This window comes from Mercenaria mercenaria, chromosome 3 (assembly GCF_021730395.1).
Source record: "Mercenaria mercenaria strain notata chromosome 3, MADL_Memer_1, whole genome shotgun sequence".
NCBI lineage: Eukaryota > Metazoa > Mollusca > Bivalvia > Venerida > Veneridae > Mercenaria > Mercenaria mercenaria.
Window position 1 is genome coordinate 3,374,745 of NC_069363.1, and position 72,089 is coordinate 3,446,833.

General features: G+C 32.2%; 4 protein-coding genes across 8 annotated transcripts in view; 2 read left to right on the forward strand and 2 right to left on the reverse strand.

Moving 5' to 3' along the window:
- Positions 1 to 4,178, reverse strand: part of LOC128555442 (uncharacterized) — a 4,300-nt gene extending 122 nt beyond the window's left edge. Inside the window, exons 1-3 of the mRNA XM_053537718.1 lie at positions 4,071 to 4,178; positions 1,573 to 1,639; positions 484 to 668 (exon numbers count right to left, since the gene is read on the reverse strand). Of these exons, the coding sequence (XP_053393693.1) occupies positions 484 to 668; positions 1,573 to 1,639; positions 4,071 to 4,077 (259 nt within the window). The 5' untranslated portion in view covers positions 4,078 to 4,178. The remainder of the gene's footprint in view (positions 1 to 483; positions 669 to 1,572; positions 1,640 to 4,070) is intronic.
- Positions 4,179 to 11,378: 7,200 nt separating this feature from the next.
- On the forward strand, positions 11,379 to 50,680 carry LOC123525571 (leucine-rich repeat-containing protein 74A-like). 5 transcript variants are annotated; one of them, XM_053537755.1, is made up of 15 exons: positions 11,380 to 11,545; positions 12,736 to 12,868; positions 14,440 to 14,593; positions 16,471 to 16,646; positions 17,184 to 17,291; positions 19,231 to 19,324; positions 19,900 to 19,949; positions 21,323 to 21,404; positions 23,545 to 23,630; positions 41,693 to 41,887; positions 44,714 to 44,809; positions 45,131 to 45,391; positions 46,633 to 46,718; positions 47,658 to 47,699; positions 49,334 to 50,680. In XM_053537755.1, exons 2-15 carry the CDS (start codon positions 12,788 to 12,790, stop codon positions 49,371 to 49,373), a joined length of 1,551 nt encoding a protein of 516 aa, XP_053393730.1. In that variant the 5' UTR covers positions 11,380 to 11,545; positions 12,736 to 12,787; the 3' UTR covers positions 49,374 to 50,680. The 5 variants fall into 5 exon arrangements, with proteins under 5 accessions (XP_053393731.1, XP_053393730.1, XP_053393733.1 ...); XM_053537758.1 differs by having other exon boundaries at positions 47,658 to 47,688; XM_053537756.1 differs by lacking the exon at positions 47,658 to 47,699 and having other exon boundaries at positions 11,379 to 11,545.
- Positions 50,681 to 53,091: 2,411 nt separating this feature from the next.
- Positions 53,092 to 54,555, forward strand: LOC123525952 (uncharacterized). Its single transcript, XM_045305113.2, has one exon. It carries the CDS (start codon positions 53,092 to 53,094, stop codon positions 54,553 to 54,555), a length of 1,464 nt encoding a protein of 487 aa, XP_045161048.2.
- Positions 54,556 to 67,687: 13,132 nt separating this feature from the next.
- LOC128555466 (uncharacterized) overlaps positions 67,688 to 72,089 on the reverse strand; it is a 9,918-nt gene continuing 5,516 nt past the window's right edge. The window contains exons 5-6 of the mRNA XM_053537761.1: positions 70,796 to 71,664; positions 67,688 to 68,991 (exon numbers count right to left, since the gene is read on the reverse strand). Of these exons, the coding sequence (XP_053393736.1) occupies positions 71,538 to 71,664 (127 nt within the window). The 3' untranslated portion in view covers positions 67,688 to 68,991; positions 70,796 to 71,537. The remainder of the gene's footprint in view (positions 68,992 to 70,795; positions 71,665 to 72,089) is intronic.

A 72,089-nucleotide genomic window follows, 5' to 3' on the forward strand; every position in this document is an offset into this window, starting at 1 on the left:
ACGAAGAGTAGTTAAGGCTATTAAAACTGACGGGACATTTATAAGATCATCAAAGTGATAATTACTGCTTTACAATTGATTTCAATGATAAATAATTCCAGTATTAAGTTTAGGTTTATCAAAGACGTTTACACATGTAGGAACCTATAGTTTATCATATTTGCATTTATGTGCGTATTTCAACGGTGCACCAACGCTTAATCACATTCCTTTTTCTGTATAAAACATAAAGTACGAGCATTGATCGTTTCATATCTGCTTTCGATTAAAGCTTGTATGTTAAGTATAAAAGTCGTTTTCGATTTTCTTAAAACGAAATATATGTTGGGAATTATAATGATTAAATAGTATGTGGTATTCATACATGGATAAATCCTGATAATAATTCTTATAAGATATACCTCTTTCTTAAATAGCAATTTTTCAAAAAGCAAACGCCAATCTGTAGAAATTTTGAAAAGTTAAATTATGTCAAAAACTTACAGTCAGAAAAGCTCTCTGTTTCTGCCACGACATCAGTATATGTTCTTGTAGCGTACGAATATATCTTTAGTTCTGTTTGCACGTCATACATTCCACTTTTAATCTCCAAAAAGTTATACAGGTCTACAGTTACTACGTAATTTGTTCCAGGGCTGATAAATCGAGGTGCAAATACGTATCCGTATCTGAAAAATTATAATTGCTTTTTTGCCAACAAACTTAATTTCTAATCGCAATAACATACTAAACACGATAAGTAATTTCGGAGAAAAGCCGACTTTTCCAAGATATATTTTCGGAGGATTCCCTTTGGATTCATTTAGATACAGAATAAGCAATTGTACTTTGAAATTCAAATTAATTCAATTGCAATTATTTCATTATAGTGTAACGTAAACATATAAAGTTTCTTGTTACATACAAATATATTTACAGAATCAAAAAATATAAACATACGTCTGTCATTGATAGTTAATATAACTGCTAAATGGCAAATGTACTATCTATATGAAATATCATTTTTGTTGAGTTAAACGACACATTGACACAAGTAGCGGTTATATGGCGACTTTCAAGATTTTGGTTGTTTAGGATACCCTTCTGAGCATTATTTCATCATGTCATGCGCAGGCAGCTGGGTAGAACCACTTACCTTCCGTAAGCCCGTTAGATGACTGCCTGGCATGAAAGACGTCTACGCACCAAGCGAAGTTTTGAACCCATAGCGTCGATGGGCAAGTGATTCGAAGTCAGTGGCTTAAACCACTCAAATCAATCGCCTACATCCGACGCAACTGGGGCAACACACTGAAAGACTAGCCAACTACCCTCTCATCAAAATGAAATGGTAACACTTATATAAGGACTTTTCATATAATCATAACCATCAATATCAAGATTATTTTAATTTGAACATGTAACTTTCTCTCTTTTTGTGGTGTTTTTTTTTCACACTCGTAAAACAATTTCTTTTCAGCTTTTAAAGTAAAGACAGACATCAGGATGTACGTTCGTCATTATGTAAGGCAAAGATGTGTAACCGAGTAGAACCTCAAACTTCATGCGAATTAGCTAGTTATAAAAACATACTTTTTAGCTGCGTCCGACTGCAGAAAACACAATACTGCTCCATATACCAGCAAAACTAAGTAGTGAACTGTAATTATAAAACTTTTTATCAATGCCATGAAGTATGGACGTTTTGGAGATTATTTCGAACAATTATGCATCCAAGAAATTGTAATTATTACTAAATATATTTAATAAGACATTTGTTTTATAGTTGAGATCCTAAAATGAATACGTAAAGTTTCAAATATAACGATAACTATTTTTGGACGGATTGATGAAGACAATTCCGTCCAGCGGAACCACAATAATAAATATACGAGTTTCGGCTTAATCGATTTTTTGATAACCACCATAGATTTCACACTCCGCCGAAAGAAAATAGTTCTCAAATGGCAACACATAGAACAACTGAAATCACCACGCTTCATGTAGTGCTGCGCGCTTTAACTGAATGCAGAGACATTGTGCCCGCTGACCAATAAACTAAGCACGCTTTATAGGCTGATCACTACCAAATAGAATGTAAGCTTATCGTAACAATTAAATGGATCTTGAATGAAAATTCGACGAAAAAGGTAAAACAAATTGACATTTTGGTTGCACAGGGCTAAATTTCGCGTATTTTTGGGGATGGGGGTGACCTGTAATGAATTGTCATTTCTCTATATTTTCTCAGTATTTTGCAAAAAAAGACTAAGCAGAATCATTGTAAAATAGGTGCACCTTGAGAATGAATGCAAATTCATGGAAAATCACACAATTTCTTTTTCTTATAGGCTGATCACTACCAAATAGAATGTAAGCCTCCGCTGGTCTAGTCACAAGTAGTCCAAATATAAATAGTACTAATCTTTCTTCCTTTCCTAGTGCATTTTCTCGACAGCAACGTGCTTACTTTTACCTACCGTGTTTCAGTATGTATCCCTTTGCATTCTATTGAAATCGGCATGTTCCTATCGCATGCTGGTTAAAAAATGGCGGCGTAAGAATTGAATGTCTCGGAAAGAGAAATTGAAAGAAGCTAAATTCAGCGGGTTGTATTTACCGAACTTTTTCATATATAAAAGTTAACACCTCCTTTTCTTTTTGTTTTTGTAAAGTAGCGATCTAGTTCTTTATGGGAATATAAGTCTCTGAAAATCTGATATGCTAGAAAATGTCGAAAACCCGTTATGAAGTAAGTGGGTTTTATATGAAATAAAGAAGAGCTGGATTTAGTGGTGTTCAGCCTATAATACGAGACGGTGTTTTTATCGCTGGATGACGGATTTTAAATTGAAGATTATACATCAATAGAATTCACAAATAAATAGGCTGTAGTGAAAAAATCAGAATTTAGGGGAAGTAAAAGCTCGGATATTTTCACCACAAGGAAGTGAAGTAGAATATAATTAGAACTTTGATAGATGCTTTTGATAATCAAAAGAAGTAAAAGACTTTTCAAATGGTGATACTTGGAAATGTATTGAGAAAGGAATCCGTTATATTGCCGAATACAGTATTACTCAGCTCTTAGTAAATCTGTAAAAGTTATTACTATTCTAGAGCAAAACCAAAATATTTCTTGCTCAGTCTATTTTAATTTGCAACATGGTAAACAGTCATATTTGTATTCCTTAAAGGTCTGAACGTCCCTGCTATAATTAATGACCTTAAAATGTGTTTCAGTTCTGTTCCGTGTTATTATAGTTTGATTTATATTTGCCCAATAGTTATTACAAAATGTATGATTGTTTTGTAATTGTATGTATGTGTCTACATGCACATCTGTGCTGTCTGATAATGATAGTCTACATTGTTCATATTTAGTCATTAAATTCACAACGAACATAGTTTGACAAGGAAATGGTTACACTGTTGTAAAAACAACCGAAATTTAACACTTCCAACTGAGTAGACACATTGCTGATCTCGAACATGACAGAATCGATACCCGACATTTCAAGACAATCCGTCCTCCAGTATTTACAATGCTTTGATTATTATCAGTACTTTCCACCCAATATCTTATCCTCTTGAACTAAAAGTACTTTGACCGTACAGAAGCATAGAATTTCCGTTTCATACAAAGTATAATATATGCTATTATATTTAAACAATAACACAGCAATCAAATATTTTATTTGATGCATATAAGTAACTGTTTCTATCTGAAATTTTTTTCTAAAGCATTTTGTGTAATATAACTTAAGGTGATATTGGATATTGTCAACCTATGAACGAGACATTAACCCGAATAAGCACATCATGCAATAGTTTTAAACAAACTAAAGTATTAAAGTCTTCAACTGAAACCTTTTCTCCACATTTTCTGATCAGTAACAAACATTTATAATCTAAAGGCTGTCGCCTTGACACCTGTTGGTACAGATGTTACTGAAACGAACTACACCCGACTGGGTGATATCCGAAACAATGATCAACCTTGATATTGTTCGAAAAGTAGTATTCTGAATAAATCTATTGTTGTCCTTTGGAAAGTCTTTACTTAAGATATAATAAAAAATATTACGTACCAGACATTTTGTCACGCAGTCATTTCCAAAATGATAGCTTTCTGAAAACGGGATAGCTTTATAAGAAGTACACCCAGCAACAACGGAATACTTGATCGAAATATGTTGCAACATATTTGGTATTTTTACATTAATATGATTATCTGCCAAAAGTGTGTTACAGGATTTAACAATAAGAAACAGCTAATAAATAACTCAGATATATTGCTTATTTCCATATTTGATGTCTATAGTGCCGATTTTTTTCAAGTTACCTTTCATATTGATTTACTTGGCTATACATTTGGAAGGGGAAATTAATTCTTCAATACAATTTACTTAATTTTCCAGGAACAAAAACATCTGGATGGTGAAATAGGCATTAAGGTCATAATTTTTGTATTTGGATGTATCAGCTGCACCAAAGAGCAAGAAGAATTCCGTCCTTCGAGATATACATCTACGTCTGAAATCATTCAAATAAATTCTCGCAGTTACATAAATGAAATGCTATTGAAAAATGGTGTAAGAACCAAAAACAAACACACTCAAGAGATAGAGACGTTTTCGTTACCTGCATTTGTGTCCATTGGCAGTGTGCTTCTTTATAATAATGACTACCTACAGTTTAACTAAAACAATGATATACACAATAGAAGAAGCAACAAAATCGTGAAACAAATGGAACAATATGACACAAACACTTTGCATAAAAACTACATAAAAGGGATAATTTAAAATAGGTGTTTTTGTAAGCCGTTGTCGAAATATGTTTTTTCTCCATCGTTAAAAATGCTTTGACATTAACATTTACATAAAATATAACGCTGAATAAGTATTTATTTATGCAGAGTATAACATGACTGCTAGAGTATCTATTAAGTATTTAGTATATCTATCTAGCAGATACAATTTCCGTATGACTCCTACAATTTGTATGAAAGTATATATGGAAATCCTCTTATAGTATTAACGAACAAGAAATTAAGTGAACAACATATGTGTAAAAGATAAAATGATAATAAATTTGCTGCTTTAATCATGCAGACCAGTTCAGGGCTGACTGACTAACTTGTCGAGCAAATATCTCGCAGTAAACCCTATTTTACATGCTAAATATAATGCAGTCGGAAATATTGGATTAACGACGCAGACTGAAATTAGAGAAAAAAGTGGTTGGGTATGATGATAAAATTTATCTGCAAAAAGTACAAGGTTTCGGTACATGAAATGGATACTGTTTCAACTGTTATTAGGACACAAAGGAATGCTCACTGAAATAAAGATGAAAAAACATCAAATAAGAAAGTTATTGTTGAATTGCATACAACTCAGTGTGTACATTCAGAGTCAACAATTAATATTATTGTGTGAAAATAATAGCACTTTACCTTGTCCAAGCATTTATCGATACCCTACAGATTCTAATTTAAAGAAAAAAAAAGTGAAGTAAGATCACTAGCTTTATTTTCATTTTGCATACCGTAAGCTAAACATAGTATTTAGTTTGTTTGCAATGTAGCGCATATGAAAATATATGGTGATCAAGGAAGGCCACATTGCAAAATTCAAAGAGTGTATTCCCCTTAATACATTAAATGATTATGGTTACAGAAGTAGAGTTGGTTGCAATAATGATCCAGAAATGATTTCATTATTAATTTTTAACATGGTATTTACGAAATACAATGCACTTAAATATCGGATGCTTTCTTATCGGTGTTATAACTGTACAATTTAATTTATTGGGATGTCTTGAAATCAGATATTTGTCATACTGATATACCTATATGACCCGTGTATTTACAGTTTCTCACATGACTAATAAATGAATGTAGAACACGCCAGAAGTCACAAAGCTCGGTAGACTTTGATTGTTTAAAAACGTCACGTTTATCAAATGAGATATGTCCGTATACACGTGCACAGCAAACGTTGTTACAATGTTTGTTAATTCCAACAGCCGCTGTTAGTTGACGATTTTGTCTTTTAGAGATTTGTTATTTTGATAGTACCCAATAATAAATAAATTAAAACAACGTGAAAGGAGAAAACGATGCTTTTGGAAATCACTGTTAAGAAATTTCCAGTTGTGTATGAACAACATGGTACTTACTTCAAAGTCTAAACAGACCCGTATATTTCATACGCAAATGTTAACTACTTAACCGCAATGGTGAGCAAAAATGTCAATATAATATGTTAGCACCTACGAATCTCGGTTGAGCTTGATGTCCGTTTGTTTTTCTGTCCTTTACAAAATCCAAAACACATTCTTTCTTGATGACTTCAAGAGGGATTCTGAGCATAGCCTGGAAGAAAGTTTTTGTCAAGTCACAACTTTCATGATGGCATTTTGACATGACGTCCATACCTTATTTTCATTATATCAAATAGCAATAGTTACAAAATATGAAATTATTGCTGACTGTATGTAATTGTTTATATTGATGTGTAATACTTTGTCGTCGGCACATAAATTGATATTCTTATTTTGTTTTCCTTTTCTTTTGTTTCTTTTTCTGTTTTTTTTTCTGTTTTCATAGCATCATTCTCTCTTGCCTTATTTACTCATTTAATTGTTGTTACCGCTAATTTCTTTCCTAAAAAATCAACGAACAAGATCAAACTACCGACAACTCTGAGAGATATTTCGTCAATCAGAATGTTTGAAGTTGTTTCCATTCAAAACAGTACCATGAAATGGGCCTCATTACATTCCTGAAAAGGTATTTTGTAAGTATTACACTTAAGTACTACAAGCTGCGTTTCGTCAATATTTTCTAGGAATTCGTTGTATGAATCAGACAACTTATAAAATTGTTCTTGAAAGTAGATAATCGGATTTAGAAGAACATGCCTCAAGGAATGCAACTCTACACTAAACCCTGTTGTATTTTTTACACATGTAAGGTATCAGCTATGTGTACGATGATGTCAATCACAAAATGTCTTATTAACATATAGACAAGAAGGTAAATAACGTTTTCTTGCACGCCATCTTAAATAGTAAAATGTTACATTGAAATAAAATAATGACCCTAACTGAATTCAAAAGCATTTCTATTTATTAAAAAATAGTGTAATGTTTAACGAAATATAAAAGCGAAAAATAGAAGGTGTTGGTGCATGTGGATACCGTGGAGGGGAGGGGAGGGGCGGAAAACTAGAAAAGAGTATTTTTGTGGGGACGTAGCAATGACAGGATGGGTTGGGTGTGACGGAATACTAAGAAACAATTTCAATAAACACAAGAAACTAAAGTTTGGAGTGGGGTTGGGTGTGGATTGGGTAATGTGAGTGGGGGAAGAATGACAGGAGATGTGGTGGTTGATATTGACGGAATAGTATCATACTTAAATATTAATGACCACAAGAAGCTTAAAGCATTTTTGGAGAGTTGGTGTGGATGGAGCATGGTTCCAAGTAATGTTGGTGGGTGGGGAGTAGACAGGATATAATGACACAATACCTAGAAACACAAAAGTATTAAAAGTAAAATTTGTGGGGGAGTTATAGTGTGGGAAGGAGGGAAGAGAGTGTGGAAGTTGAACATACATAGTATCATGCTGAGAGACAATATCAAAAAACTTACAAAAACTTTTTGCGGGGAGTGGGGTGGGGAGGGTAAGTTGGATAAAGATATGGGTACCGTGGATGGATGTTAGGTAGACGGGGTCTTCATATCCCGTATAAAGAAACACAACAAACTAATAGTAATTGGACACTAATTCAACCTGTGTGATCTAGGACAGTTGAAAAGGCCTGAAAGTTCGGTCAAAGTTCCTTGATTTTTCGAAACTTCAGAATATACGACGTATAAATGTCTATAGGAAAATCACAATTTTGATAACATTTTCACAAACAGAAATATTTCTACAGATGAATGTAGATTTTAATGAATCTTTTCGTAGTTATAAATACACATGGTGCAACATAGTGTATACATTCCTGTGCTTGATTTTTAGATATTTTCCAATGTTTAAAGAATTCCGCATATTTCAAGCTGATTTTAAGACATATTTTGGAATTAGGTAACGTGTCAGATGTTTTAACTTCATACTATTCCTTACAAAGATAATAACGTTGCCTTTGTCATGAATTTACTCACCATTTGCCATTAATTCCGAAAACTGTATTAAAAAAAAGACCGTAGTAGCCTCCATTTTAAAACTATAATTGTGTGGTTAGCTCAATTGTTTCGATTGTTTTAATTATGTTGTAGTATAGTTTGCTCCTAAAACTTTCATGTAAAGTAGCTAAGATACCTACATTAGGTAAGTAGGCGGGTGTTAGAAAGTAGACTGGCGAGCCTTCTTTTGTTTCTCAAATAGAAAAGTATGCTATGAAGAACAGAACGCAGCTATAGATAGTTAAATTTAGATAGGCAGATATATTCTTGTGTAAAATGTGCATATTTCTGACGTATATTTATGCCGTGTTACGTGAATATGAAAATCTTCTAACTGATACGTCCTAGACTATATCAGACTGGCAGGTCGATACTGTACAGGTCTAGTAATGAGAAAACACTTACTACCCGGGCAGCCATGTCCATGTCTAATTCATATAAACTACGTGCGTCCCTGTTTGCATCAAATTTGTTTTTAATGTATGATTTCGAATTTACTACAAAACCAAGTAGCGATACAACTGTTTGATGTACCTATTCCCTAACATACACTGACGAGATAAAGAAACGCCTCATTCAAACTCGGTATACAATTTTTCGTTAACCGTGATTCAAAATTAGAAAAGAACAATTCCATTCGCAAATTAGATGCTTTACAAGAATTTATGGTCAATAAGAAATCATTTCATTGTCGCATTATGCTTAAATCTTGAATTTTAATAGCCCGGTCGGAGAAATTGCATTAGAAAAATCAGTAGCGCGTGTGGCCACCTCTGCTAGCAACCACAGCAGCAAGGCGACGCCTCATAGAGCCGCACCAGTTGCGTAACAGATACCGTGGGATTCTGGCCCACTCCTGGTGCAGCGCTGCTACCAGTTCCCGGACGTTTGCTGGCTTGGGTTGACGTTGGCGTAACCGCCGTCCGAGATAATCCCACGCGTGTTCAATCGGATTGCAGTCCGGTGAACACGCCGGCCAAGGTAAAAACATTAATGTTTTTTAGCCTGTAGAAAGTTCCTGGTGACGCGTGCAACGTGAGGTCGCGCGTTGTCGTGCTGTTAGACTAATCCTTGACGTTGACGGAATAAAGGGACAACTACATGACGTAATATCTGGTCGATGTAACGCCTGGCTGTGAGATTAACTGGCAAATGACGAGTTGGGACTTAAACCTATGGTTGATTGCTGCCCACACCATTACTCCACCTCACCGTAACGATTGGGTGCTCCAAAACGCAATTGTTTGCGTAGCGTTCATGGCGTCGTCTATAGACACGGATACGTCCGTCGGCGTTCCACAAGTTGAAACGCGACTCGTCACTGAACACTACGTTCTGCCAACGCTGGCCGCGATGGTTGCGGGCCCAAATAAGACGTTGTTGACGGTTGCGTAACGTTAGAATTAGACCGCGGTAGGGCCTACGACAGGTAATTCCGCGTTCTCTGAGTCGATTTCTCACTGTATGTCGACTAATTGGACGTCCACGGTTACCTACAACTATACGTGACGTAGATTGCGCCGTCACAAATCTGTCACGTAAATGACGTTGACGTATATAATTATCCTGTCGTATTGACGTTACACGTGGTCTACCTGAACGTGGTCTATCGATAGACGTTCCCGTGTCTCTACACGTCGAATAAGTCGCACAATTGTCGAACGAGAGACGTTAAAACGTCTAGCAACTTGTTCCTGCGTTCGCCCACATTCAAGCATAGCCAAAACCTGAGCCCTCTCTTCAGAATTCAGCCTCGGCATTACGAAAACTAATGTTTTTTTCAGAGAATAGCTGAAAATATGGTTGTGTGTCGTATTACACATGTACATGTGCAAAAATCGTTCAATCAAACCACATGGTTTACATGCACGGACTGCACGAGGAAATCATGACCAGGTACATGAAGTGAACAAATGGCTGAATGAAATCGCGCGAGTTTTTGTTCACTGTGTTTGTCGGTCAGAGTACATGTAGATTTACTACACTTCACAACAATTAAAAGCGTTAGGAAAAAAATAACGCCAAATTTCAATGAGGCGTTTCTTTATCTCGTCAGTATAGGTTTTCATGAATTGCTACTTTATTCCTGCAAGATTAAGTGCAAGATTAAGTGAAAGATTACATTAGTTTTAAGGTATTTGAGAGTGGTAGAAGGATTTTTTTTAATTTATAAGATATGTGTATAATGTCATTTTTATTCTCAACACATATTGTTTTCCTTTGGCAAAGTCAAAATTATGCAAAAAAAGTCGAAATATTTAAAAGAAATTGCACGGGAAGGTTGCTATCATAGTCAATAAGACATCATGAAAATTTTAATACAATTTATGAACAGATAAAGTCACAATTCAAATTTGGCTAAATTTAAAAGAAAAAAAAATATGTTCCTAAAATGACTTAAATTTTTAATGGAAAATAACTCGACAAAATCGTTATATGTGTCGCATCCGCAGGCTGGTCTGGATCCATGCTGGCCGCAAATGCACTGTGTTGGTTGTGTCATAGTGCGGCTCATATGGCGACTACTAATAAAGCGATCAAGAAATTTGAAAATTTTAACAGTTCCCATTACCACTTAATGATGTGTATTATATCAGATTTAAACAGATCTCAAGGGTAAAAGTTCATAATATCAAACCTCTGAGCCCGGGACCTTCTTCATTCATTTTTATAATAGATATGTCTTATATATTGTAACAGATGCACTTGCATTATTTCTGTGCACTTTAGCTTGAATGTGACTCCACTATATCTGTTATCTATACTAAATATACCATTAGCTGTTCACCATTTTATTTTTTTATAAAACAGCATAGACCTAACATGATTTTAATTTAATTTTTAGATATCAATTAAAAGGATTAACACCGATACAACACATTAGATACTCAATCTAATGCTACTTTTTACATACCCTTACGCTCAACTACACGCCAAGTTTATGATGTAGACTGAATTTGAGACAAAACAAAGACGACAGTCGTTTATCGCCGACACGAATATAGAATTCCATTCTTTATATATTTTCATGTTTTTGTCCCTAATAAAACATTGTATGTATTTTTTCAACAATGTACTATTTTCCTTTTCAGAAATAAAGTTATATCACCCGTGTCCTACCTTCATTTGTCTTACATTTGACTTTCTTTGTTTTGTCCATAGTGTCTTTGTCAAAACTTAATGAACGATTATTATCTATGTCGTAAAGATTGAAAAACATGATAGAAAAGTGAAATGTGTGTGTTTAGGTCGGACTTTTATGACCATAATTATTAATATATGTTAATGCTTGCTCAAATGGATTAGATTAAATGAATGTAACGAGGATTAGCAAAATTAAAGAAATTTGAAAAGAATGAATAAGGTGTGTATATTGTATTTAATGACCTATTCGGAACTCTATTGACCGGCTTTATTATAGACTTAAGCGAAAACAATCTGCATTGTAATTATTTTAAAAGAGAAATGTGGTAATGACATTGCCAAGGGGTACTTGATCTTTAAGCTTTAAAGTTTTCTTATGAAATTGTATCGACGTTATTCCAATTCGAACAAAACCGTGCCACTATACCTGCCTCATAAGAGTTAAAATTGACGTTTTTATCGTTATTTACGGTTTTGTAAACGCAGATTTTCAGTCTTCGGAAAATTCCGAAAAAAATAGCTCTGAATTTCATGTGTTGCAGAAAAGCTTTTAATATAACAGAAACAAAAGCATCACATTCAGTGGCATTGTCCCGGTTTTGTTATCTCCCTTCATGTTTTTTGCTTCATCCTCTTTTGTCAAATTTTATCTTGAAGGATTTTAGGTATCGTTTCAGTCGAATCACAAAATATACATCATTTATAATTAATATATAAAATAAACGTAAAACAAATGACAAATTCTTTTTGGTACATTAGGATTCGTTGCAGCAAATTAACGGTATGAAATAGACCACCGAAAAAAGTCTAGGCTAGACGAATATTTTAAAGAGACATATTGACTCCTCTCAATGATGAAACGTCATTTTCGTTGACTTAATCAGGGACCTATTATATATACCACTAATAATTTAATACCATATGAATTTCACGCTGTGTACATTTCAATAAACACTAATGTCTGAAGAACGTAATGGTTCTTAAGCCTTATAAATCTGTTTTCAATAAACTTTTATTTATAAATAAAGTTTCAAGTGAGTTATTGCGAAAAAGTACATTATCAATATAAATAAGCATTTCCTCCATCGAATTTATTCAAATATTCATACGTTTTGATTTTCAGTTTTTTATAATGTTGGAAATCATTGAAATTGACCGTTTTAAATTGCCAAAAGAAAAATCTCATTATATAGAAAAAGGATTATTTCGTTCGTTTAAGGTTTAAATGAAAGGCTTAATAGCTATGTGACATACTAAACAATGAATCGCAAACGATCCGAATTTCTGATTAAGTTAACTAATTGTTCTATTGTTAAAACTGAACAACATGGATATTATCTTTTTCGTTTTTAACAAATGGTGACTCTTCAAATAGATACATGTTTACGTTACTTTATTTTGTAAATACAGAAGAAGAAAATCTAAAATTAAGTAGCAGAAAGTGTAAACTTAACAAAACGAAATGACAACGTACGCAGTACATATCCAGTCAAAGAAACTGTCAACATCAAACCCTAATTTGAAGGCTGTAGGACATAAAGGGGTGAGTGGCATTGTATTTCAGTGCTTTCTTTAAAGGGGAACGCTTCCAGGTTGATGACAATTATTTACAAAATCTACAAACACTTCTATTTTTTTTGCATGATAACAAAGTGTAATTTGTCAAATAACTTGTCAAATGCTTTTTACATATATGTAGATATATTGCGTCGATTTTTCTAATATCGTAAACGCCTGTCTTTTTTATTGACACTGCTACCACAGACATAAGAACAGATTTCAATCGAATTGTTGTCTTAAATATTTGTACATACATCGCGTGTTGCTGAAAATGGATTTTTTTGTTTTTTTGACTTTAGTACATTATTTCACTTATATAGATATCATGTAGAAATGGGTGGGGAATTAGTGTTCATGGAATTTGTGTTCTGATATTTGTTATTTCAAATGTATCTACACTGAAGAAAATTCAAACTTACATTTTACAAACTTTTTTAAAGGTCAGTATTCTCTTCTTCCTATTACTTGAGGTTAATTTCAAATATATATGCATATTTCCAGTTTACTTTGAACCTCCATTATACTTGAGATTCTCTTTATAAAACAACAGAAGCGTTTCATTACAGGAATTAAGCTGTCCTATTAACTCATCATAACTACATTATCAACATTTTAAGTACCAAACCATGTACGCTTCGGGTTTATTTTCTGTCTTTGATCCTGAAATACCATTCCGCGGCTGCCTAATTGACCGTTAATTAACAAACGTGCAATAAAAAGACGTGCGCGCATCGATTGCGCAAATAGAACTAACGAGAATTGGAAACGCATCTTCTGCCCATTATCGTCTGCTGATTGATACAATTAATTTAGAAAATATCAATAATTTCCCGCGAAATCGATGTAGTTTAGCAGTTATGTTTAATCATTGCTTAACGGTCTACCCGATACTGTAACAGAACGTATCAATTTTCAGTTCTGTTTTAATATGTTAAATGGATGATTTTTAGGATGTTGTTAAATGGATGATTTTTAGGATGTTGTTAAATGGATGATTTTGAGGATGTAGAGATATGCATTGTAAGTTTTATTGCGATACTAACCTTAACATGTTGTTATTTTTACTTTTACTTGCTTTTGTATTTGAACTTTTTTGTAAACCGTAATGTGAACATGAATATTTTTCTTTGCAACTGCGGTAATTTCATTTAACAAAACCCTATTGAACAAAACATATACATTGTGATTATCTTTCAAGGAAGTGAAAATCAGAACATACAGTTCTTACGAAAAAAAAAAAAAAAAAAAAAGAACGTTTTGCTGGATAACAATATTCATATAAGATACAAAATGAATGAGTGTTAGCGGTTAGCAAGTTAGGCCACAAGTTGCTGTCCGTCCAGGTTCGATTTCCTGATGGTACTTTAGCAGCAGGGCCTATAATTTATTCTACGGATTTCATATGGTAGTTACCTTCGCTCCAACAAGAAATAAATTCGTCAACTAATTCCATGTGGAGACTTCGTCTACTACCCACGCTTAAGAAAATAACATTTATCTTGAGAAAAGGAGGTTAAAATCATTTTGAACCACTTCAAATCGTTGTATTTTCAGTTAAAGTCCGGTCATTCGAGCAGGGTGGATCACCGCTCCGATGTACGATCTCGGGCACATCTTACAGCAACGCCACATAGTGCAAGCAAACAGACTTCCGCACAAAATAAGCCTCTGACAGATGAAGATCTTGAAACGGTTCTTGATTTCTCAGGTAAATTTATTTCTTGTTAAAAGTCGTGTTCATATGCAAATTTTAAGTTTTAGAATGAATACTGTTCATGTACAGACTCTGTAAACATAAGATTACATTCTTGTTAGGTTTCGTGTACCCCAGTTGGCAAATCACATTCGCTGAGTGCACCGATAACTTTAGTCTTTTCAATGAGTATAAACGAATGAAAACAATCGAGGTATACTTGTGTTTTGTCGTTTAATTTACCTGTTTCATTATTCAACTGGTTAAACCCTCGGGGATCAATTATTTCGCAGTTGAAGCCGGAACTGTGCTAAGTCAGGCGGCAAACCACTTCCTTAATTATTGTTACGCAATAATCCTGTATATCGTCATCGTTTTATAATTTTTCCGACATATTCTGTCGCGTAAGATGTTTGTACCAAGATGAAAATCATTGGAAAACAGTTCTATTTAAGGTATCATGTAAAATCTATATATTTTTGCATTTTCTTTGTTTCTCTGTTTCAGTCATTGGGTCTTTGCACAGGTCCTACATAGGTTTATGTGCGTTTCTATTTATGTAGTAGCTGCTTACAATCACATTGATAACAACTCAAACCTCATTTCTTACGGCTATAGTGTTCCCCTCGTTCTCCCCAATATATTGTTCTGTTACATCCCTAGCTATATCTTTAACATCAATATTTTATGGTGATTTTATATCCGTCATTAATCTAATACAAATAAACATGTATTGATCTACATCCTTCTCATTTCTTACGATTCATCAGTCAATCTCTTCCACACAACTGTCGTTCATAACCTACATTTTACGCAGGCATTAGACTACATATGGCCATTTTAACAATACATTTTTCTCAATATAGACCATATGCAGTATTGTCATTTCGCAAACGTTAGTTACCTGCGCTAAACAGATCTGTTCGAGAAAAATAAACTAGAAACTGATCAGCTACTTTTCCCACCATTTTAGGTAAAACAGTACGCGTATGAAAAATATTCTTTAAGGTAGTTCTGCACGTTTAGATCGAAACATTTTCTGCAATGTAGAATTTGATTAAACTCTGATTTTTCAAAACTTCAGAATATACCTTAAAAATTCAGCAAATAAAAAAGATATGGTCGTGTGTTTGATTTTTTGCTAGACTGATTTGAAAAATCTGGACATCACGCAATATTTCATAATGGGAGTCTATGGGAAAATCATAACTTTCATAACATTTTCGGTAATAGAATTTTTTCTACAATGCAGTTTTGATAAAACTTCTCGGAGTTGTAAATAAACACATGGCCTATAATTTGGTGAAATAAAATTTATAGGTCCGTGTGCTTATTTCTGAGATATTTGACCATGATTAAAGTGAACCGGACATTTCACGCTAATTTTAAGACATTATTTTGAATTTTTTAACGTGTCCTATGTTATGATATCGTATTTTGACTTTAGAAATATAGCAGCAGTGCCACTGTAATAAATTTACTCACAGGTTTCCATTAATTCATAAATTGATTTTCATTTCCATACGCCGAAACCAGGCTTTATTCTGTGTTTTCCGGATAAATGACGTTACGCCATCACTTCCGGTTTTTCAAACGTGCAGAATTACCTTAAATGGCCATAAACAGGTCAAAATGACACATTATTCATATTCAAACATTTTTGGATACATGTATATGCTATTTCATATCTGCTCTCTTACATTATGTCTTGTCTCCCTTCCAAAAATAATTAGCATGCAGCAGTCAACCATTATCTGCGTAATTGGTCAACCAAATGCAAATAACTGTGGTGTTATATCCGCTTTTGAAGCGACAGTTGAAAAACGACAAGCCTGTAGGTGGTTTATGGGTAATCCTAAAGCAACTGTCTAACATAGCTTATTTATTTGCAGAGGAAGAGGTACCTTATGATGAAACGGGAAAGAAATGTTATTCCAGAGCGTGTCAGAAACTGGACGTTGTTCCGTCTTCATACATACTGACAAAACTTTCCAACTCAAAAACCATAGATTGTAAACATTATGGTCTAGGACCGAAGGGAACGATGGCATTATCTATAGCTCTTGTTGTAAGCTTGTAGAATAGATTTTAAAAAGAATACGTTAACATAAATGTTATCATTATCAGTAATTGATATACATTGTCTGGTTTTAAGGTATTTTATGTGGTGACTTTCTATATTAAGTGCTGGTTTTACCTCCCACAGGATACTGGTATTTTCATAAGTTAAAATGTGGTCATAAATAAATTATTGTGTTTGTTAGTTGACCTCAACGAAATATGTGGGTCAGTATGATAAATAATTGGATTCGTCACACCAATTTATCATAACGACTCCACATATTTCTGTGGAGGGTACAAAACCTAAGAACAAACCCAAGGATTACTGATATCAGGCACGGGCTGGCACCTGGTTAGAACTACTTCATTCAGATAGAATTTCAATCTTGATACAGTGTAAGTGATTTGAAATCGGATTCCTTTACCACGCGGCTTCGGAGGTTGCTTCGTAGTGTTAGTATTGATAATTACTACTATTGTTTACTTAAATCAAACCAGTTTGGATAATTATTACTACAGTAAATAACGATTGAATGTATTTCAGATAAATTCCAGAGTTTCATCATTAAATCTTCGAGGAAATGATATCGGTCAAAAGGGAATTTCATACATACAGAAAATGATCAGTGAAAGTCATACATTAACAGAACTCGTGAGAAACCTTTTATTCTTTTTCAAGATTGTGTTTGGTACTTTTCTTTAGACTATTTATTTTCTTTTGCTATGCCGTCATTCTTCGGCCCATAGATGCTATTTAACAAGCACAGTCGTGGTTTTCCGTTAAAGTCAAAGAATGCCGAAATCACTTGAAGAAAATATGACTGAGCCGCGCCATGGGAAAACCAACATAGTGGCTTTGCGACCAGCATGGATCCAGACCAGCCTGCGCATCCGCGCAGACTGGTCAGGATCCATGCTGTTCGCTTTTATAGCCTACTGCAATTGGAGAAACCTTTAGTGAACAGCATGGATCCTGAACAGACTGCGCGGATGCGCAGGCTGGTCTGGATCCATTCTGGTCACAAAGCCACTATGTTGGTGTTCTCATGGCACGGCTCATGTGATTAAACGGAGATGGCAGACAGTCATTAATGGTCTTAATTGCCTATTTTGTGCTGCAAGTTACTCAGTGGATACTACTTCTATATGAATACTTTGAGGGAGGTGTATTATCATAAATTTTATCATTATTACTTTAGACATTGTAGAATATACAACCTCAGCTTATATGAGGGTAGCAAATCGTAATGAATATCTATACGATAAGCGTTCGGCTAAAGTCTGAACGCATTACAAACAAACAAATGTATTCAGTGATCTGAATTGTTTCTTTTGAGCCTGTAACAGTAATGTATTATTTAAGAACGTAAGAATCCTTTCTGCGTGAACGATGAAATTGACTTTCCTATTTTTATCATATTAGTCTAATGTATGTTAAGGTTTAGGTGTATGACCGGGTGCTCTGTCTTGATGAAACGTTGAGTAATAGGCCAAACCTTCTGGAACTATGCACATTTTTGACATTAAATTGCCAATAAAAGGTTTAAAACGACTAAAACAACTGTAAATAATTAAGACAGACTTTGTTTTAGTTTCGAATCTCAGTTTGTCTTGAAACGAGACTCTTCCTAGCAATGAACCATGTAGCAACAGAAAAACGCTTAATCCAATTGCACGATTTCTTACACAGCCTATAGGTACGTCATTTATTTGCTGCAGCGCTGGACTGAAGTGAAGAACTTTGCATTTTGTGTAACTTTTACATTAATTTATGTAAACGAGACAACTGTTAGTATTGAGAGACACTTCATACATTTTTGCCATATGTCTGAATGTAAGTATTTTTGCATGATACAAGCAGTATAGACTAATAAGCGTTGATGTTGTTGCTGTATGTCGTTTATAACGTTTTCCAAATCTACCAGTTTCACTGTAACCCAGTTTTGTTATGGCCTTTTGGTAATCAGCGTAAGGAAGCTTTATATCCAAGCTCCACTTTTTTCGTACACCTTTATGAATGGTTAGTATCCAAAAGCCCAAGCACTAATGCTCAATAAATGAGCCGTGCCATGAGAAAACCAACATAGTGGGTGTGCGACCAGCATGGATCCAGACCAGCCTGCGCATCCGCGCAGTCTGGTCAGGATCCATGCTGTTCGTTTTCAAAGCCTATTGGAATTAGAGAAACTGTTAGCGAACAGCATGGATCCTGACCAGACTGCGCGGATGCGCAGGCTGGTCTGGATCCATGCTGGTCGCAAACCCACTATGTTGGTTTTCTCATGGCTTGGCTCAAATTATGCGTCCAACTTAGAAGTTTTCGAATCAAAGTACATGTATGATAATGAAATCAGTGCAATGCACAGACTTTGAAATTCTTCGGCAAAAATGAATTTCATATGTTCATTCATAAGATGGACACATCTCCTATGACAAATACTTACAATATTTCAATAAGGTTAAAATACCAACATCCTTTTTGCTCAATGTTTCGTCATCATTTATTCATTATTCAGACAAACTGTTACAAACATTATGCAGTTTAGGTTGACTGTTTGCTTTGAGTCACGTCAAATCCCTTTTAATTCCAGAATATTTCAGACAACAAAATTGGCAGTTACGGGGCTATTGCAATACACAAAATGCTAGCTGATAATCGCAGCTTACGTAAACTAGAAATGTCAGGTATGCACTTAACCTTTAGCCTGCTGGCGGCAAGTGATTCTGCGTTTGCGACCAGTGCAGACCAAGATCAGCCTGCACATCCTGGTCTACACTGTTCGCTATTCAGTCAGTAAATTTTCAGTGAACACCTTTTCAAATAATAAATAGTATTGCCAAAATTGAATGATGGACCAGTCCATTTTAGAAATTTAGCAGGCTAAAGGTTAAATATCAACGATATGAATGTCAGAAAAGTGTTAACCATTCATATCGTGTATATTAAACTACAAATGTATTCCTAATAAAATATCAACGATGTGAATTTCAGACAAGTGCTAGCTATTCGTGTGTTTCAAAATCAAATGGTTTATTGGAATCTAATATGAAACATTCTCTTCTGTTAGTTCTTTTTTCGTTTCCAGATTTAAAACTAAAATATGTTAATTGAATTATATTATATAAGGAAATTCCTATTGGAATGAATTTCTTTTCTTTTTTTTTCTTTCTTTTTTTTTTTTGGTAAATAAAAAACACTTAAATATTAACGTTATCTATCAAAAAGATCTTAGGTATGAAGACAATTTTCCTTATTTCAGGTGAAGAGTTTACAAACTCGGATGCTGTTCAATTAGCAAAATCAATTCAGGTAAGATCAGAAGATTTTGAACAAACTACATACACGACATGATATGCGTCTTTTCTCTTATAAAATAGTAAGGCACTTCCTTTTTTTGTGTTTAACGTCAAATTGACACAGTTATATGTCATATGGCATCATCCCAGTCTTTGGTGGAAGTGGAAGACCCTAGGTGACCTAGGACATTATCTCATCACAAGCGGGCACATGGGCAGAACCACCGACCTTTCTTAAGTCAACTTGACGACTGTCTCACAGAAAAAAACTCGCACACCCGAACAAGATTTCGAACCCACATCGTTGAATTACAATTGATTCGAGGACTTTAACCACTCGGCCACAGCGTAAGTCTCTTCCGTATTTGTTTGCAATTTAGAAATATTACATAGTTTTGTTTATGATAAGAAGAATAGTACAGGAAACTTAAAATTTTTCATAACTCCTGGTTTCGAAGAAAAGTAGGAGAGTGAACAAAGAGGTTAAGATTAATAATATCTGTCATGTGTTTACGAATTGGATAGAAATATTACCGCCCATGCGCAGGTGGCCGAGGGACGGATATTTCCATCCGATTCGTAAACACATGACTGATATTTTTTCTTGCATATCGTATACATGTTAGCATTTTATTCTGGCAGATTATTTTTCTTGCATACCGTATTTTACAAATAACAGATAGATAGAAATACTTTATTTGTAGCACTCTTTCTTATAGTAGAGCGCGGGAAATTAACGTCCGTAAGCAGATGTGACGTCATGATGTTTTGCGTTACGTACAATGACAAAGTTCCACTTTAGTTTTATCGTTTGTAGCATAACGTTATGTACTACGGTAAACTAACGTATTTTGAATCGAGAAATATACTATAAGGAACGGAGAGAAACTATCAAGGTACATGCTTTTTTCGTGTTTTTACATGAACAATATTTTATCAGTGCACGAACAACTAGTTGTCATTAACAGCACGAGAGTTATCTGGCATGGGGGTGCCAGATGGGTTTTGCCGGCATGGGTAAAATCACCGGAAACGCCAGTCCGGTGTGCAAGAAAAATGTACACGTATTGTAAACACGAGAAAGTGCTTCCTTTGGTACATAAAAATGACAAAAATCAAGTAACATATATGTCTAGAGCCCTTTTTATACGCTCGAAATTAGCAATTTCGTGCCCGCACTGCAACTCTTTAACCCCTTCAAGAATTTCGAAGAAACTTGACAAAATGTTCACCATATCGAGACACCGTGCAGAGTTCATGTTTCGGATGCCTCGAATCAAGGTCAAGGTCACACTTAGGGGTCAAATGTCATACCTTCGGGCGTATATTGCTCCGCATGACGGTGCTCTTGTTTAGAAATGCAAACGCTACTTTCTCTCTTTTCAGGACCACCCGGAGCTGGAACATGTAGACCTTAGCCACAATAATTTTGGGGATGAGTCAGCTGCCTTATTTGAAGAAATGATATGTAAGATAAATTCATATCTCTGTTTACGACACCTCCAGAGAGCAAACACCTCTCTACTTCATCTAATATGTTTCCTTTAGAACAGAACAGAACAGAATAGAAATTTTATTAAGTCTTGTAGAGATTTACCCTAAGCCTTCTTTACACAAGGGAAACAATCCGTTTGTATAGTGAAATTGTTGAGTGAACACCGTTTCTTAATCCTAATCCTGCCCATGTTTTATCAGTGCAAAGGAAAAGTAACCTATCTATAATAACTGCCATGTATCATTACACAGTTATGCATCTAACAGTCTCGAAATTTATTTCTTCGATTTTCTCATATTTCTAGATATTTTTCCCATACTTTGACGCATATGTATGGGTAGTTGAGATTGTTCTCTTTCCAGCAGTAGCCTTTTCAATATATTTCACCTTGTGAAATTCTGTGGGTTTTGACTTTTTTCAAAAAGTCGTCTGTTTGTTGACAAATTTCACCACAAAAATTGCCCTACTTTCCCCAGGGCAATCAATTATTTGATCTTTACATAGTTTTGTATTCAGGTTGCTAATCCATGTGGCAAGTATGCATGCTTTTTTCATGGTTAGAGGTAAAAAGTGGGTAGTTTGCACAAGGTTCTAGGTCAATAGTCACCTAAGCCTATCATAAAGTATTTGCGGAGTTGTCTCCATTTTTCCAAATATTTCATCCGGGATCATTTTTTTCAGCTCAAATAACTCTTTTTCGGGAAATGGTTTTTTAATAATTTTTTAAGTCCTTGTATTTGATGCAGTTAACTTCACATACATCTAATATAGATAGCTCCTACTTGAAGTTTGTATTTTTAGTTACAATGCCTATCTTATGCATATACAGCACATCGACATAAACCAGTATAAATAAAAACATGATCATGACAACAATGGTAATAATTAAGACAGTAAAATAATGACAATCAAATTGAAAAGAATGTTTATAAAGTACAAGTTTAAAAGGATAACATATAACAGAGCTGCGGTGGCCTAATGGATAAGGCACCTGCCCCGCATTCGGGAGGTCGAAGGTTCGAGCTCTGTCAGAGGCGGGACTTGTTACTGAAGAGAGACCGTTTGGTGAGCCGCCAGCTAGTTAAATAATGGTTACCGATTGTCTACCTGCCTGGTGCCTGGCATTTAAAAAAAACAGGAATCGGGAAGTAATGCTGTTCAATGTATGTAGGTGTCTCGTAAGACAACTTGGCTGGCCCTTTCAGTATGGGTAACACTATAATGAGCACACACTTTACTTTACTTTTATAACAAATAATGCTTCAGTTACATAATTTAATATACATTTTTTACAATTAAGTCTTATTCAATATATTGTTTCTCTTTATTTGAAAGCTTTGATCAAATATACAGAAATTTTATGAAGCAATGGTTTTCATCGTATATCTTTTCCAATTAGATTAATTTTTAAGTTAGTCAACATATAAAAACAATACCCTGTGTACAACAAAAATATTTTGTGGTATTTGCTCTGTGGGGGCTGTATAATACATTGGTCAGGAAGATGCATTTCAGGCACCGACCTCCAGATTGTGTGACAAAAAAAAAAGAAGATAATTAATTATTGCTTTATTTCTTATAAAGCTTTAAAACTCAATTAATGACAGATTATATGTTATGGAAACACATGAGAATTAGTTGATTTTGCAAAATTTTCCATTCAAAATTGAAAAGCGTTTTCGGGGTACCGGAGGTATACCGCCTTTATAAACCTTGTATTTAACAACCGATAAGTACGTATTACTCCGTGGCATATTGGTCAAGAACGCCGGAAAGGTTTTATTGCCGCGGTGGCCCGGGTTCGATTCCCAACTCGGGCATGTCTTATTCTTTTCAACTGGCATTTTTAAGATAGTTTAGAAAAGAAAACTCATGTTCTAATTTTCGTAATATGACCAAACTTCAATTTTAAAGAAAAATCATTTTTAGCCTAAATCTGGAGGTCAATGCCTTTAATACAATGATATTTTGATACATGCTTATTCATTTTATTCATTTTCGTTTCATTTGAACTTTTGAACTTAGTCTATTCTTTTAGATAACATTATCAACGCTAAACGCACAAGCATTTTTATATTGTATTTATCCAAAATGGCACATTTATCTATTATAGCTGAAAATATTGCACTACAAACATTAGATCTCAGTTGGAATCAGTTCAGGAAAGAAGGTGCTCGTCAAGTAGCTAAAGGCCTAAAGGTAACTGCAAATATTTACCAGATATGGCGGGAATTTCAGCTTCGATTTAAAGTGATATAGTAATATAATGACATTTTATTTTTATCAGAATGAATAACATGTAGAAAAAGTAATTTTTGTTAAGGTTATTAGATTTGTATCGAGATATATTAATGAGTGCTGCAGCGGAAGTACTGCGCATTAGAATATTTCATTGCGCTATTAAAGATCAAGTGCATAATTTTATGTCAATCTAATAATCATTTTTATTACATACACATATTCCATTTATGATTATTACATAAAAGATACAAATTTGTTGGAAACAATCGTTTTAAAAAATTTTTAAACGCGACGACACGCATGAAACTTGCGTCTGAAATGACGTCACGCACGCATGAAATCTTAACTTCATTATCGAAAAATATTGACGTTGAAAATTCCATTTGAACTCATTATGTCTCCCACCACACAGTGATGTGGGAGACATACTGATTTACTCCAGTCTCTGTGTGTGTGTGTGTGTGTCTGTCTGTCTGTCTGTCTGTCACAAAGCTTGTCCGCACTTTAAGTCAAACATTTCTCATCCGATCTTCACCAAACTTTAAAAAAATGTGTCTGCCAATAAGTGCCCGGCCAAGTTCGATAACTAGCCAAATTGGCATAGGCACTTCGGAATTATGGCCATTGAATTACCAAAAACACTTGCGCAGATTTGCCCCCAAACCGGCGCCTATACTACTGGTAGTATAGGCGTCCTTTTGGTGTCCAGAAAGCGCATGCACATGTGGATTAAGTAAACAGTAAATAAAGACTGACTTACTACTTAGATGATTAGGCAGTTGTGGGTGAGTAGTTATATATATGGGGGTGCGAGCACACTTTTGACCCAAATTAATTTTAACCCTTGACCTAAACCGACCAATGCTGACCAATTTCAACAAATTTAAAACAAATTTTAACAAATTATTGTTAAAACCTATAGTAAAATATGATTAAAGATAATTTTAAACACTTCCACCAAATATTTGCCAAAATCCTGCCAAGTGGCAGCAATGTGGCAGTCGCTGCCAACTTGACAAACTTTTGGCAGAACGTTGGCAAACACAAATTCAACCAATCAAAAGTCTGCCATTTTTCTGCCAAGTGGCAGCAATGTGACAATGTCTGCCAACTTGGCAAACTTTTGGCAAAACTTTGGCAGATTATTTTTATTGATAAAATGTAACTTATTTGATCTTATTTTGAATTAATAACTACATTATTAGGGTACACATAGTAATTAAAACTTTAATTAAGCTTTTAATTAACCCTTTAATCCAAAAGTCTGCTTCTACCAGAGGATATAGGTTCATCCGATATGTAGAATCTAATGTAACTACCTATCAAAAGCATAAATGTTAATTCTGTAGATGCTGAATCGTCATACGGGTGAATATCAAACATTGTTCCTTGTTTTAGATAAATTTTAATTTTTTTCTTATACATAGATATTAACTTATCAGTGTCAAAGTCCTCAGCTGCCTCAGCTGTTATATTTACATTATCAAATATATCAAATAAAACATCATCCTGAGGCCTATCATTCCGCCACCTAAATATAAAATGTGATATTGGGCTTTTAGTCGGTTTATACGGTTCACCCGGAGAGCTCGCACCCTTTAATAAAATCTTAATATCTATTATATAAGTTCCGGTTTTTCCGACTATAAACACACCACTCAAAAGCATATTTAGTACATCTATTTTATATTGTTGGTTTATGCTTATAAAATCTTTATAATCTAAGATAATTCCAGGTCTTATTTCAAATATATTTAAATAGTTCAGATCGGCCATATTTTTAGCTCATCTGATTTTTTGAAAAAAAATGATGAGTTATTGTCATCACTTGAGCGGTTGTCGGCGTCGGCGTCGGCGTCGGCGTCGGCGTCGGCGTCTGCGTCGGCGTTGCCTGGTTAAGTTTTATGTTTAGGTCAGCTTTTCTCCTAAACTATCAAAGCTATTGCTTTGAAACTTGGAATACTTGTTCACCATCATAAGCTGACCCTGTATAGCAAGAAACATAACTCCATCTTGCTTTTTGAAAGATTTATGGCCCCTTTTGTACTTAGAAAATATCAGATTTCTTGGTTAAGTTTTATGTTTAGGTCAACTTTTCTCCTAAACTATCAAAGCTATTGCTTTGAAACTTGGAATACTTGTTCACCATCATAAGCTGACCCTGTACATCAAGAAACATAACTCCATCTTGCTTTTTGCAAGATTTATTGCCCCTTTTGGACTTAGAAAATCAGTTTTCTTGGTTAAGTTTTATGTTTAGGTCAGCTTTAATCCTAAACTATCAAAGCTATTGCTTTAAAACTTGCAACACTTGTTCACCATCATAAGTTGACCCTGTACAGCAAGAAACATAACTCCGTCCTGCTTTTTGCAAGATTTATGGCCCCTTTTGGACTTAGAAAATATCAGATTTCTTGGTTAAGTTTTATGTTTAGGTCAACTTTTTCTCTTAAACTATCAAAGCTATTGCTTTGAAACTTGCAACACTTGTTCACCATCATAAGCTGACCCTGTACAGCAAGCAACATAACTCCATCCTGCTTTTTGCAATAATTATTGCCCCTTTTGGACTTAGAAAATCATTTTCTTGGTTGAGTATTATGTTTAAGTCAACTTTTCTCATAAACTATCAAAGCTATTGCTTTAAAACTTGCAACAGTTTTTCACCATCATAAGTGGACACTGTACATCAAGAAACATAACTCTATCCTGCTTTTTGCAAGAATGATGGCCCTTTTTAGACTTAGAAAATCATGGGTAGGACAATATTTCTATTACACTAAAAAAAATCAGATGAGCGTCAGCACCCGCAAGGCGGTGCTCTTGTTATATGTTGAATGTATCCAGGCACCACGACGGTCAAAATACTTTTTCATTTGTATGTAATCAAAAGTATGATTATAATAGTATTCAAAGAGAAACGCTTCATGTCTCACTTCCTCTACCCTTTTTTCTATTTTCCTGTCTTTCTTTTTAAGTTTAAGAATTATTTCAGCTAAATCATCAACTCGTTTTGTTGTAGCAACTTCAGAAGCAGATAAATTGTCAACAACACCTTTTGTTCTAGCTAATTGTGTTTCTTGTTTTAAGAAAACATTTTTTACTTTTGTAATTTCTTGAGTATTAGTGGTAATTTCTTCAACATTAGCGGTTATTGCTTTAGTATTAGCAGTAATTACTTGGGTATTAGCAGTGATTGATTCTCCTTGTTTATCTGATATTTTAACTACAGAGTCCAAATCATTTATTATTTTTTTAATTTTATCATTAATTTGATCGTTAATTATCTTAATTGCTTCTTCTTGTTTAGCTGATATTTCAACTACAGAGTCCAAATCATTTGTTATTTTTTTAATTTGATCATTAAATTCATTAATATCTTCTTGTAATTTTTTTGTAATATTACTTAATTCTGCATATTTTAAATTGTGACGGTTGTCAACAATACTAATCCAATTTCGAATTTGTTTTTTAAAGTCATCTATTTTAGAATTAATTTCTTTTTTAAGGTTATCTAATGCTGTATCATGATCATCACCTCTTTGTGAAGCTGCCTTTTCCAATTCAGATTTATATTCTGCAAATTTATTTGAAAATGTATCGAGTAAATCTTGATTCCCTTTTGCCATTTCAGTATTTAGTTTATTTATTTCTGTTCTGATTTCTAACTGATACATATTTTGTAACTTTTTCTCAGCTTCAATAATCTTGTCTTTTAGTTTTTCATGTTTAATCATACTATCTTTTAATTCTTGAACTTGAGTGAATAAAATGTTTAAATTAACTCGAAATACTTCTTTTATATTGTCATCTGTCAAATCAGATTTCTCTTCAAGTTCTTTAATAGAATCAGTCATAGCTTTCATTTCTTCTTCAATTTTACCTTGTAATTGATTAATTAATAATGAATTCTTTTTAAAATCTTTTGTTAATTCTTCAATATTCTTTACTTCTACTTCTAGTGTTTGTTTTATACTTTTAATATCTTCAAGTTTATAGTCATCTATTACACTTTGAATTTTTTTATACACAAACCGTCTTGGAACTGCATCGTTGGGTTTATCTGGATTTCCTAGGTTGATTATTTCATTACCTCCCATATCTAATGCTCTATTCATTGTGTTATCAAGTTCCTTATTTCTGTGAAGATACGATTCCGTTTCCTTTTTAAGCTTTTTGAATTGTTTTTTAGTAACATAATCACTTAAATCAATATCAAATTTAACTTTACTTATACTGTCAGGTTGATTAATTTGTTTTACATCATTAAAAACTCCCATTATATAATTATTATATATTACCAGTAAAGTTTTTTCTTAAAAACTTCCTTGGTTTGTCAATATATAAGAAATCATATTTTTGATTTGTTGCATTAGCAAAAGTATCACGATCTATATTTTGTTCATCACAAATCCTATTATTTTCCATTTTACCTGGACTTTCAAATAAAATATAATGTGAACAGTTAATCCGAATATCCTTTGGTGTTTTATAGTAAGACTGACTTAAATAAATAACACAACAGTTTTTGTGGCGTCCTTGAATAAAGTATTTTGTTATTTCATTTTGAACTTTTTTATCTTCACATACAAAATCATCAAATATTACTACTTTTTGTTTTTCTGATTCAAGATTCTCACAAGGTTCAATTTGGTCGGGATCAGCTGAATATTCAAGTATTTCATTTGGATCTAATTTAATCTTTTTTGCAATTTGATTTAAGTTGTTAATTAAATCTTGGTATTTAGAAAGTTTTTAGCATACAAGTATAATTTATCATAATATATAAGAGGTTTTCGAAGTATATGCATTAATGTATTTGTTTTTCCAGATCCAGAAGATCCACATATTAACATTCTAAAACATGAATCTGGCATAAAAGGATAAAATTGTTTAAAGTTATTGAATTTATCATTTTTTGTATCATAATTTGGAATTTCCATTTATATAATATTACATTATTTTACAATATCTTACATTATCTTACATTATTTTACATTATTTTACATTATTATATAAATGCAATCAAAACTTAATGAAATGATAATAAGAAAAAAAATAGTCGGACAAAAGATGAGAAATCTTAGAGAAGAAATAATGAGAGAAAAAATAAGAAAAGCTACAAATCGGGATATGTATACTGAAATTTATAAGCCAATTACTGAAAAAATAGAAAGTCAAAAAGAACAATTATCAAGTCAGTTAAAAGCATTACCTGGAATTAAGGAGCAATTAGCGTTACTTCCAAAAAGTTTTGTTGATAAAATACAAGAAGTAGAACGACAACAAAAATTGACAGGGATAATAGAAGAACCACCACCTCCGGGACTACAACAACCATTACAACCATTACAACAAAAACTAGACGAAAAAGAGGTTGATAAAATACTGGAAGATTATTATAACGGAGAAAAAAAATTTCCTAAAGATCATATGGGTTTGGATGATGAAGATGATGTGTTTGAAGAATCAGAAGAAGAATTGGGAGCAAGACCGAAAGAAAAAAAAATACATGAAATAGATTTAGATGCTGATTTGGATAATGATGTTTTAGAAAAATATGAATATTACAAATCGTCTGAAATGTTTGACTTTTTTACTGCAGATGAATCTAATCGAGATAAAATAAGTAAAGCCACTCTTGAAGCTACAATAGATAAGGTTACTGAAGATATTAAAAAATTAAATGGTCCGATAACAAGCAAATCAAGATCAAAAGATCCCAATAAGCAAGAAAAAGCAAAAAAATTAAAACATGATCAAAATCAACTCATAATGTACAAATACCGGTTAAATTATATTCTTGGTATGGATCGTATATATAAAAAAGGAAAAGGAATAAAACATCATAACCCATATAAAGTTTCACCAAATGGACAATATGGTAATTTAATTATTAACTTAAATAAACTTTATGGCCAAAATAAGTTAATTGCTAAGGATAGAATAACTGGAAAAGAAGTCATTAACACTAAAGTTGATGATGATTTAATTGATTTGATTAATAAAAGATATAACAATAAGAAAAAGCATTCAATTCATTCAATAAAAATATTTAAAGAATTAACAGAAAAGTCAGGATTACCTATCAATAAAAGATCTATGAAATTTAAAAAAGTAATTAGGGGACAAGGTTATGACGTTTGTCCATGTAATCCAAAAGAATTGGTTAATGACTTGGAGTTAATTTGTGGTTCAATTGATGCTGGAAATAATAATGAAGAACTAAAAAATGAAGGTATTAGAATAATTGATGAACTATTAAAAATGAATTCTCTTTTACCAGAACAACATGAAATGTTATATAAAAATTATTTTTCTTGAATTTAGATTTTAATTAAAGTTTTTAATTATATATAAATGGAACAAAAAATAGTATTAAGTTCTGAAACAGTTAAAGATAATAAAAATACTCCGAGTGATTTTACAATCAGATTTAGTCGTTCTTTAATTTTAGATAAAAAATAAAACTTATGTTGTTGGTTTGGATAGTTTTAAAACACTATGACCTACTCTTGGCATAATATTAGTGATGAATATGACAATAAAAGAATTCGTTATCATAATGGTAAGGATTGGAAAGATATTATATTTACAAATGGTTCTTACAGTTACACAGATATTAATAATTATATTAGGGAAACATTAATAAGTAATGATGATTATGAATTTGATAAATCAGAAATTGCTCCAATAAGTTTGGAATTTGATTTAAGTAGTTTTAAGATTTTGATTTCAATTACAGATAATTTTAAGTTGGATTTGGAAATATCAAATTTTCATACATTGCTTGGATTTGAGAAAAAAAATTAGACAAAACTGAATGGGGAACTAAAACACCAAATATAACTAACTCTGTGGATACAATTTACATTCATTGTGATCTTATTGATAATTCACTTGTTGATGGTAATTTCAGTGATATTATCTATGCTTTAAGTACTGCAGATTTAACAAGAGCTTATCCATTTACAAAAGAACCACAAAGAGTTGGATATTCTGAAATTAATAAATATATTATAAATTCAATTAGAATATATATTACAGATGTATTTGGTAGAATAATTAATTTTAATGAGGTTGAAACAAGTTTTACACTAATTTTAAAAGAAATTTAATTAAAAACTTTTAGTTTTATATAATGTACAAAAAAGTTTATGACAAAAATAAAGGAATATTTATTTATGTTGATGCTCACACAGGAGAAGAAATCATACACGGGACAGGTATCTTTGACACTTTAACGAAATTAATTCAATCCTCAATAAGCACAGCTGGAAAAAAAGCTTTGGAAACAGTAGGAAAAGCAGCACTTGAAAGTGGAACAAAAAAGGTTGGAACAGAAGTTGGAAATTTGGCTGCAGCTAAAATTGTTGAAAAATTTAAAAAGAAACCTGCTCCGGCAGTTGGTAATTTAATTGCCAAGGAATTACAAGAAAAGAATAACAGTAAAAATAATAATAAAAATAATGATAATGAGGAGGATATTCATATGAGAATAAATAGAATATTGTCAGGATCTGGGACTTTAGCTCAACAAAAACGTATTAACAGATTAATTTATAAAAAATAAAATAAAAACTAAAATAAAAAATAAAATAATATATAATATATACATGTTTAGAACAAAACAATATTGTGAAAGATATGAATTAACTCCTATTCAATTAGATACAGCTTTAATATCTGTCTTGGGAAATAATGTTAAGCAACAAAAAAACGGATATCACTTTACAATTAATGATAGAAGTTCATATTTTGATTGGTTTAATGGTTATTTTGAAGTAAGTTTTAAAGTAAATAAGCTTGCTGATGGTAATAATTATGATGTTGGAGACCAAATTGCTTTAATTAATAATGCAGCTTCATTAATTGATCAGTTAGTGGTTAAACAAAATGGAAAAATTGTTTATGATTGTAATAATTTATACAAAGTAATAAATGTAAAGAGTTTGGTTGAACTATCTGAAGATTATGTAAGAACAACTGGAACAAATGAATTTATCTATTTAGATATAAATGATACTGCTGAGAGCAGAAAAACCGAAGCTAAATATAATTCGGGGTTTGCATCAAGAAAAACATTAATCGAAGGTGGTAAAGAGGTAAACACTAAAATTCCATTAAATAATTATTCATTTTTTCAGGGTTTAGAAACTAATATTTTACCTCCAAGTCAAATTCAAATAACACTGCAGCTGACAGATGATGATGAATTAATTTTTAGAGCTAATGCTGCTGATGCTGGTAGAGTAATTGTAACAAAATTAATTCTATGGGTTCCACGTTTGGTTTTTAATGAATTTGGGTTTGAACTAATTGCTACTGAAAGATTTAAAAAAGCAAGATGGTCATACCTTAGGGAAATGATGACGCAATCAACTGATACACGACAGACGGACATAACTTTTAGAATAACAGCTGGTATAACAAAACCACAACATGTATTTGTTTATTTACAACGACCTGATAAAAGTAATGCACAAAGACGGAATCCACATTTATTAGATACATTTAAAGTTGATGCAGCAGATGATAATACTTGTATTTTGAGCTCTTGTCGTCTTGAAGTTGGTAATGGTGTTTTTTATCCAGAAACAGAATACACAAGTATATCAAGAATATATGATGATGTAATTAATTATTATTATAAACAAAATAATAAGACTACTGGAAGTCTGCTAAATAGATCAAATTTTCAAAGTTTGTTTGGATTTGTTCATTTTAACTTGGAATATAAAAAGGAAGCAATAACAGAAGATCCTAAACACATTACATTAACAGCTAAATTAAATGTTCGGCCGGCAGCACATGTCCGTGTTTACGCAATTGTATTATATGAGGAAACAGTTGAAATAAATACTATTGGAAATGAACTTGTTATTGTTTAAATAAAATAAATATAAATTAAAATAAATATAAAGTATATAATGTCATCAAATTATATTGAATATAAAATTAACCTTACAGACGGACAAAAGAAAAATTTAGCCCGAGCCTACAACAACAAAATTCCACATACTTTTAGATTAAAACATGAACAATTACATGGAAACTTCCCTTTATTATTAACAAAAACACAAATTAATCAAATTAAAAAAGCTGTTGCAAATAAGAAGGGATTAGAAATTACAATTTCAAAGAAACAAATGTCCAGTCAAGGTCAAAATGGTGGATTTTTAGGAGCTTTGGCTGGTTTGTTAGGAAAAACAATTCTTCCAATGGCAGCAAAAATAGCTGCAAAAATTTTAGGCCCTCTAGGCATTGGTGCTTTATCTGGGCTAGCCAGTACTGGTGTTAGTAAAATACTTGGAAATGGAATGATTTCAGTAGCTGATGATAAGAGAAATATAATATCACCATATCTTACACCTAATCAAAGAAAGCAACTAGTAGGATCTGGAGTGATTAAATTAACACAAAAACAAAAACAAGACGGTGGCTTTTTAGGTATGTTGGCTGCTAGTCTAGGAATACCTTTGATTACATCTTTGTTAAGTGGGAAAGGACTACAGATTGATTCTCAACGGAGACCTTACAGACGAATTCCTATAGCAAAAAAAAAAATAAAATTTATAAACAAACCTATTTCTAACTTTGAAATTGAACAATGGGTAAAACAATTAAAAATTAAAAACTTTAGGGGTGTATTTAGTAGAAATAATTTATTAAATTTATTAAAATCAAAAGTAAAGGACGAGTGCGGAATAATCAATTTAGATGACTCTGCTGGACCTGGAACACATTGGGTTTGTTACTTAAATAATATGTACTTTGACCCATTTGGACTTCCTCCGCCAAAAGAAGTAATTCAGTATATACCAAATGTAAAATACAACAATGTTCAATATCAAGACAAAACAAGTATGCTTTGTGGATATTATTGTTTATTTTTCATTAAAATGTTACAAGATAAAGTACCGTTGTATGATTTATTGTATAAAATACTAAAAATTAATAATCAAAGAGTAAATGAACAAGCTATTATAAATTATTTTAATAAAAAAGGACATTTATTTAACTGGAATAATTAATATAATGGGAATATTCAATAATATAAATGAAAAAGTAAATAAAATAGAAAAACAAATAGAAAGGCAATTAATAAGAAAACCTCCATTGTTTTTAACATGTTATACCCAAGATACTGATGGTGGATTATTTCAATGGAAAACTGTAAATGCTAGTCCTGGTTTAGTTCAAAAAGGTAATAATGTAACAATTAATTTTAATTGCATTTTAATTATTCTTGTTGATGCAATTAAATTAGATAAAGGAGAAGCTAAATTACAATTAAAAAATAAAGAAAATGTAATTCTTCAAAGTTACGATGTAAAAAATAACAGAAAAAATGAATCTATTTCTATTAATTATGCAAATGAATTTAAAATAAATGATGTTATTTATATTAATTCTTTAAACGTTAAAAATATTCAGTTAACAATTTATGGTTCTATAATTTAATAAAAACTTTAATAAAAACTTTAATAAAAACTTTAATTAATTTAAGAATAAGCTAATGTATCAATACCATTATCAAGAATATATCTTTTATCATCATAACATGATAAAGATGTTTTATTTATAACATAACTGGAAAGATTGTGTTTATCAGAACGAATAACTTTAAAGGTGTGATTACTTTGGGTTGAATTAAACAAAGTATCTTTGTAATTTTTATGAACTATTGTTTTCTTAACAAAAAGTTTTTTAATTCCTTTTACATTTTTTAACATTAACTTCGTTTTCTAATAAATATGAATACATTTTACTTCTTAATCCGACAAATTCAACAATGGGAATGCCGGCAGCTTCATCTTTAAATTTTCCAATTACTTTTTTATTATTATCAAAATAAAATTTTGAATTACTATCATAATCGCTATTATCAAATAAATCTTTGTCCTTATAAAAATCCTCATATGCATCTTTGGTTTTTATTTCATAACATAATGAATCAGTGTCAGTGAATAGTAATTTACAATTACCCTCGTACTTTTCTTTAATGTAATTATAATGAAAATCATACATTAAGTATTTTGATAAATCTAGAATGCACATTCCAACATAACAAGGTCTGTTTAATAACAAACTTTCTTTTATTCTATGAATTCCAAAAGGTTAGAGTTAAACATCGTTGAAACTAACAATGAAGGTTTGGCTATGTATTTTAATAAAATATTTTCATCATGAGTTAATTTAATATTAACCCTCTTGCGTAAATTCTCCATCGTCTTACCGAATACAGAATTGTTCATTAACTTAAAAAAGTCTTTTTCAAATGAATTTTTTGCTTTAGATCTTTTTTGAGTATTAAAATCAATATACTTTTTTAACCAAGGACTTTCGTCAAAAGTTAATATTTTATGTATTTTTGTTACTTTTAACCCTAATTGTGTATATAGTTCAAGATTTTTAAAATGAACTACATAATTTTGTTTTTTCATTAAAGTTGGAACCAACTTCTTTACATTACTTTTTCCTATTTCAAATTCTGTTTTAATATTTTTACTATAATTGGAAAGCCATTCGTCTGGTATTTTAATTTTTTCAGGAGCTAAAGGATAATCATTGTGGGTTTTATGTAATTCTTTTGGATATTCAAGATCACATTCAACAATAAAGTTAGTTTTACCTTTTCCAATTAATTTCTTAAATTGTTTTTCGGATATAAATTTAAAGTTTCCAGAGGGTAAAGGTTGACACATAGCCCAACCGTAAAGGTTATTGGCGTCGAGGTACATAATGTATTTGCTTTCTTCTTTTGAATTATAATCCTTCATATATTTATTGTTTGCTTTACTGTATCTGTTTGAAATATAACTTATTCCTCCTCTCAGTCCCTTTTCAATAAAAAGATACATATCAATATCAGTTATTAAATCTAACTTAATTCCAGTCATTTTTAACATTGCATCCCAAGCTAAACCAGGACTACTAAAATAATGACAAGGATCTAATTTGTAGTACTCTAAACATAGTTTTCTAAAATTTTCGAATACATCAGCTAAAAGTAATACGTCAGTTTTTAAATATAGATCATGATATTCTCCCATTGTTTTAATTTTAAATTTATTCCAAACATTTTTAGCATGTTCATATTCATTATCAGAAATATTAGTTTCATTTAAAATTGAATAAAACTCTTCTTTAGAAGGTAATTTTGTTTCTTTGAATTTTTTAAATGAATCCATGTAATCATATGGATAAACACCTTTTGTTTTTAATAATTCTATATTTTATTAAATTCTTTAGATAAATATTTAAATTCTGGAATATTTTTTACTAGGTTATCCAATGATTGAGACATAAACTGGAATGAATCAATAAAGACCAAGTCAGAAATCATAAATGCCATATATCTTTCCATATTGTTAGGAATAACATTAATTTCTTTTTTGAATTTCCCTATTTGTTGCATAATAAAATGACCGTCATAACCTCTTAAATTATGAAAAATAACAGGAATTTTATGTGTTAGTTTAAAATTAATATTACATTCTGAGTGAGCACTTCCTCTGAATTTTCCTGTTATATGACAATGGTCACGGACAGGATTTTCATTTTCCTTATATTCTTTTTCACAAATATAACAAAACTTTTGTTTTTTAAATTCGGTTGAATCATTTTTAGACATTCTTAGTTCTTTGTTGAAATGTTCTTTAAATATTTCTTTACAATATTCATTTTCCTCAAGCATTTTTTCAATAAACTTATAAACTGCATTAGTACCTCTATAAATCTGGGTTGGTTTAGTATATTTATCGTCATAACAACAAACAACTTTATAGCCGTAACCACAATCTATATGATTTTGATATGGTTCAGTAAATGAAGATTCAGTTGATGGTAAAGCAGTTAAAACTTTTTTAGTTATTGATTCAAAATCAGCATAAATTACAAAAGGTACTGCTAAACCTTTATGATAATTTTTAAATTGTACTTTACTTCCCTCTTTTGGCATTTTTACGCCTTGGATACCATTAATAGCTAAACAATTTGGAATATGTTCTTTTAATATTCTTTCTTGTGAAAAATTCTGTAGACATGATTTACAAAAATGTTTTTTTTCTTTATGTTTGGTTTTGTTAAACATTAATCTATTAAAGTCTTTTATCCAAACATAATGTTGGACTACAGTTCTTGAGGGCTTACAGTCATCATCAGTTATTTTATCATTTATTTTATCATTTATTTTATCATTAGTAATTAGCAACATGTCACAGTGTTCTTCGTATTGATATTTTGATATGTACAATGGATAAATACTATTTTCTTCATAACCAAATATATTAAATGATATTTCATTTAAAACTTCTATTTTAGGTATTTGATTTAATGTAACAGGAAATTTAATTCCAGTATAATCAAGATCGTTTATATGTTTTTTATATTTCGAAACTCTATGAGGGTTTTCTTTAACAGGAAATTTATAAGCTAAATGACACCATCTAAAACATTCATTATCATCATTCTTTATATTTATTAATCCTTTCATTGAATTTTGTAATGGTTTTGGTAATTCTAAATAACTTGAAGCAGCCAATGGACTATACTTATATCTATTTATATAATGAGCATCAACTGATTCTATTCTCCAGCCACTTCCTTCTGAAATCCAATTACCAATTCTATTTATTATTTCATCAAAAGCTTGATGTAAAGTTTTTTTTATTTCATTTGTGTTAATAATTTCTAAAGCCTTTGATTGAAAATAAGCTGATTTATATATTGTATCAGTTTTATCCATTTTTGCAAAAGTTATTTTTAAAACAACGTTTATTTTTATACCTTTTAAAGTTTTAAGTTCAGATTTAAGTATTTCATGAGTCGTTTATAGTTAAATATAATTGATTCTTTGGATCTTGTCTATATGTAATTTTAATTTCAAATTTCTTATAATATTGTTTTGAAGATCTCTCGATTTCCATCTATATATTATATTTAGAAAAAAAAATCACTAGGAAAAAAAGATTAAAAAAATAATTAAAAAAATAATTAAAAAAATAATAAAATAAATAAAGTTTTAAATTATCTTTAAGATGAATTAAAATATTTAAATTTATATCTTTTTCCGCTGGTTTTTGATATTCCGCTTTTAACTTGGTTTTTTCCTTTGCAGCACATTGTTATTAACCCTGAATTAATATTAAGGTCTTTGGATGCTGCATAAGTGCTTTTATATGTTTTTCCTTCATTAGTGTCACAATCGGTTGCAATAACTTTTTTAGGATTGTTTCGAATATTATTTGGTCTGGGAAAATCACATAATCTTTCAGCATTTTCTTCTTCAGTTAATAGACAACCACAGTCCCATTCAAATAAATTATTTTTTAAAAGATAAGGATCTATAACATTTTGTAATTTATCAATGACGTGGTTTTTATATTCATCGCTAACTATTTGATCAAGTTTTGATTTAATAACATTTCTTCTTTTAAGAACTTTCTTATATGAATTTTCATCTGGATTCATTATTTCTCCTAAAGTGCTAGATAATTTTGGTATAATCATTCTATCTACCTTTCTATTAACCATCTATATAATATACTTATAGAAAAAAATCTTTAAAAACACACCTAATGAAATTATATTGATTTGAGAAATTTGTTTATATTATCTATATCTTTTGAATAAGATTTTAAAGTCATTTTTTCTAAATTGTTATCAACTGTTAAAATTTTAATACCTTCTTGAAACATTCTGTTTAACCATTCTTCGTGTAGTTTGTGAAGTTTTTCTAAATAATCTAAACCAACTTTGTTTTCTTCCGTTCTGTTTCTTTTTTGAAGTCTTTTAAAACATATTTCTGGGTCGGTTTTAACATAAACAAATCCATCAATTGGGTTTTTTCCATATGGTTTTATAATATGATCAGTTAAGAAAAGATTGTATACTGCCCACTCGGGGTCATTTATAACACCATTGTCGTGATGTTGTTTTGTAAAAACGTTACTGTTAGTTAAATAACAACGTTCAAGGACAGAAACACCATCAAACTGTTTAGCAGAAGATAACATTTTTATATGACTGTTTAAAGTTGTTAGCTGAAAAGGAAATAAATATTTGGAAGGTTCTTGAGCAGCAAGTTCAAAAAGGTTATATGAATTATAATTTGCGAAGCTGGAACCTTCGGTTGCATGTGGATCCATAACATTTTGCCATTCGTGAATTGGTTCTGGAATTATATTAAAATTAGGATTATATTCTTTAATAATATCTAAAAACGTACTTTTTCCTGATGCAATATTACCTTCAACTGATATAATTTTTCTCATTTATATAAAATACTTATAGAAAAAATCTTTAATTAAAGTTAAAGCTAATACAGCTCTTCTTCTTTTTTACTTTTATATCCGTTAAGTTTAAATTCCTTCATGTGCATTTCAAGAGGTGTTGAATAATTTTTTTCTTTCTGCATTTCTAATAGTATTGTAAAAATATCCTGAATAACTTTATTTGGATCTTCTTTATTTACTTTTCCAATCCGTGCTTTTGTTATAAGTTGTTTTATTTTGTGATGATGTGATTTTAAAATAAATTTCTTGTCGTCAAGTTTTAGTCTGTTAGTAAATATGGTAATTACTGATGGAACAGCGCCAGCAACTGCTACAAATATAGGAATAGCTGGAACAAGTACTAATGCAGCTGAACAACCAAAAATACCTGCTGTAATATATAATCCAGTATTTACTCTCCCACAAAATTTATAACTTTTTCTGTAAGCAGCAGCTAGTTTAGTTAAGTGAATAATTAATTGATCTATTGTTTCTATTCCATTATTATTAGAAATTAGATTTTTATTGCTCATTTATATAATTAAACTTTTTATTTCTAAATTAAATTTGTTCAAGATCGCTAAATGGTACCCAACTATTAAATTTTTCACTATAACCTTTCCATTTTACTAAAGCTTGTTTTTTTTTATAGTCTCGTCTAATAACTTTTTCTATTCTAAAAACTTCTTGTGTAGTAGGTAAAAGTTCTTGTTCATAAAATGAACCCTTTAACTATTTCATTATTTAAAACTTTAATAGTGTATGTTCTGGGATTTGTATTATTAATTTTATAAATTATAAATATTTCCTCTGTCCAGTTTGGTGTATATCCTTTTTCAAAATGTCTTTTAAGTTTGCTTAAGCGAACTCGATCACCAATTTTAAATTTTGCTTTGCTCTTTGGTATCTTTAAATCACCATATAAATTAAAGTAAACAGTTTCCTTTATTTAAGTTTTTACTAGCTTCGGTTGGTCTCATTTTTATACTAGAATGTTTTGTTTTGTTATATTTATCAACCATATCCTGCAAATTATTTAAATAAGTATAAGTATTATTTGCTGTAAAATATTTCCACATTATTCTTTTTAAACTTCTATTAAATCTTTCTATTACTACAGCCTTTCCTTCATTAAATGTATGGTACATATTAATCTTATTTTTATTCAAAAATGATTCAAACTTTTTATTATAAAATTCTTTTCCTTCATCTACCCATAAATTTACTGGTAATCGTCCTTCTAAAATTATTTTTTCAAATGCTTCAGTAACAGATTCTCCAGTTTTATTCTTTAATGGAATAACCCAAGCATATTTACTAAATATATCAATAACAGTTAACAAGTACTTTACTCCTTTATTATATTTTGAAAAAGCTTGCATGTCAACTAAATCAGCTGACCAAGTATCATCAATATCATTAACTATCACTCTTCGTTTCCTAAATTTCCTTTTAATTGGTTTGTGTAATTCTTCTGCTAATTCATCGCTCCAATTTATTTCGGGGGTATACTCTACCCCCTTTTCCCGTTTTTTGATTTTTGTTTTTGTCCAAGACCAAGTGTGTATTTTGTTTTAATTATAGGTTTTACAACTAAATGTTTTGCAATCTTTTCTCCAAATGTTTTTGATTTAGTTTTATTTAAATTGGAAAGCATTTTTTTGTCACATTCACTTTTACTTAGTCTTGAGTCATAGCAAAAATCATGGTCCATACATACTGCATCCAGTTCATTGACAGGGGGTCCATTATCTAGGGGATTTCCTGGCCCACAATAATTATATCCTGGAAGTGTTAAACCTTTCTTAGGTAATAAAGGTAACATTGCTTTGTGAATATCTAAATTACCTGCTTTGATAGTACTTTTAACAAACTTTGATTTCATTTTTCCACAAGATGAACAAGTAGCCCTTATCATTTTTCTCCCGTTTTTTGTTGTAACATAATGAGGATTTATATTATCAGTAAATCTTCTTTCTTTCAAACAATATATTTTATTTTGTAAACTCATCTATATCAAATGTATTTAAAATTATTTAAAGACTAATAATGTAGTTATTAATTCAAAATAAGATCAAATAAGTTACATTTTATCAATAAAAATAATCTGCCAAAGTTTTGCCAAAAGTTTGCCAAGTTGGCAGACATTGTCACATTGCTGCCACTTGGCAGAAAATGGCAGACTTTTGATTGGTTGAATTTGTGTTTGCCAACGTTCTGCCAAAAGTTTGTCAAGTTGGCAGCGACTGCCACATTGCTGCCACTTGGCAGGATTTTGGCAAATATTTGGTGGAAGTGTTTAAAATTATCTTTAATCATATTTTACTATAGGTTTTAACAATAATTTGTTAAAATTTGTTTTAAATTTGTTGAAATTGGTCAGCATTGGTCGGTTTAGGTCAAGGGTTAAAATTAATTTGGGTCAAAAGTGTGCTCGCACCCCCATATATATAACTACTTGGGTGACATGCGCTTTTCTCAAAAGCATCTCTAGTTGGAGTTTATTACTGAGTATGTTATATATATTGACAATATATTTTTTTATAAAGATAACCGTCCATACTTTTCACTAGCAGAACAATTTAAGTAAACGACACAAAAATGATGCCAAAAAATTATTCATCAATTCATTTGCATACCGTTTAATCATTGGAAATAAAATATTGTTTTTCATAGATATTATAAAAATACACATATAACTACTTTTGTTAATTTTCATTTAAATATTTTTCTTTGTTTTAGGAAAACATTTATATAAAGGATTTCAACTTCTCATGGAACGGTATTGGAGACGATGGTGCCGTCGAGTTTGCCAAGGCTTTAAAAGTCAACACGGTGCTGACGTCACTTGACCTCACGTGCTGCAGAATTGGACATGATGGATTCATGAAACTCATTACATCGTTAAACTTGAATGAGTCGCTGACTATTTTGAAGGTAGATGTTGATATTTCAGAGAAGTAGTCACACAAATAAACTGGACGACCACGAAAAGTTTAAATAGTGAAAATACGTAATTATAAATTTCATGTATTCCAAAGAAAATTGAAATATAATTGATTATAATTCTAACTTTCACTGTCGCAAACAGCGGGATAATCATTGTTTCGGAACTACACTTGAATGCGAATGAATTTCACTTTAAAATAATGAAAAGTTCTTTCCAAAAAAATGTCGATCAAGGTATTATCGGAAAAAAATGATTTAGATCTAATCATTGTTTCAAATCACTAACCCGAAAATGTTCTTGGAGGTCCACTTCTACCGTAAAGTCATATGTATGCTTGTCATTTCTAATGAAAAACATCATATGAAATTTCACAAGCCAAACTAGGACGTAATAGTCGTATGATCGGTCATGTCGGGATTTTTATCAACATAACAAATACTCTTAATCAAACACCACCAAATTAAGTTAGTTATTTTTGGGTAGCAAAACATCAGAGAATCTTCTTATCTCTCTGCACGAAAATGTTAAACTGTAAGTAACATTCAAGACTTGTTAAACGCAGGTGTTCGATATTTTTTTTAATATCTTATACCTAAAACATTACTGCTTGGAAAATTAAATCCTATTACGCAGATGAATTTGTCAGAAAATGAAGTGTCTTTTATTTTTTATTTATAACCCGACAAAATATTTACTTCGCCGTATATAAAGGTCAAATAATCTAAAAATCAACAATGTTAAATGTTTACCAATATCATCATGGTGACGTCATGATATTGCGTATGACGTTGTCCGAAGCGCATGGCGAAAAAAATATAGTTTGATATTTTGTTTTTTATGCCCAATATTTGAAAACTACAGAGTTAAATACATAGAGAGACATATAAGAATACGTCCAAGTATGTTCAAATTTGTTAATTTAGTATCAAGCGAAAATGTAATTTCACTTAAAAAGCTAAGCTTATTCTGTGAGAAAATCATGGATTATTTCAAAACAAATTAACTAATGACACAATATTTGAAAACACTATACTTAAGCTTTGCAACACTCTCACACACTGCATATACACAAATGTACAGAAATTGTTGTGATCGCCTATGTCTGACGTATATACTTTCTTTTGTAGTACATATACACATGTATGTTATAATTAGGTCAAACAGGTGAGCGTATCAGCCCCTTTGGGCCTCCTGTCATATCTCTCCTCTTTTTTCTTTTTCTTCTTGTAAATAGATATGTTGTTCAAATGATTATATTAATTCTGTATAAAACACAAAGGCTACACATTATACTTGTTAATTAACTACAATTAAGTAGCCGTTTTCCATTGTTACACGTGATGTTTTATCATGACGTTATATTGTGTGCTATGCTGATGTTTCCCATTATTGTGGGACTTGTGCAGAATGTAAATAAAATCTTGGAAAAATCTTGGATAAAAACATTTAAAAAGGTATAAAATGTAAGGAAATATTTTCTGGTTAACATGTATGCACCACTCGCGGAAAATATTGCATGTGATGTTCAATCGGTGAAAGATTTTTCGATCTTACACTGAAATACTAAACAAATATCCTTTATGCATTTTTTCGATAGATCTATTTCATTTTATTATACCTCACAAAAATTTCCAATGCAAATTTCCCATTAGTTAAACTTGAATAATATATTATATTCTCCAGTGATTTTATATCACATGCGCAAAATCGTAATTTTCAATTTCTGCGCAGGTGATATGATCCATAATTTCATATCACATGCGCAACAGTGTTATTTTGTTTTCCTGCGCATGTGATATTTTTTCATATCACCCGATGAGAGATTGATACTTTCGCATTGATTAAAAGACTAGTCGATAAATTTTCAGACGAGGCGCTTAAATAATTATACGTTAGGATTAAATTACCCTTTTCTGGTGCTCTTGCATGTGCGAACACGGCCGTTTCTTTTTTATGCTACCTGCAAAATATTTCGAAAACAATGTTTTCATCAAATATTGAATCAAAAGTTTTGAAATGATCTAACTAAGAAAATGAGTGCTCACACTTATATGTTTCGTTTAGAAAAAAGAAAGTTATCGCGTTTATCGAATGTTACTGATTGACGCAATGTTTAAATATAAGAATAGACATAGGGGTCAGCGATATGTAAACGTCTCGACTAAATCTATCAGAAAAGTCTTATTACACAGCAAAGTCGCCACAAATTATGAGTGCTAACAAGTAAAGACTCTTTAATTCTGTCTTCATTATTTGGTTAGTAATTACTTTTTAATGTTAAATAAATCATTATGTTGATTTTCCAGTAAATGCTTTGACCTTTATAAGTTTTCGGTATAATAAAATGAATATTGCATTCCTGAGAGAGTGATATGAAAAATGTTCACCCCTCGAAATATGAATATAGACCTCGGCTGGCGCCTCGGTCAATATTCATATATCTCGCGGTGAACATTTTTCATATTACCCTCTCAGGAATGCAATATTTATATAACATCATCAAAACGAGGAAAAAAATTCCTTTGTTAAATATAGCAGACAATTTGGTGTATTTCAGGCCTTGTACATTGCGTTTGAATCAAATCCCTTAATGTCATAGAGTTAAAGTATGCGATAATGCACACAAAATAGATTTAATTAAGATTAAAATTCATCCGCAATTAGATCTAGCTCGACATGGTATCATACCTTTCACATACACTGAATAAAAGTTGTTTTTTTATTCATTGTAGTGTTATGTTTCCAGTAAAATGTTAAACACATGTGTACAAGCTTATCGTAAATAACTGTTGTACAATTTGGATCTTTTTCAGGTTGGAAAGAACAACATACCTGAGGAATTTGCAGAAGCAGCACTTGCAATTCTTAGAAACTATCCAGCATTAAAACTAGAAACTCTCGATCTTACGGTAATAATGATTTGTATGATATGTGATTTACTTATGATGTTAGCAAAAAGACATAAGTATCATTCTGTCAATACTTAATTGTATAATCCAGATATTTCACGTCGAGAAAAACAAGTTTCTTCATTTAACTTTTACAGCATTTTTAACCATTCTCGTATAACAGTAGACTATCGGGAATCTCTGATTTAACTGGCGTTACATTATTTTAAAATTCAAAATACTTTTATCTGCTATGATCCACATCATTTCTTTCCAATGATATAGTTGCACAGTTTGCAGATTTTTCTTGACACCTTATTATCACCTTTACTTTTTTATTAGGATTGTACATACAGTCCTAAGTTTGAAGCTCATATACAGAACCTAAAAGACATGCATCGCCACATAAACATCTTACATGGATACGCCTCAAACTACGGAAAGAACAAATCAGATTCTGTTGCGGACATTTTAAAAGAAGGACTAGAGTGTCTAAGAGACTTCTGCAAGGAAAATAATGTGTCACTAGTGGAACTGTTTGAAAGATTCGATTCTGATGATTCTATGAGTGTTAGTTTACAGGAATTCCAGGAAGGATTAAAGGTATTGTAGGTCTTTTGTCAAACAGATAGATATGTTAAAACAAAGAGAATATGAGTCGTGCCATGGGAAAACCAACGTAGTGGGTTTGCGACCAGCATGGATCCAGACCAGCCTGCGCATCGGCGCAGTCTGGTCAGGATCCATGCTGTTCGCTAATGGTTTCTCTAATTGCAGTAGGCTTTAAAGGTGAACAGCAGGCTGGTCTGGATCCATGCTGGTCGCAAACCCACTATGTTGGTTTTCCCATGGCGCGGCTCATATGGTAAATATTGTGTTTGTTACACCATACATGGTTATTGAAATTCAAAAACACTATCACAATCGTGTCAAGTCATGTTTCAAAGAAGTGTATGCCATAATATCATAAAATGAGTTAAGGATATCTAATATAAATTAAATTGCCCTATGCACGTGATTATTTGAAGAACCTGAGTCAGAGTTTTCAAAGATTAATTCTATGTTAAAATCAACATCTTATATCTTTCTTATACCAGCGCCAGACTTACGGATGTGAAGAGTACTTTTTCAGTCATCTGTATTTTTTCCGAATTGATCTAGGCATTGTTTCCAAAACCTACTGTATGCACGTGCTGTCAGAAATATGTCATTTTGATGAGTTTTTCATTTGAAAAGAAAGATGGTTTTTTAGAAGGAGGCCAGTGCCAAAAGCATCATCCTTTTTACTTTGTTTACAATAAATAGGTCGGATTACGGTATTTCAGCTGATGTATTATTGTATAGCATGAACATTATTTGACATGACGTTACGGGAAACACCCAGATTTAAGTTGTTTTGCCTGTTCTTACCATGGAGGTAATATACCTCCGTGGTTGCGACACAATATTTTTCTCAAACGACTAGTAATTTCTACGCCGGTGCCAGAATTGTCAGTAAAGGAAAAGACAAGTATGTCTACACAGATTTCACCCCAAATATGAGTCATGATTTTTATCAGTACACTTGAAACCTAAATCTATGAAGAATTCAAACGCTAATCATACATGTTTCGAAGACAGTGAGATACTAATTGATTTTACAGCATTTATGAAACAGAATTGTCAATAGTCCAGAGTTTCACGATGTACTTGAATATATGTATCCTCGGTCTGTCGAATTAGTACATATTAATAATTCATTTTCGACAAACATTGGAGATATTAAACCACATGCTTGATAATAAATATAAGAATAAGAAAAATAAATTTTACTTAGAATTCTAAACCTCTACTTTGTTACACAGGAGGCAGGTGTTCCATTATCACTATACAAAATTGAAATGTTTGCAAATGCTCTTGACAAAGATGGGGATGGAGAAGTAGACTACAGGTAAAGAAAACTATTTCTTTATAAATAATACAGAAAAAGAAACTAAATATGCTTACAGTGTTTTGTCAAACTTGGTAGTAATTACCTCAACAAATGTTTATCTTGTATGCAGTCTTTGATGTTTGAAGAAATAATTTACAATATTTTCCGTTTGAGACATATTTAAGACATTGAACAAATATTATGTACAAGTCTTTTATCGTCTGTCCTTTTAGTGTACTTAGTGTATTGTATATAGTTTCTTAAAGATGCCTTCCTGATGGACAATGTAGACATCATTTTGAAATGTTTGTCTAGCATCACTCCGTTTTTGATAGAAAACATGGCGGGTAAACAGACACAGTATACAAAAGGCCTATTTCGGAAATATCGTACTTATCTAGGATAATAACTTGACATTTGTATACATAAGAAAATACAAATGATGTCAACAAGGAGACGGGTCACATTTTCCTACTTTAGTAACTAAGTGATACCAAATAAACAGGACTAAAATGATCATTATTCAATTTTCCTATTAGATTTACATTTTTTTTACTTTTCCATCTGCTAATCATCATCAAAGTATCTTTATATATCTATAGCATAGACCTATAGCATTCATAATATGGTACTATTAACCATTGTAGAGAATCACATGATCAAGAGTCGGTTATCTCCTATTGACAATCAAAGTCAATAGGATTATTCAACATCTGGTACGGTAATCAGTGTTATGAAAAAAAAGACATTCGTGTTGACATACAGTTTAAGTAAGTCAATTGTGGCGATAATAATATGACCGTTTTTTTTTTATAATTTGCATGTATGTATATCAACAGGAATTTATCTTTAAACAAACCATTACGAAGTTGTTTTTTTGGACTGTTTTAAAATGAGTATTATGAGATGTCTTCAGTATTCAAAATCAGTCACTTTAAACATGTTTTGTTTAAATAGTGAAGTCTATCAAGCAATGATGACGTTAAAGGTACCAGCAAGGTTTGAAATGTTTTGCACGTTTTTTACGATTTCCATCTGCTTTGAACTAATAAAATCTATTTCTTTTAAAAAAAGGAAATACTTTAGAAGAAAGACATGAGTGAAAAGGCTAAGCTTATGGAGAGGGAATGCTGGGTTTTGGTGAATTCAAAAAGCTTCTTCATTCTAAATTATGCAGTGGCAATTAATATAAGCAGTTCTGTCAATTATCTTGTTTATGAACGTAGGGAACTATCCATTTTGATAGAATCACACCATGTACATATAATGCCTGAGGTAAAATTTCAGCATAGTGGCAATGAAACGATATCTTATTGCTAAGTGAGTGTGATATCTTTCGGTGATACTCATATTGAGAAGTAGAATAGTCTATTGCCAACGTGACTCCAGCAAACATAACACGCGGGTAGATTTATACCAGACTTCACAAACGTGATCATGGCCCTGTCGTCGGCATGTTCCAATTCAATAATTATAAGTAGAGTTATGGCCCTTGATTTGTTAAGTTTTGATGATATTTTGGTCAATTCTGTCATACTAGTATAATTGTGCTGATGTCCACCAAACCTTTCAGGAGTGATCAGTACCAAGTCTAGTTCTGCGCACTGTGGGAGAGTTCCAGTTCAGTGATTTTCAGATGAGTTATAGCCATTTATTTGTCAAAAATTATGATAATTTGGTATCTTCTAATACACCTTCGGGCAGATTTCCACCAAACCTTACAGGAGATATTAGTACCAAACCTAGTACTTGCCTCACCGACACTTGATTTGTCAAATTCTTCCATGCCTGTGCTACTTCTCCTGTACTGGATTTCCACCAAGCTTCACAGTATTGATGGCTGCTAAGCCTAGTTGTGAATATCAATGGTTATGGTTCCATGATTTTCCCCGGAGTTATTACAGTTTACAGTCTCTTCGTGCTGTGTGGTAGGAGACATGTGTCAAAAATCTCTAGTATTCTGTTACTTTTGAATTTGTTTATTTTCGTTTAGTTGCGCACTGCTTTGTATCATTCTACAGTACACCGCTTTACAGGTGAATATAGCAGACATGAGCATTATCACACCATGCATTCCAGTGGATTATAGACATCACTCAATTTCAATTGTTTGAAAAAAAAGATAAACAGAAAATTAAGCACCATTGAACGTGTATGCCTTACACAGACTTTCGTAGGTAGTTTCTTTGTTAAACTTTAAAAGTGGTTAAAGAAGTTATGAATGTCGTACTAGAAACAGAAAGATATTTCAATAATATAAATGAAGTAACACGGCAGACATTTTAGACGCAATGATTGCATTGTCATAGCTGTATACGACATTCAACAAACGATTCCAAATAACAATTAAATGTTTGATTATAATTCCAGGTATATATGTATAAAAACATTTGTGCATGACTAGAAAAATACCATCGGCAAACATAGCAAGGGTGATTTGGACACCAGTCATTTAACAAGACTACGACCTGTTTAGAATAGAATAAAAATGATACGATGACTCTATCTATTTTGATTGCATTTTTATTTTAGAAGACTGATAATAGATCAATATTTTATCGAGACTGCATGTTTTATATTTCAGGTAAACGGTATTGCATTTTAACTGAATTTATTTTGTTTTTTTATTTCAGTGAGATGGTGTTACAGATGAAGACTGCTGAACAAACGTAAAACTGAGACATAAGATGCTAGCTTGCCATTTTTCACAGTGACTAAGCTGAAAACATGTGCTAAATCATATCACTATTTTGTATGGAATGTTAATTGTACATGCTTAAAAACATATTTTGATGACAGTCTGAACACTTGGTTTTGATGAGTTCACGGTACACCGGCTATACTGAAGGTTTTGTGTCGCAGAATAATGTATTGTGCTGTTAACTTTTAGTTTGTACTCCATACCATACCATACGATTTACAAAACTGATGTAATGTAATGTATAAATTTATAAACCATATAATCACACTTTTATACAGTTACATGTCCCCTGAATGATCAGATACACGGTGCCGCCTACCCCACAGATTGGCACAAGTCAAACTACGTTTTCGTTATCTAATAAAAATGCACTGTTCTAACCAAAAAATTTATTTTATCTACATGTATATTGTCTATACTGCTTTGGGAAAAACCTACGTTCGCAGTCCCATCAGCATTTTTGACTGGCAAAAAGGTTCAACTCTTAACCGCCTTGCAACCTAGTGATAGAGCACAAACTACAGTGTGTGAGGTCATGGGTTCTATCTCTGGTCGCGTCATACTTAAAAATGGTACATGTAGCACGATTACTTTGCGCTCATCACACTAAAATGATGATACCAATAATGTCAAAGGTTTAATCAAGAATGAAGAGACGAGAGTGATTCATATAAAACATAGAAATCGTGATACAAATGACCTAAATATAATTGTATACTCGATATTAAATGAATGAACTACACCAACCAATACTAGTTTTCGACAACTAAATCTGTCAAGTTATGATACCATGTGTCAAGTTTCACAAAAAAAAAAAAAAAAAAAAAAAAATATTCCCCGCCGTTACATAAATAACTGAATTACTGTTGAAAAATGGCGTTAAACCCAAAGCAAACAAACAAACAAAAATATTCAGTTGTTTTAGTTTAAAATTATTTTTTAAAATATGAATTTTCGAACTTGACCAGTTTTATCAACCGTTGTCCATGGTTACGCACACATTTCTACGACCGATCTTAAAAGTCAGATTTTATTTTACTTTATTGTTTTATCATAGTAAAACGTTTTGTATAATGGGTCAATTAAGTGTGGTAGATATTTTAAAAGATTCCTCGTGTAAGTTTCCATCCATTGGTTGCCGACAATTCAACCTTACTAAGGATCACCTATCACCGTATGTACCTGTGGCAAGTGTCTTAGTATGTCTATGGTTCTAATAGATTTTTTTTTTCAACCAAATTAAATACAAAGTTGTTGAGAAATAAATATTTATTTTTCATTACAGTTTCAAAAAATAATATTTGTTTAACAGAATGAATTGATAAAATGATAAAAAGTTTTGCTTCAAGGTCTGTCATTGTTGGTGTGCACTATTCATAGTACAGAATGGAAAGATCATGTATATTATTTAATTAATTAATGAAAGTAGTCCGGAAATATGCAGTAAAAATAACTAAAAAATGAGACCCCAAATTGTAGTGGTGGTGTATGATCTAAGATCCGCTATTATGCGACTACCATTTTTTTTCACGCCATTTTCCTATTTTTTGTCTGTATGCCTCATAATGGAGTTCGGTATTGGCCCCATCTATTCTTTACGATTTATACAATTCGTCTTTAATTGGGTTGATAATGATAGGCCTGTACATAGATATATTAAGTTAACGAATCTGATCATTCTGACGAGTGCGTAAACCTTGGTACCATTAAATACGTTATGCAACCTAAAGCGTCCATATTCATGGAAGCCCTCTATAGTTTTTTGTCCATATTCGAAATAAAAAAGCATACGATCGTGATCAGTTAGATGATTAATTATTAAATAATTTACTTTATGGGTGTCGTCCAAGGTTTTGTTACAGGCGTTTATTATGACAGTGTTAGTTAAGTTACCTGTTTAAATATTGCTGGAATAGGTACTGCATTCAATATATTATTTCGTCAGGATCTCCATATATCCTGGATATTTAGGTAAAACAATTAAAAAAAGAACTACATGGATTTTAAATCTATTATTATTTTATGTGTATGAATTTGAGAGTACACACGAAAACCAGTCTATTATTTTACGCTTGATTTCGAACGGCCGGTGCTTTTATAAAATAGAGTGTAAAAATAATGTGTCTAAAATAATGCCCAGAGGAGCACATAGAGTTTTCCTTAAAAGGGTGAAATATAGTTTCGATATATAGTAAATAAGCTCCAATTCCAACACAAAAGAATATTTTACGCTTGCTCATTATAATTATAAGAATACATTTTACGCGAGTATTATACACCCAAAGCAATATGCCTATCAAGTTTTAGAACCTTTTTAAAGTAACAATGACATTTGACACCATATAAGACGTTTTAGTAGGCGGCCACCTAAGGAACCTTATTCTGAAACTATTTCAAAGTCGGACTAGTTGTTAAGGAGGAGATGGCGTTTGAAAAGTTTGAAGATAGTCTTAGCTATAGTGGCCACACTTTTGATAAATTGGAAAAATTTCTTCATAGGTGGCTACCCAAAGTAAATTTCTGTGAAATTATTTCAGAATCAGACAAACGGTTTACGAGATGTTATTCTGAGATTTTTGTTATTATACTTATCTCCAGCGGCCATGCTCCATGACGAACCGGAAATATTTGATCAATTTGAGAGTCACCCACGGAACATACATGTAAAATCATTTTAAAGTCTGGCTGAAGGTTTCACTATATACATAATATGAAAAGTTCCCACACACTCTGGGGACCATGATTTTGAAGAATCGGAATTATCAGAATAAACTCGGTTAAGAGTTTCCAAGGATCATATATGTTATTATTTAAAAATTTGACCAGCAGGCTCTGACAAGACTATTTTTATATAATATTCTTGTAGGGTAAAGTGATCACGCCCACCTCCCCAAACCCTATACAAGGTAGTCATGTTTTATACGAATCGGGATAATCTGAGAAACATTGATAGGCAGCCACCCGAAGAACATTTCTGTAATGGACTTGGGGTTTATGAGATGTCATTTGAAAATTTTTCTATTTTTAATACTATTTGCAACCAAACAAAACCGTCTGAGATATAGTTGAAGACGGCCATATAAGGAATACCAAGACCAAGTTTCATCAGTGTTCATAGGAGATTGAAGAAAAGTGTGGATGGAAGAACGAACGACGGTTTGACGCAGGACGGACGGACGACGTTCAACAAACACTTAGTGATGATAATAGCTCATCCGAACACTTGTTGCTCAGGTGAGCTAAACTATTTTTGTTTATCAAATTGCATTTAAGCAGATGACATTTCATTCATCAAATTATGAACATATCAGTAAAGTGATACGCATTTACCGAACCGCGGTAACAATAGAAGAAATATAATACATTAGATTATCGCTTTCAACAAAAACCGACATTCTTATCTTTGCAATAATCTTTCGAATAAACAAAAACAGGGATGTTTTTGCTGCAGATGAGAAGGTGATATTCAATCATTTACATAATCGGAGAAACGGAAATATCTTGAAAACCTTGGTTGTTAAAACTCTGCATTTTCAATAGATAAAGCAGGTACTTAATTACATCTTTTAAAATTTCCCTTATTATATTCCTAAGGTTAAAAAGTTGATAGTTTAAACTTTTGCTATTTTTGCGATAGTTTCATAAATCTGTGTTTCTCTGTACCGTTTAAACTCATTTTCTCATAGAGTAATGGCGACAGGTTGGAATAATTCCTCAACTTCTACACACGACTATTATGACGCCTTAGAACAGCTTGGATATACAAAAACTATGTCAGAGAAAAGAGTAAAAATATACAATGCCATAGCAGAAAATAGTACATTATTTTGTAGAAGATCTAAGCGAAAAAACATTGATGTCCTAATTCTCGGAAGCCGCGGAGAAGGCATTGGTATATGGGGCAACAGTGATGTGGACATGCTTTATGTTCAGCGTTGTGTTAAATGTGCTGACAGTTATACACGTTCTAACACAATGGCAAATGCCCCCGTTTTATTCCAACTAGAGTTTGAAAATGTCGAAAGTGGATACACAATGCTACGATTGATGTCAATTGAGTATTCAAGAAACGACAAACAGTTCATCAGAAACATACAGAATGCACTTGTTCAAAAAAATGGCTATCATTATCTTAGAAATGATCAGGTATTTACAGCCGCTGTGGATCATCACCGTGAAGGAATTGCTAGGCAACAATTCGTGTTCGATGACACTACAGGTCCAGCACGAAAAATCATATGCGAATTGCCATTTTTAGACAACTTGTCAGTAGATCGTGTTTTAGCTTTGCCGTGTTCGTCTCCGTCAATAATTAACGATTGGTGCAATCGAAAGAGAATGTGTGGCTGGCCGAGCAAGGACTTGCTAGACAAGGTAAAAGATCTAGATGTGTTTGTCGTACCCGTAGGTGTTAGAGAAAGTGTTGATGAAGTCTTACAGTGGAGAATTTCTGTTACTTTAGCTGAACAAACATTAGTACATAGTTTTAGTGACACGCAAATAAAGTTGTATGCCGCATTGAAAATGCTAACAAAACATGAATTACATCCAGTTTGCGAAAACGTAAGTTCTTACGTTGTGAAAAATATAATTTTCTGGATGATTGAAGAGACTCCTGCTGAGAAGTTCACGAGAGAAAAATTCGGTGATTGTTTGTTTCACCTGCTTAAACGTTTTAAAAAATGTGTGACATGGAGATATCTTCCAAATTACATGCTTCCATCTAACAATATGTTAAAAAACAGAATATATGAGAAAGAAAGAGTAGAATTGATATATCGTTTAGACTTAATGATAGAAGAAGGAAGTAGCGTGTTACTTCGGTGCCCATTGGTCAGAGAGATGACTGGTGTACCAAAGGAAATATTTCAACAGAGAATAATTTTTCTTGAACTTGCAGAACAAGCAGCTCTCTCATTGTTTTGTATTCCGCCGTCCCAGTTCAAAATACTTACGCAGAGAAAAATCATACACAAGTCGCTGTTCTATCTAACAGTTGGAGAAATAATGAAAATAGTTTTAAAACATGTGTTTCCGCTTATACGAAGATATAATCCATTTGAATATTTTAGGCACGTGATTTCGATGGAGGATGACGAAATTTTGAGACGCCTTTTTGAGGGTGTATTTCTCTATTTACAGAAAGATGAATAGATTGCTCGGACGGAATATTATGACGAAACAGTGTGAGGAAAAAAACTTTTAAAAGTAGAACATCTACTGGACTTTCTAAAATATTCACAGCAATCTGACATGTTGCAGTACATCTGAAAGATTTTAATTTATAAAACATGTTAGCGACAAAATCTTTGCAAATACTTCTTAATACCTATGAAAATAGCCGTATGTTGTTACCAATGTAGCCATGCGTATAAATGTACTGTAGAAAGAATTAACATAGGCTGATTATTTTAACTTTTGATTTTGAACTTATTCCAATATAAGCTTTCTGGTGTGGAATAAGTTGAATGTAAGGAACTGAAACTTAAGAAAAAATGTCCACAAAAACATCATGGCACATTTTTGAGGGCTTTTTTCATCTGGAATTCTTAAGCAGCGTTACTGTGGACCACATGCTGTTTTGTTCTACCACTGGTATACTGTAGTAGAAATGTTTGTTTTGAATGTCAGTAAAAAATATATTTGCAGATTCCTAAGCAAGTACTAGCGGGCTAATTTTAGTGTCAGAAAGCGTCGGGTGTCAAAATTAAGAACATAGGTGTCAAAATTGAGAACATACAATTTCTAAACATTTATACATACATATTTCTTAAACAATTTCGTCGGCATTGAAGTTGAAAGGGATTGTGTATTTCAAAGTCAGAAACGAGAAGAAAACATCCATAGGGATTCGTGAAACAAAAATATATTCACAATTATAGTGCAGATTGGTGGGTTCATGATAACATTTATATAATTTCCTTGAAATTCATATACAATTACGGCAACTATCTATAAAATGCTTTAAGGAGGTAGGTTACCTTGTTACAAGGGTAAACTGAAATTAGTTGAACCGCAGCATTTTTTTGTATTTCGTGTAATATGAAGTTTTAACTGCTACAATCTCAATTTCGTTTGTCTCTGTCTCTTCAAGTTCAGTTTTTATCCAGGTTTGAAGAACATGACCTTCCAAAGGTATTTCATATTGAAAGAAGAAGGAAAATACGGATATTTAACACTGTTCAGTGTATTTTAGTTTCATTGATATCCGTAAAAGTCTGCATAATTGATAATTTTACTAGTTTGCACGTTAGCTTTCTAATATAAGCTTAAAATGTATATGTCGCGGGGCTCGTGTTTCCATGGTAACGCATTTTCTCTCATTTTTAAACAACTTTGTATAAAAATACGGGTTTTCGACGGCTTCAGTGCCATTCTGTTAATGACCAACATGGAATATTTGGGTAATATTATCAGCAAAATACCAAACACTTTACATGGTACCCTATTTTTCTCAAAGTTTAAAGAAACCATGGCAACAGAGATGTTTAAAATAGCTTATGTCTTGCTTTTTGTAGTAATTTCTTATAAAAAAAAAATATTGAATAAGATTATCTTTCTAGTTAATGTAGCTTTAAAACATATTATTTCTAACGTAAGTTATATTTTCGTGTTATTTGCATTTATTCAAACAAATTTCACAGCTTAGAATACTTACAGCAGTACCCCTCGTCTGGCATTTTTCATGGAAAAATCGTTCAGCATGCTGTTATTATTCTCATGGATATTGTTAAAATGAAAATAAAAAGCCGAAGCTGTGTTTCTTAAATAGACCAATGTCAACGCTATTGAATTTCACATTTAGATATATAGGTCACGGGCTTCGTTTCCATGGTAACATCAATTTAATTCAAGAAACCCAATTTTCTACTGAAATTTGAACAATTTTAGATCTTAATTTAAGTATATAAGTAACAAATTATCAACGGAACCTAAAAAATAGGTATTACAAATCAAACTGCTAGATTTTTTATTTGAAAATGGCCGTAACAAGTAACCTTTCACACAACTATATTACAAATAACTTGGTTACCATCGTCTATTTTCTTACATTCCTCATAACATTTCAATATAACTACACAAAAGAAGCAAAATATTGATTATTATTCAGAGCAATAGACTCATAAAAATCTTTCAGCAAATAATGGTTATTTGAAAATAGTTTAAATAAAGTAAATGCACAGAATTACGTACTTTCAAGATAAAAGTTATTAATTTTGCGCGGTAACTGACACGTAACGTGATGACGTCAATGACGTCATTTTAAAGCAACATTGTTTTGAAGCGTTTCTGCGGCAATTTATCCATTATTTCTGCATTATTAAGCCACAAAGCATCGAAGACAGGTTCATGATTTGTTTTCAGAAGAATGAATATACAAACACATTCAGTTTGTCGTAAACGTCGTCGTAAATCGTCACGTTAGCCTCCGGTTGGACATGCGCACATACAAATATGAAGGTAATCTACCTCCTTAACTTCTTTATTATGCAATGCCTGCATGCGAATAAAGAAATGGTACTAATATTCCGCTCAGTTGATTCTACTTTAGATGAATTTTGCAATACTTTGTTTAATGAAAACCAAGGAAGCAGCCCTTAAACTTAATTTTAGTTTCTCGATTTAGGGTCTTGATTGGAATTTTTCTGTAGATTTTTTCCCTTAATTGCATAAGTAACTAAAGATTATAAATACTCAATACAACTTTATGTTGGAATTAGTTTACGGTTCTGGCATTATTTCTATTAATATAACCGGCCTAATAATTAAGGTAAGATCGAATGAAGCACATTGAGTATTATTTATATTTACGATTTTCCAGTTTCCGTCTTTATGACAATTTTTTAATGGAGACATCATTCCACACAATAATTGTTGCTCTGATGTCTTACTGAATGGTATAGCATTTCTGTACAGAACTTGCTGATCACTTTCAGTTTCCACACCTGAGTTAGTTTCTGCAATCAAGTTATTTTGATTTAATACACTGGAAAAGCATTATGAATCTTTATGTTTGCTTAAATAAGTGGACGTTCAGTTATAAATTTGAGAAACTTGTAGCCTTATACAGTTGTTTGTGGAAGCATTGACTAAACTAGTAGACTAGTAGACCTTTGCAAGGACTATCAGGACAAATCTGTTTGATTCTTATATAATGCATCAAATTTGATTTCAGATAGCTGTGTCTAAAACGTTTGCTTGTTTGTTTTGGGTTTAAGGCCGTTTTTCAACAATATTTCAGTTAGGTACGGCGGATGTGATCAAAACGTGTACAAACAAGTTGTCACAATAGATTAATCATTTTTATACAAATGCATTTCAAATTTTATCTTTACTTTTATCTTAGAAAGAATGTGCCAAGTATATGTGACTTTGAAATAAAAACAAAAGTTTTGTTAGATTTCGGCGTTGAAATACAACCTCATATGATGTTAGACTAAGGTAAAATACGATGTTTAATAGATATCGGAAACATTATTTACGAACGTAAAACTTTCGTAAAGTGAATAAACAATGTAGCTTACGGGTATAAGCTTACTTGCATGGTAAAACGACCACACTTCATAAAACGCTGAAGAATATTTTTTGTGAAGAAATAACATTGTTTATACCTAATTCGGTTTAGGTATCATATAAGGCGCATTATGAAGTGATATATATTTGTAGGGGAATATTTTCGTGGATTTTATGGCTATGAAAATGAGAGAAATAAAATCCCAAGTAACAAATAAAATTCCCATTCACGTTACCTTCCAAAGATATGAATTATATGAATCCCCCTTACTCGTATCCTTGTTAGATAACCACCTGGTTTAAGAAAACAATAAAGAAATAAAGGAAAATAAAACCAGAAAATCCATGGCCACGAAATAGTTCACAATTTTTGGTATTGGTATTAGGACATCACTCTCATGTACCGAGTAGACATGAAGTGATGAAGAGAACCAAACCAGGTTGGAGAAATGACATTCTGCATACTATTACTCTACTCTTCTAGAACACTACATTCAAATCGTTGTGTGCTCCAGCGGCTTTGAATCAACTTTCATATTGTATTAATTTTAACTGAATTAGTGACAAAAACCAAATGTTGAGATAACAAACATTTTATGAAGAACAATCTTTTACTTCCAAATCTGAAAATTTGAAGAAATTATCTTCACTATTTCAAGAGTTACAAGGCTTTTTAGTAAGTCACTGGCGTCATGAAAACAGTATGACGTTGTCGTGCATGGCGTGCATTTTTCAAGTAATTAATGCAACAAATTATGCGTATCAATTGCTAAACGTCATACATTTAAATATTTAGAAACAGTCTGAAATGATTTTACTGAAAATAACTTAAACGTATTTTTTTTAGTTTCATCACGGGCCTTTTACCTATACATCTCTATATTTTCATAGTGCATATTTGCGTTGGAATTTCCGTTGCCATGACAACAAAAATAATATTTATTTGTATTATGGTAGATTTTTGATATGCCTTACCTAACTGTATTACAATACACTTGTTTCTAGTTTCTGCATGAACATAAGACAAACAATGCTTTTCCATTATTTTAAATTACTTATTATGCTCTATTTATATCATGTCATAATACAGGTTTCCTGACGGAATATATGTAAAGTTTGAACTTGTGTTAAGTCTTTATTACAATATTTATTTACAAACTTAATTAATGATGATTTTCTACATTTAATGAATGACGGGCATCGGGTATCTTTAAAAAAAAGTTATAATTAATCACGGCATAGAAAAAACCCTAGATTTACCTTTAAAACAGGGAAAATTTATCCACTGTTAGTGACAAAATTATACGCGATTATTGATGGAGGCAGAACACGTGTTATACATCTAAGACATCTAGGTTCCTAGATTTATTTGATTTCGAAATAAATACTTTCTTCCCTTTTACACTTATATTTTCCGTATATTCCATTAAATTCCTTACTTTAAATTTCAATTAGAATTAAATTTTTCCTGGTTAGTTTCGTATTTCTTAAATATGGTGATTCTTTTGAAAATTTAAATAATGTTCGCTACATCTGGTGTACAATATGGTTATTACAACAGTCACTTGACCTGGATTTCGTAGTCGGCTCGAGTGGATTTTTTTTCTAGACCTGAATCACCCAAAGGCTGTATATATATGGCCTAGTTTCTGTCAAGTCTGCCAGTTTCCTACATATTATAAGAATTACTTACAATATCAATAAGTCAGTACGAGTTGTAAGGTCATTTTAAAGCTGCATCAACAATCCATAACAGTTATATAGGCTCTGCTTTTCGTTTTCCGCCTGCACTAAAAATTACCACGGACATCTCTATCTCTCTCTCTATCTCTCTCTCTCTCTCTCTCTCTCCCCCCCCCCCCCCCCCCCTCTCTCTCTCTCTCTCTCTCTCTCTCTCTCTCTCTCACTCTCTCTCTCTCTCTTAGCTTGGCTGTTCTGTGGCAAACGATTGGCCGTTCAGTGGCGAAGAACTTATTAATGTATTCCATCTTTTTTTTAATTTCATCACTTATAAAATTAGATATGTACAAAACAATCACTACTGTTACAATGCCAACGACATAACCGACCAATCGACCTCTGCCCTCCGATCTACGACCCTGCTGTAGAATTAGATACTACATGTATTCTGTGATCATAAAACACTATATACTTGTTCATGGAATCGGCTTATGTTATTTATGTATATCTGCACGTCAATAAAGATAATATCATTTTGTGAATCAGTCAAATTATCATTTGCGTAGACTTAATGGATTGAAAGAGCGAGTACTTTGCAACAATTTTGCCTTGCATTTCGGAATCGGGTGCATTTGAAAAGTAGTGTTCTGTATCTTCTGTTCCATTTCCACATGCGCAAATAGTGTCATCTCTTAGATGGTTTGTAAATAGGTCAAAATTTAAGCTGCTGCACGTATTTCACATGCGTGAGTGATGAACTGAATATAATCTGTCTCCGTATAAAAAGTATTTAGGTACGCTTTGGGGTTTGAATGTATTTTTAACTGAGAATTGAAAGAAGCAAGCGTCGGTGATTCACGATGATATTATCAAGTTCATTCCATAGACTAAGTAATGATGGAATAATGGATTTAAAGTAAATGTTAGTACGTCTAGATATTTTTTCAAGTTATGTGGAGCCGAATCTTCAACAGAACTGGGAAAAATTCACTCGGGTATTCTGGCAAAAGGTCATGCCAAACCTATTCCTTATGTAAGACGTTTGATTGTTACAGAACGTGTTAGACCGGTCACTATTCAAGCAGCTTCATGTTGGATTTTGTCCAGCGAGTCTTTTTCATATTCAGTGCAATTGTCCAAAACAATACATGCATATCCAATAAGAGGTCTTAAATAAGCTATATAAATTTGATAAACGCGTTTCAGCTTGTATCTTAATGAGCACTTTCTCTACTGATGTCAAAACATTATTGATGTGGTCATGCCATTTTCCATCTGGACTGAAAGTAATTCCTAAATGTTTAACATGGTCGACGAAACTAAGCCAGTTAATTTCAAAAATAAAAATTAGATAGCGCGAAGAACATAGCCAGTGTAGTCGTTATTAATAGCGGGGGAATATAGTCTACTCAATATTGATCGAGTTTTTTTCGGCGACGTCGTCTAAATTTGTTTTCGTCACCTATGCCACGTGACTTCAGTTTGCAAATCAAACTACTTGATAACGCATTATAGATAATTTATCAAAATGGAAGATTTATGCAACACTCTGCCTGATTGGACGAGAGTGTAAATTTCTTTCACTCTGTTGATTGTGCTACGCTGAGTAAAATGTAGACAATGCGTTTATCCTAAACGACGCTGTTCACAGTTTTAAATCTAACTTTGGCTCAGTATATTTAGCAAGAATGTTGATATATCTCAAAATGATAAGTAAGTTTAATAAATATGATAAAAACCTGTTCAGATACCAACATATATCAAATTAAAGAAAGAGCTGAATACGGTCTGCGTATCACATGAATAAGGGTGTGATAAGAGTCTTTTATGTAGAGAAGTGCTTTTTAAAAGATTTTCCTTTTTACAATTGTCGTCTGTATATGAAAAGGTTTCTTGCTTTTGTGACTTATTCAGACTGCATATTAAAATGAGTACTTGTTTGCTTTGATATATTTGTTATAAATTATTTAACTTATTTATTATATATGAATATTTTTCTTTAGTATGGTATGTAAATATTGAACTCAGCTGAAATCTGTTTTATTATATATATGCTATATAATGACTGAATCTCATTACACTGAAATGAAGGTACGCTGCATACAGTTTAACTATGTGATATGACTATGGTCAAACTTTGCTTATGAAACAGAAATATTGAAATAATTACAATTGTATGTTTTGCTTGACCTTCACTTTTTTATAGGTGTGACGTCATTGTCCAAAGATTCATGAATAGCGAATATGCATTTGTTAAAGCGGGATCAGTTGGCCTATTTAGAAATAAAAAAAAATAATAAATAAAAAATCCTTTAATTGATTTTTTCTCATGCATTCTAATCAAACTTGATTTGTAGCATCTTTATAAGGCCCGCAGCCAACTTTGTTCAGCTGGGACATTTAACCCCTTTTAGGGGCTGCTAGAGCTAAAACTAGAAATGCCTTTATACAGCGTCTCATAAACAGCTTGGTGGATCTTTGTCATACGTGGTCTGGAGCATCATTATAAGGTCCTCTTCCAATTTTTTTTATATTTTAACTTGGGCCCTATTAGGGACCACTATAGCTAAAAGAAGATATGCCTTTCTTCGCATTAACCACTAAAATGTAATGGATTTTTATCAAACTCGATGTGTAACAATATCGTAAGGTCTCTTGCTATTTTGTTAAAATGGGGATAGGGACCAATTTAGCTAAAAATATAAACACGTTTAATGACCTCTTCTGATGAACCGCTTCATGAATCTTCATTAAACTACCGCTGTAATTATTCGTCTAAGAATAAACGAAACAAAATTGCAACCCTACGACCCTCGACTTACTCTAATTGCTTTTGGTGCATTATCAGTTGATCCAGTATACAGAAAAGACCAGTCTGTCGGCAAACCAAACTAGTTGATGTTTGGAAGTATGCGCGTTTATAATTCCAGACTCTTCGGTTATAAGAAGTAGAAGGTTTAAAATCACTTTTTGATATATGCAAAGGTTCTATAATGGTGTACTAAGCGTCTTAGTATAGTGTGGTTATATCTCTGGAAATGGCTGTCGAATATAACAACGTACTTGAGTTATTTGTTACAGGAGTATTCTCTCTTATAATATTCAGCATGCTGTTTAAAATAAGAATATCATAGAGTTTATCATTTGATACATTAAGTTGGCTCTACATCAATAATACTAATTGTGATTTCAGATGCATATTCTCTAAATACATTTAGTCTATCCCAAAATTCAACATCAAGATTGGGTACTCGGCATATTGTACAGATAAGGAAGAACATTCATAGCATTGGGTACTGTATAATCACCCCTTGGATATGGTGCATGCTTTTTAATTTTGTCTTTTTGGCGGTTTCTGTGATATGCAGGCTCCGTAACATCAGATCCCAGTTTCCTTAGTTCTGTCCATTGTTTTCTTGTTTACGGCAAGTTCATTATTTCAACTGGGGACAATAATTCGCCGCTTTTCATGGTTTCACACACATATGTATCATTAAAGGTTCAATGTGAACCGCCGTATTAACGCATCTGCGGATGTCTCTAAATTATATTTGGCACTTGTAACATGTGTAAATGTTGAATTCTGCTCAACCCGGAGCTAGAGGGCCTGGATGGCAGCATATGCATTTCCACTACCGACCACGAACAGGCTCAATCAAACCGAGCCTGCAACAGTTTCATTTTTGTCGTCCACATTTATAATTTTATCTTCATAAAAGTTTATCAGAATATTTCTCTCTTAAAGTCTATGTCAACTTCGAAACTAGGTTATTTGCAGTTACAGACTAGGTAACTAGGTCAAACATAAATATAATACTATACTTATGTATTCAAAATCTTGTTCAAATTGAATACTGGAGTACATAATGTAATTTTAAAAGTCTAAGTCATTACCTCAAATCATAGGGAAACCTTGTTAACCTTCTAGAGGCCACATAATTGTATTTGATCATCATACAACTTGTTCGTCTCAATAAAATCTTGACCAAGTTCAAGATGTGGTTACCTTAGCTTAAAAACTAGGTCACTGTTAATGCCACAATTTCTACTTGATCATCATAAATCTTTGACCAGAATGTCTCTATGAAGCCTAGATCAAGTCTGAAATTTGATTATCCAGGACAAAAACTAAGTCCATGTTCGAAATCATAGAATGACCTTGTTAACATTCAGAATGCAATTTTATGCACCCCCCCCCCCCATCCCCCAAACCACATTTATCTGGGGATACATAGCGTTGCTGCTGTCCGTCTGTCCGTCCGTCCGTACGGACGTGCTTACATTTGCATACTTAGGTGGCTATAGGAACAATAGGTAACTGTATTTTTTCTTTGATGTCATTCATTCCGTTAGCTTTTAATTATGTGGCTAATTTTCTTTTACGTGGCTAAAAGAAATGCCCATATGCAGGAACGTCCGTCCGTCCGCACACCTCCCAAACTATTATCCTGATTTGCTTCAAACTTTCACAGATCAACAAGCTTGATATGTAGTTGACCATAAAGGAAGGATTTTCTGTGACTATATTTACTGTAGCTATGTCCCTTTGATAGTTTTTGCTATATGGAATATAGAGAAAAACCGTGTGTGTCCAACAACTCCCACACTATTAGCCTGATTTGCTTCAAACTTTCACTGATGAACTAGCTTGATGTGCAGATGGCCATAAATGAAGGATTCCTTTTTGTGACTATTTTTACTGCAGTTATGGTCATTTGATAGTTTTTGCTGTATGGAATATATGGAAAAATCTTGTGTGTCCAACTCCTCCCACACTATTAGCCTGATTTTCTTCAAACTGTCAACGATGAACAAGCTTAATGATGAGTAGATGACCATAAATGAAGGATTTTTTCTGTCAATATTTTTACTGGAGTTATGGTCCTTTGATAGATTTTGCTATGCAGAGGATGGCACAGTATGTGGGGGCATCTGTGTCCTATGGACACAATTTCTAGTTTCTAATTGATTTTATCTAGGATAAATTTGTAACTCGGACACTTGTCTTTTTATTTACTATTATTATTATTATTACTATTATTATTATTCTTGTTGTTGTTGTTGTTGTTGTTTAGTTAGTTCGTTGAAGGAGTAGTGACGTAACTGAAGGATGATTGCCAAAAATAAATAAAAAATGTATTTATTAAAACGATTCAAATATGCATTTATGCTATTTATCCGACAGTTTTCAACAGCAAATCAATTTAATCATAACTAAAATTGTTTCTTACCACTCTATGTTGGGCGTCTGCTTGCCAAGTTGGAAACTCATTTATTATAGAAACCTGTTTGGCCCCCACAGGACAGTCACTTGCCCTAATAAAAGAGCGTTTTGGCAAGTCATACGTAAAAAATAAACAGTGTGAAAACAAAGTCTGTTTTACTAAGTCAAATTTTCTGTTTGAAGATAGGAATTTGTTTTCATCTAGATGGCGTGCTTAGCGGGCATCATGCCATTTTTTAAAACATTAGCAGTAAATGAATGATCCTAACGGGGCTTTGGGAGTACACGGATCTAGACCATGTTTGAACATAATATCACATACGTCAAATCAATTTCATTTTCTACCAAGGTGTTACTACCTACTTAGTAAAGTTCTTGTCCAATCGATTTCAAAATACTTTGGAGCATACCCAAATACTATGGATATGGTTATGATTTTTTAATGAGCGACAAGAGTCCTTCCAAACACTTGTAAAGCCGTTTCGGTATCAGATCAAGTTCAAAGCATTTTTCGGGGATTTTTGTATGATTCATTCCACCTCCTCTTCTGTTGTAGGAGCCAGATCCGCAGTACAGTTCGGTTGTACAATTTAAGTCTATCTTATCTAAATCGTTCTTTATAATATCTCTGTTGTGTTCGATTTATAGTCTCATAGTATATTTGGTAACTTAAGGTTGTATGGTCACGACTACTTGGCACAGTAATAGCTGATATGAGCCTTTACCCTGCATTACAAACACATTAATCTTATTTTATCAATCTCTGAACGTGTGATGATTAATTGTGAGTTTGGGTTTACGTTACTTGCTCTCAAGCGTGCTTCCACATAAAGTTTGTCCGTGAGCATGCGTCCATTTGAATATACACTCTCACTGGCTTATCCATATTTACTGTGTGACGAAGAAATATCTTGTTTAAGGTACAGTGCGAATGTCGATTTTGTCGCATTTTGTTAAATTGAATATAATCTAAACATTAAAATCTGAATTCTACACTGAAATGATTTCACCGAAGGTAGCAAAGTTTTAAAGCGTATTTTGATTTGATTATACTAAGAAAAATAAAATAGTAGATTTATCGAAAACAAGATGAGATACTGGAAAAAGTACTCAATTGCGCTATCTTGTGATTTGGGGGTAGGGGTAGCGTAATGTAATTTTACGCGAAAATGAATTCGGTGACCCCATAAATTTGTTTCTTTAATCGACAGAAAATAAAGTTTTCATCATCATGTTAGTTCTTGGTCAAATTCTATCTTTTGGGTTTTAAATGAGACAAGAATAAAGCAAACTTTTTATTCAAAACTCAACGTCATTTTTGTCGCTCTGACGTCACTTTTACGTAAATATCGACTTTTAAGTTAAAATGATCTCCACAAATTATACACCATTTTAAAGACATTTTGAAATGAAAATATGATGAGTAACAAGCAAATCGATTCTTGTAGACTGAACAGAACAATTTAGGAAAACAGTCTGACGGACGTGAAATCGCGGTTCATAAAAATGGACGTCAATGGTCGTGTTTGAAGGTTTGCAGAGAAAAAAGTTACAGAAATATCAAAAAAGTAAAATACGCATTCTGTGAGGAATATGCTGAATTTTATATTAAACAAAATGTCGAAACGGAACCCAACAGCTTCAAATCAGGCGCATTCCACCTTAACAATCGACCAAAATAAATTAGTATATTCTAAAAGGTTCAACTACACTTTCTTCTCATTCTTCTCTTACGTGTGTTAACTGACAAAATTCGACTATGTTTCCAACATATATTTACTGACAAAAAGTCCAACTACGTTTTCAATCACCTCCCTGTTTGTTAACAGACAAAAAGTCCAACTACGTTTTCAGTCTCCTCCCTGTTTTTTAACTGACAAAAAGTCCAACTACATTTTCAATCTCCTCCCTGTTTTTTAACTGACAAAAAGTCCAACTACATTTTCAATATCCTCCCTGTTTGTTAACTGACAAAAAGTTCAACTACGTTTTCAATCTCCTCCCTGTTTGTTAACTGACAAAAAGTCCAACTACATTTTCAATCTCCTCCCTGTTTGTTAACTGACAAAAAGTCCAACTACATTTTCAATATCCTCCCTGTTTGTTAACTGACAAAAAGTCCAACTACGTTTTCAATCTCCTCCCTGTTTGTTAACTGACAAAAAGTCCAACTACATTTTCAATATCCTCCCTGTTTGTTAACTGACAAAAAGTCCAAATACGTTTTCAATCTCCTCCCTAATTGTTAACTGACAAAAAATCCAACTACATTGTTAATCTCCTCCCTGTTTGTTAACTCACAAAAAGTCCAACTACATTTTTAATCTCGTCCCTGTTTGTTAACTGACAAAAAGTCCAACTACATTTTCAATCTCCTCCCTGTTTGTAACTGACAAAAAGTCCAACTACGTTTTCAATCTCCTCCCTATTTTTCTGTTTTCAATCTCCTCCCTATTTGTTAACTCACAAAAAGTCCAACTACGTTCGCAACCTCATTCTATGCCCACCAGAATCCGACTAATATATCTGTCGGCAACCCTTTTTATTTTATTTTTCAAGTGAAATATGTTGAGAAAAAATAACAATTGTTGAATTGTCGTGCTGTTTTGTCTTGTGTCTTTGCCTCACAAAAAAAAGACAATCAACTTCTATACTTTTTACAAAGCTTGGTCAATAGATGTTCATGGTTTGTACAAAGATATAACGAAAGCTTATAAGTAACATCTACATATCTTTTCCTTCCTTTTATAACATTCAGGCAATACTTTACGAAATTCAAGCTCATTTAACCTCCCAGATTTTACTGACGTGTCAGCTATAAGTAACGTATGCATTATACAAGATAACAGTAGCTATGATAAGACACAATGGAATCATGGTAAATTTATTATAATTTTAAAGCTTCATGGATCGTTCGGCACCCTTCTTGGAGTGAATAGACAATAGCTAAACTAAACATTTACAGTCTTTCTACCACTGAAGCAAATAAAAAAGACAAAAGCAAGTTAAATATAATCGTAAACCTAAAGGTGTCACAATATTTGCATTTACATGTTTGCTTTCTGAAAAAAAAACAATCTAATAAAACAGGAAAATATTCTGTGAGAATAATTATTGAATTTTGATTTAAATTATATTAATACATGTATATCACAATGTTTCATGATAATTCTGTTTAGAAAGCCTTAATTAACAAAGGCTAAAATATATACAGGTGAGCACCAATGAGTAGCATGTGCACGTTAAAATAGAAATATTTGGAGAGACAGATAGATTTAGAAACCATTTCTTCTACTCGGTGTGTATCAGATTAAACGATTTAGTAATATTAGTAGGTAGTGAACCGCTTTTGGTTCAGAACCATTTCAATAATGTTTAAAGCAGTTTGTTTTATTTCATATACTGTTTCTGCGTCTCGGGAGTTGAGCACTTTCGTTGAAATTATTCACACTAATCTTGTTGGCAGCATTTGGACACAGATATTTGTTTTCATCTTCAAAAGAACAAAAGTCACTTGTATTCTGATTTGGTATGTTTATAATTTGCGTTTCGTTTTCATTTGACAAAACTTCAATCACATTACCGATGTCCATAATCAAAGAATCTAAGTTCTCGGTAATTGTCTCTTTGACCGTTGATTCATCATATTCAGTTTCGGCTTTAATGGCCATTAAGTTATCCTCAGAACTCAAATCTGGTAATTTGTCTTGACCTCTTGCTTGGCCATAATGTTGAAATTTGTATATTTCGTCATCGTTTTGAAATTCTAAATCATTCATATCTGTTTCAGTTGCATCTGCAGTTTGAATACCTTTATCTTTGAACATTCCTATTCTTTTATCGGTGTTTAAGTTTGGAGAAGTAATGTTTTCATCTGTGGCATCCTTTTCATTTGATGTCTGAACTGTTTCAGCTGTGCACGTTTGATCGTTTAAAGTGTTCGCATCGTTCACTGAGATGTTAAGTTCAGTTGGTAACACTGTTGCTTTATCAAGTATATCTTGGGCTTGGGCTGAGAAGTCTCCTTCCATTTCAATGACATTCGAATTTCCAAGGCAATTATTCGGTTTTTCGTCAGTATCAGTCTTCTCGTTGTTCTCAACAATTTTCCGAGTGTTATTTTTCGGATCTTTTTTGCCATCATACTGTTCTTGTTGGACATCGTAATCTACCTATAAGATACCCGTATTAACTCAGTTTATCAGCAATTTCCTCCAGTTTAAGTTGAATTTGTTTGAAATATTAAAAAGAAATTATCATTAATCAAGCAGGTGTTTAACTAAAGCGGAACACGAATTCGATATTCTTATTCATATAGTATAGTGATGGTTCCTAAAAATTCAAACTCGTCTTTAAAAGTTTTTTTTTTTCGGTGTGAAGTGATAGTTTCACTAAATATATTTATGCTTTCCCTCCTCTCCATGTAAAAATAGAAATATTTGATATTTAAAAAATGGCCTTCTAAAAATATCTGAAGCAAAATGGATAACTCTTGTATTGACAGTTTTTCATTGATTTGAGGATTTACTCAGTTATAGTCTATATCAAAAGTCTCCACAGGTAAATAAATTCAATAGGGTATAGTGTAAGTTTTGTCTACTTTAAACACTTTGAAAGAGCCTAGTAGTATACTGAACTTTCCTTTTGTCTTTTAGTAAATTCAAAATCCAAGACTGGTCAAGAGTCTAAAACTCATGGAAAAAATCTGAGTGAAAGAGAATGACATGTTCTTTATTATAAGCTTACCAAAACCATACCAAACATTGACCTGAAAAAAGTTATTAAAGATTTTATCATGAAAACAAACCCCTACAACATTTTACCGTCATTATTTTCCTCTCATGAATGCACTCAATTCTGGTGATAGTTGTTGACATAATTGTAAATGAGAGGCCCCGACAAAATATTTTTACAAGTTGTGTAAACAGTTTAAGTTGTAAATTAATGTGAATAACTTAAGTTATCCACTAACCTTGTTTACAACAATAAATAAAACACCTTATAGTTTGTTTAAGGCAGTGGACCTGCAACGAAGATCGTCAAATAATGTATTCTCCATATGCTTTTTCAGCACTGTTCGATTTTCTTTTCTTTACGTAAAGCAATGATTGTATAAACACAGAATGTCGAATTGCTTACAAATACATAATTACACGGAAATTGCAGAGCGTCATTACCTATCCACTACCTTAAATGTTGTAATTACATTTGATGACAGTTACTTTTAGTTTCTCCTGTACAGTCTGAGAAATGCATCAAAATGAGTAAAGTTTCAAACTGATTAATTGAAATAGTAAATATAACAACAGTTAACCTAATATGTTGTTACATATGTAATACAGTTTAACTTTTTTTAAGTTCTCATTGCTGTACATACATTTTACATTTTAATATATCAAATAAAAACTTTAGCAAAAAAGCCAAAACTTAAATAACTGAGATAACGTTTCTTAATGTCGTAAAATTTCTTGAAAGGAATTTACGAACTATATTGTTTTAGTTTTATGCACTACTAAGCCATAAGAAAAATGTGCATATTGTATATCAAATACAAAGAGTCTGAAACAAATGTAGGTCATATTTTGTCTGCCTGATCGGTTGTTGTGAAAAGGACTTATTTAGTGGGGGGGGGGGGGTTTGTTGTTGTTGTTTTTTTACTTTTTACCACTGTTTTATGTTGGCTTCATTTTATTGGTCAATTCAGAGTTGTTCCTCTTACATTTCCTTGGGTAGGTACCATCTCTATATAGTAGTAAAACTGTTTCATGAAATACCCCTCAGAACTTAGTATGTAATATACGTCATTTCGTACAAGACATCATTGATAACTATGAAAAATAAATTGAAATCCCAAATTGAAAATCAAAACGAATTAATCGGGAATAAATAATGCCTTAATTTTATTAAACAATTTATCGTATACAAGTATTTAACGACTTACAATACAAAAAAATCAACTGTTTAAAAGACTTTTACCTTTTCTATTATTGGTCTGCCATCATAGTCGATAAACAAGTATTACTTGCAACAAAGTCGCTGTCTTCTTTTATAAGTCTTCTTAAGACCCTCGATCGAGCATATACAGCGTAAAGCTTCAAATATTCCCATTTTTTCTCACCTAGTGATAAACTTTCAGTTTTTGTATCTAAAATGAAAGTCAAATGCCCCCGTCCTGTTTTATGTTCATACGCAGAGTGAAAATCTCCCATCAATACATATTTTCAGATGCATTTGTTTTCTTGGTCAGAAGTGAAACAGTATGATAAAGAAACAGATGATATTCTTCCGCTTTCAAAACCTGACTGTCAGATGGCAATAGTTTTCTGATTAATTCAATGATGAGTGTTTTACCAATTGCTTCCCACTGCACAAGCTCGCCACATTTGTTTGCCATATTTACTTTTTTCTTTCTACAGAGAGGTCTTTTTACGGTAGGATATGAAATTGTTTCACGCCTTCTGTTTTTATAGGGTATGTGATCTTCATCACTGGAAGATATATAATCCGACTCTGCTCTTGACCGTTTCCCTCCAAAATTGGAACTTCTGCTAGATGATTGAGAAATATCACATTTTCTTTGGACGTATAAGGGAACCGTTTGTTCCTGTTCATTCAACAATTCAATTGAAGCTTCATTTGCATCATGTCTTTGTGACAACGTTTGACTGCCATTGCCGTAATAAGTGACCTTACGTAACGCCATTGTTTGTGAATGCATTTAAGGTGTGTACTCCAGAGCTTTATTAAATGAGTTAGGTTTATGAAGGACAAGTTGGCATTGTTTTCCAAGGACATCTGACATTTTGTTTCGCTGGACAAGCTGAACTGGTGTCATAGGTGGGCATCTGTAAAGATGTACCGTATCAAAAGCATAACATTTTATAGTAATTGTAGTCTAGACACTGTGACACTAAATAGTCCACGTCTGATAAAAATATTGATTTACAAAATATGTTTAAATACATTTTTCAAAACAAACGTTATATTATTTCTTCTTACTCTATTCATCTTTGTGGAGTCGTGACTTTCTCAAATTAAGAATTTTAAGCTAAATATCTTCCCTTTCAACGGTCAGGATCTATAATTATGATAAATATCATTTATAGACTGATACAGAAATTGAACAGACATGTCAGATAAACTCATTCGTTAGACTATAATTTCACCTTTGCTGAATTACTTTACAATTACAATATCCTGATATCAAGAGGTATTTTATAGAGGAAATGGCCTCTTCTTGATGCTGTGGTACTATTTTTAAAACTGAACT

Excerpts from the sequence above, each read along its gene's own strand:
- LOC123525571 (XM_053537755.1), top strand. The coding sequence starts at position 12,788 with ATGACAACGTACGCAGTACATATCCAGTCAAAGAAACTGTCAACATCA. Across the intron at positions 45,392-46,632 it reads AATTCCAGGAAGGATTAAAG|GAGGCAGGTGTTCCATTATC; the intron begins GTATTGTAGGTC and ends TTTGTTACACAG. Across the intron at positions 46,719-47,657 it reads GATGGAGAAGTAGACTACAG|TGAAGTCTATCAAGCAATGA; the intron begins GTAAAGAAAACT and ends TTGTTTAAATAG.
- LOC123525952 (XM_045305113.2), top strand. The coding sequence starts at position 53,092 with ATGGCGACAGGTTGGAATAATTCCTCAACTTCTACACACGACTATTAT.